The 72089-nt window shown below is 39.4% G+C and overlaps 2 protein-coding genes across 3 annotated transcripts in view; both read right to left on the bottom strand.

Annotated features, from left to right (window-relative positions):
• The window catches only part of LOC129419698 (sodium- and chloride-dependent GABA transporter 2), a 14810-nt gene extending 6058 nt beyond the window's left edge, over positions 1-8752 (bottom strand). Inside the window, exons 1-10 of the mRNA XM_055174866.2 lie at positions 8317-8752; positions 8086-8220; positions 7567-7707; positions 7390-7477; positions 7130-7262; positions 6909-7043; positions 5595-5698; positions 5288-5412; positions 427-539; positions 1-57 (exon numbers count right to left, since the gene is read on the bottom strand). The exon at positions 1-57 is cut by the window's left edge and continues 81 nt beyond it. Of these exons, the coding sequence (XP_055030841.1) occupies positions 1-57; positions 427-539; positions 5288-5412; positions 5595-5698; positions 6909-7043; positions 7130-7262; positions 7390-7477; positions 7567-7707; positions 8086-8220; positions 8317-8455 (1170 nt within the window). The 5' untranslated portion in view covers positions 8456-8752. The remainder of the gene's footprint in view (positions 58-426; positions 540-5287; positions 5413-5594; positions 5699-6908; positions 7044-7129; positions 7263-7389; positions 7478-7566; positions 7708-8085; positions 8221-8316) is intronic.
• A 33691-nt stretch (positions 8753-42443) lies between these two features.
• Positions 42444-57821, bottom strand: LOC129419248 (uncharacterized). 2 transcript variants are annotated; one of them, XM_073853313.1, is made up of 5 exons: positions 57112-57821; positions 50262-50335; positions 48428-48525; positions 43235-44313; positions 42444-43017 (listed from the first exon to the last, which is right to left on the bottom strand). In XM_073853313.1, the coding sequence occupies exons 4-5, from the start codon at positions 44303-44305 to the stop codon at positions 42877-42879; spliced, it is 1212 nt and encodes a 403-aa protein (XP_073709414.1). In that variant the 5' UTR covers positions 44306-44313; positions 48428-48525; positions 50262-50335; positions 57112-57821; the 3' UTR covers positions 42444-42876. The 2 variants fall into 2 exon arrangements, with proteins under 2 accessions (XP_073709414.1, XP_073709415.1); XM_073853314.1 differs by lacking the exon at positions 57112-57821 and adding an exon at positions 56206-56382.
• Positions 57822-72089: the final 14268 nt, after the last annotated feature.

Genomic DNA, 72089 nt, shown 5'->3' with positions numbered 1-72089 from the left:
CAGCACCATAGGGAACAGGTCCATCATCGACGTCATGACAACCTCCATTGCTACAAACTTTTAGGATACAGCATTACACAAGTGCATTAAAACTCTAAAAGTCATCAATTTCTTCAGATAAGGATTATGTTCTAGAAATATGCAATGTTAGTCATTTTTATTAATTGAAGCCTAAGTTTTATTGAGTTAATTTATGCAAACTGCTCACAGATATTTATAATGAAAGACATTAAAATAAGCATTCACACATATGGAGCATATATATTTGGTTTACAGTAATCCAGTGTATGTGTCACTTGTAAAATGAACTATGAGAAAACGGAAATCATGAGTTGGTTTTTTATTTAATATTCATAAATACATTTGACAAATGCAATAATCTTCAGTGTGGCAATTGTTGTCAAATGTATGTGTGTTTAAGGTTACCTGTGTATCTAGACCTAGTAAAATAATCATGATGAAGAAGCATACAGCCCACAACTGAGGAAGAGGCATCATAGATATTGCCTGTGGATAAGCTATAAATGCTAGACCTGGGCCTAAAGAAAAAAAGAAAACAAAATTAATTATGCTTTAATTAATTGTACCTTTCATTTAGTGTGTAATGCAGCTGTTTGTTCATATACAAATCTGCAGTTACAAAGCACAACGTTTTATTTCTCACATTTATTTATTTATTGTATAAATTAACAATACAGACACTGAAAATAAACCATAGTTAGCCCACAAGCTAATTTTTATCTATTGCTCCTCGACAGATTATGAAAGGCAAACTAAAAGGAGCAAACCTATAGCAAATTTAGCATTTTGGCCCAGACCCGCCCACTACATGGGATCACAAATACCACCCATCTTTGTGCAATTTTGACTACCAACTCCATATAATGATTAAGTAGAAAAGTATAAGAGCTGACACGTGACATTAGAATAAATGCAAGCACTGTAAAAAACTTTGCTGGTTTTAAAAATCTGCTAATTGTCTTAGCCAGTGTGCACAATGTTTAAACTAACCATTCTGACCCCTTATGATAACTCTGAAACCTGATAAATGTTACAATGTAGTCGCAGTCTTGCGGCAGAGCCACAAGTCCCATTACAGTGTGTGCAGAATATTTTGATCACTTTTTTTCTTAACACCTTTTACCAATTACCAAGACAGGGTTTCTGCAGGTTTCACCAAGTCTAATTTAAGACTTTTAAAGACCTTTTTAAGACTATTATGAATGAAATTTAAGACCTATCATGACAATGAAGTCCAATTTTATAGTCCAGTGTGCATGCATCCATGTGTTTTTTAGAACCTTTTATCTTTCATGACAAAAAACAAGTTGTATTTTCTAGGGGTGTGATCGCAAAATGAATCGAGCTTGGGTTCACGAGAATAAGATCAGACAACTTTGCTGATATTACAAGAGTTTTTCACCTTAAACGTCATACGAAGTTTTAAGAAATCCCCAATGATAAAATATATGAAGAAAAATAGCCTTTTAACTAAAATCACAACATTTAAAAAAAATTCACCAATCTAGGGGTTTCACCAACAATTAATTTGGTAAACAATGATGATCAAGTAATCTGATATTTTTTGTAAATAAAAATAGAACCACATTTACCCAAATACACACAAAAAATGTATTGTATTGAAATGAAAGGAAGCCTGTCCTGTTTGCACAAAAATAATAATTGGCTAATTAATTCTAACAGTTCTGAATTAAAACAAAATTAAACAAAGATTTTCATAAGTTGTTAACTCGGTCTATGTAAATATCTAAGTATAATATGATATATTTAAGCAATATCGCTCGAGTAGGAGTGTGATATAGCTCTATATCATCACGGCTGTGATTAGGCCAGAGGCACGAGGCCGCAGGCCGAGTGCCGGAGGCAATCACAGCCGTGATGATATAGAGCTATATCACACGACTCCGAGAGCGATATTGCTTTCATACAACAGTTCGACGGCACACGTTTGAAAAACGAAAACTAGAAAACAACAACGGAGTTATTTTAAAAGCCTCTTTGTTTGAGAACTACTTCTTCCGCCACGGATTTGAGGGCGGCCAGAATGACAGGTAAAACTTTCGGCTGCTTTGAAGCTCATAACAACTCAATGGACGGAAAAGCCGTTTCTTTATATTACTGTTTCTTGGTCACAAAGTGTAGTTTTAAGATTAGTTCAGTCGAGAATGTATCTGTATTATATTTAAATCTGCAGTCGATTAGTAAAGATAGCGCCTGTTTGAACGTTTGCTTAGTGAGATTCGGTACAAATGAGAACCAAAGCATGAGCGGACATCAGTGTTCACTCGCCCCGCTGACCACCGCCCTCTCTGGGCTACATTTCTGAAAGGTATTCCCTGGCTCTCATGCTGGCCTTGTTTGTTTATGATCGTCAAAAATGAGATCAAATCAGCAGTATTTGGTGTCATGATCAAACTAGTACTTGTTTTTTTATTCATATTTAGTGTCTTTTGTGTTGTTATTGTTTTGGCGCGAGGTAAAAGTTAATAAAACTATACTTGTGAAACGTTACTATTGCTTTCTCATGTATTCTTAACGCGATACGAGCACTCGATTATTATTATTAAACTTTGTTCTTGTCAGTACTATACAAAACGGTTTTTTATAAGTGTCAGAGAGATGTTTTTGCATGCTGCTTATAAATATACCAGTGGCGATATCTCATAACATGTTTTAATAGTCACGTCACGATAAAGTAAATGATCAATGTCCACATTTAAAAGCTGCGGGGCTTACCTGCAGTTCCACGGTGTTTTCGCGTTCTGATAAAAGATATAGCTCCAGAAAAAAACGAGTGTTTATATTCCTCTTTCCAAGTGTTAAGCGTCCACACGATGTGACAAGACATTTCTCCCATTAACTGTAACGTAACATCCAAGAGCGCTGATCTTTGACGGAATAATACTTCTGATTGGGGATTCACAGACTGATTTATGAGCTAGTAAACTAATGAGACACACACACGGAGAGTGATTCACACAGCGCGTCTGTGTTTTTCCATTCAGAGATGAGCCTGCTAAGGACCTCCATTCACTAGGTGGCGGAATAATACGAAAGGTGAAGCGGCTACAGTGCCGTTATCAGTACAATATCATATAGCTCTTAGCCAATCAGATTCGAGAACCAGAGAGAACTGTTGTATAATAGAATTTATTGGTGTGGTCTCTCACTCGGTCATCCATGAAAGCCCACTGGTCGCGTATCCTGTGCATTAGATGTGCCAATGTCTCATCAATTTAATTATTCCTATTTTTGCCATAAATTATTTCACTCACATTGTTTTGGTTTCTGCAGCAGCTTTGTGTTACATTGCATGCGTGCCTCCAAAGCTTTGATGCCCATTGTGTCGAGTTTTAAAACTTTCTGGCAAAATAAACAACGGACATCGTACGCTTACTGATCTGAAGTAACCCGTTTTTATTAAATTTGTACTTCCCCATAGCTATAACTCACACTTTTCTCCATTTGCTGATACCCGGTCCACGCACTTTAGCAAACTGCTCACATACTTGTGCTTTAGTAGATTCCACCTATTGGTGTTGGTTGGACAACATTTTTAAGACCTTTGATATGCAGATTTAAGACAATTTAATCCTTATTAAGGCCTTATTTTCATACTACAGAATTTAAGACGTTTTAAGACTTTTTAAGGATCCGCGGACACCCTGTGAAGAGTTTGGTTCCAAAACGCGATAAATGCCATTTTTGAAAAAAAATGAGTTACTGCCAAAATCAGTATTATATCAGGTCAGTATTTAAAAGTAAATTCTTAATTTTACGCAAAATCCAATATCCGCCATGTTATTCTGTCATCTTTTCTCCCTTTTTCCAAAATGCGATAAACACCACTCCTCCTTTTCTACAGAATGCAATAAATCCGCCCCACAAATTACAGCGCACCATTCCACGCAATGTAAACAAACAATGGCGGCGCGCTGAGTACACAGAGTCCTAGTTTTCCTCATCTACTTTGTACTTCGTGATAAACAAACAAACAAAACAAAATAATACTTTAATGGCATTGATAAACCTGTGATGTTTTTCTGTGACGGGAAAGAAATGTAAGCCATCAACATCTAACACTGACAGCATCAAGTTTCTGTCATAACACATTGACCCCAGAGGGTTCTTATAAAATTTTTTCCATTATTTTACTCAAAGTCAATGAAAATCGAGCAGGACCAAAACATTTTACAGCTGATCGCTGTGAAAATGTTAAGCAACGGCGTCAAGTATAACCGCAGCGATGACAGTGTTCTTAATATGACAAAGTAAGTGTTTTGGTTAATGCCATTAATGTTTATTTTTTATCAGTCTATACCACTAGTAAACTAAATTAATATAACATGACAAAGATGAATCCACATTTATATATTGATTCAAAAGATTTATAGCATTTAAAAAAAAAACTTGTAATGGATTATTGCATTTTGTGGAAAAAAATATAATTTTTTAAGTTATGGATTTGAATTTTTATGTTTTTATAACCTAAAGATGCTATGTGAAAGTTTGTAACAGAAATAGTGGTTTTCATCTTGTCACTTTCTTGGTATAGAAAACACGTTTTTACCGAAATTTGTCAAAATGGATTTATTGCATTTTGGAACCAAACTCTTCATATCTTTTCCTTGGACTCGGGGGTCCCAATTTTGTATATGCCAGAGAGGCTTCTAACAGACTTGTATGGATATCTATAGAATGTAGTCCTGTGTCATTCTTTCCTTTGTTGCTTCTTTAAGCTTCTAGCTCTTTATAGTGTTGCAAAGGGTGGCTTAATATCACCCTGTAGCATCTTGATATCTCTTCTTTCCACTTCTGTGGCCTTCCTTCCCTGTTTTCTCAGGCTCCTTTTTCATAAATCTGCCAATCTCCATAGATGTAGATGATCTTTCCCATCTCGTCCATCTGCTTTTTTAGTGTCTAGTAGCTGGACCAGGTCTTTATCAATGGTTGCCCACTCTGATTGGCAGGATTTGGGTCAAAGTATCTGAGTCCTCTTCTACAGCTGGTTGTGGCTGGGTGGGCTCTGGGTTCATGATGGTTGATGGAATTGTACCTGAGTGGGCTTTGTTTGGGTTATACAGTAATACTGTAATACTAATACCTAGTATAGGTGTATAGTAATACTTTGGTAACACAAATGGTAATCAATCCAACAAAAATATAATTACTACACTTTAACTATAATTAAACTGGTTTAATGGTACAGTCCCATGTCTAAACTTGCTCAAAACATTCACTTTGTTTAGAATAAATAATGCAGTACCTGATTCTGCCACTTTATCAATGGGTACGTTTTGCTGATGGGCCATGAAGCCCAGGACTGAAAACACAGCAAAACCAGCTACAAAACTGGTGCCACTGTTGAGTAGACAAAGCCATAAAGAATCCCTAAGAAGAAAAAAAACAATAATTGATACAAACATTCATAAAGTGATTTATTGTCAGACATAATACATGCATTTCAAGAGAATATAAGTTTTACAAGACATGTACAATTTTAAAGGACAAGACATTACATTTTTATTCACTCTTAATTTTTTTTTCAGAAACTGTACTTTATCAATACTCACCTGTAGCAGTCATTGTTGTATTTATTGTAACTGCCTAATACAGTGAGAGAACCAACAGATACACTGTAGGAGAAGAAGATCTGAGCTCCAGCCTCCATCCAAACCTACACACACAACATTATGATTTCAGAAAGTTATACGTAAAGCGATTTTAGTCTCATTGACCAACTGCCGGGGGGGGGGGGGGTGTCAACCAGTTATTAATTCTAATGTTTCACTTACTTTTTCCAACGACATTTTGAGTGTGTTTAATAAAGACATGAAATATCTGAATTGTTTTGTGGTATTATTTTTAGACACATTATGTTTGCAAAAACCCTTGACTTGAATGAATATCAGATCACATTTTATGACAAATTTATTCAGAATACCACGAAATTCCAAAAGGTTTACATACTTTTTCTTGCCACTGTATGAAACCAAAAAGGGTACGAGACGGAAACCAAAATGTAGGCCTACCGCAAATGTCTCAAAATGGGTGGAAAGTCCTTAAATTCTCAACACTGAGGGGACGATATTTGAACCAGCCGCAAGGCTCCATTCCCATTCAAATTAAGCCAAACTGCACAAAAAGGGTGTGCAAGGTTTTGTATGTAGGGATGTTTTTTTCAACTTACAATTAAAAGTTTACGCAACATCTTGCAAGGTTTTTAAAAAGTCTCACGATTTACATCCAGAACAGGATTCATGATGGGATACGTGTAGCCTTGAATACTGCTTCGAATCGGTGTTGGTTAAGGGCACTGTACTTTGCCAGTTTTAAGACATGGGACAGTCAGTCTTGGGCACTTACTTCCTGTCCTGTGCACGCACTCTTAAGTGGCCAAGACCACAAGTGTGGTTATTTGCCCTTACGAAAATGAACCATGGTTTTATTGTGGTAAAAGTGTAGAAACCATGTTTTTGGTGTATTGATTACTATCAGCAAAACCATGGTTTTACTACAATAACCATGGTTTAACTATGGTTTTTGAAAACCATGGTTATTTTGTGGTAACTGTGTTTTTTTGGTTTTAACTGTAGTAAAACTATGGTTTAATGTTACAGATATACTGCCACCTACTTTATCAGAGGTGAATGAAGCAAACATCAAATATGGCCAGTGGGAATTTTTAAAGAAATATTGAAAAGTATGGAAATCATTTAAATGATGCCGAGATATAATGGTAAAATATCCAGGGTTGACAGGTACTGTATGCTCCATACTCTGCTGATCTAGCATTTACCCTTATATGAAAGTAATAATAGTATAATACTATAGTAATAAATAGTATTTTGTATTTTTAAGATCTGCAGTGCAGCTGGTGATGGTACCTGTGGGTCATAGAGAAGGGACAGTTCAGGATACAGGTAAAACTTGATCCCCTGTAGGGCTCCAGGAAGAGTCAACCCACGAATCAACAACACCAGTAACATCACATAAGGAAATGTGGCTGTAAAATACACCACCTATAATAAAACACAATACAAGAAATGCTCATATCATAGATTAATAAAATAAAGATTTTTTTTATTTTCTTAAATAGTATTCACACCTTGCCTGTAGATTTGACTCCTTTCCAGATACAGAAATAACATATGATCCACATTGCAATGAGACACAGAAGAATCTCCCAGTTGATTTTACCCATCTGTTCAATACCACCAGAGATAGACAGCACTCTGCGTCTGTACAATGGGAAACATGCAAAGCATTTATTGTGTTCTTATTTTCTTTATATTTGTATTTATTGCTGTAAAATGCAGGTTGTTCATGCAAATCGTTTTATGACAACTTTGTCATTGATTTATTTACTCCCAGAATTCAGTTGCTGCAGAGGTCGAATTCATTTGTGTCGTGTGGTTGACAGTCAAATTCTTTGCAACAAGATTTATACAGTCATCTAACACAGAGATAAAAACAAAGTTAGCTTTGAAACCGAATGCTTGACTATATTATTTAACTGATGATATTAGGTGTTTATAGTATCACCTGTATTCCAGGTATTGTCACAGCTGGCCCATGGCAGTTGAGAGCTAAAAGAGAAGAAGAGGTACAAAAGCGCCCAGGCCAGAATGATGATGTAACACATACAACTGTACAGCAGAATCATCTGTCCTGCATAACCAATACCTGACAAAAGAAAACACACATTTACTAGAAAACACTTGCATAAATGATCCACACTCAGTGACGCTCTACAAATGCTTTACAGTTGTTCTTGCAATACTGCACTTTGAGTTTTACATTTGTCTACTGATTATTTATTAAACCAGATGGTTTCTTTGATCTTCCATAAGTCTTTTTCTACTGAGTCGTGTGTTAATATTCTTTTCACTTAACTAAAGAAATTAAACAGTTAAGCTGATATAATAAGGAAAACCACCTATTGTATCACATGCAATACGTACAGTTGTACTAAAAGAATGGCATTAAGATTCTCTGCGCACAGGACAGTGGATTTAATCATTTAAATCTTTTAGAAAAAAATTTGTTTATTTTATGACTCACCCTCAGCCAGTGGACAGAGGCGATGCCAACATGTAATTCCACCTTCCCTGGTGTACTGTCCCATTGCTGTCTCTAGCAGGAACAGAGGAACCCCACAGGTAACCACAAACACCAAGTAAGGTATCAGGAATGCACCTAAGAACATACCAGTACAAAAACATTAATTATTAAAATACCACTGAAAAACATTGAAAGAACATTTGTTTATTTGAATTTGTGGTGGTCTCGTACCTCCTCCATATTTGTAGCAGAGGTATGGAAACCTCCAGACGTTACCAAGACCAACTACATTTCCTGCTACAGCCAGAAGAAACTCTGTTTTACTCCCCCAGTATCCTCTCTCCTCTATCTGTCCTTCTGCTCTGCTCATACCTTCAGTTTCAAATGGTGTCCAGACCTTTGTAAGTTTATAACAGTTGAGGGTGGACTAAACTCTTTAATTGTTACAAGTCTTTTAAGCTATTCATTGACAGGTCCTTTCCAGTTGAAATGGAAACCAAATATATGATCTGAGAAACAGAGAAGTTGGAAAATCAAGATAATAATTTACAATGCCATGTTAAAATATAAGTGATATGTTTCAGTAAATTTCATTTATGCAACAACGCCACTTTTCCACGTGACCACGGCGGAGCTCACCCTGTTAAGTGGCAAAACATTCAACAAAATAGCGGCTGCTGCGAAAACGGCAGTAAAACTGACTATTGTCAGCTTAAGTTGAATTTAGTCGGTCTTAACAGTGAAGCAACTGCATCAACGCTGGATCCCTGAGGTAAATTTATTTGCCCGTGCACTTGAAGTTCAAATAGATTTGATTGGCTGTGAATTGTTTATCGTTCATCAGGTAAAGAAAAACCGCCCAGAAAGTGATCCCAACAACATATCTTTTACTGTAAGAAAGTTATTTACACTTAATTTACACTATCACCCCCCCCATATTTTTTATGTCATTTAATATTCACATATTTCATAGTTTTCAAATATGACAAACATGGGCAAGTCTTATATCAAATGAAAGCTCTCATTCTCAGGAATAAGGCTATAGCGTTTGTTCTATTATCAACACATATCCAACAATAGTTGAATGAACAATAAGGTAAAAAATGGTCTTTTGTACATTTATGTGAAACTTGAGAATGAACTGCCTCAGATAGCACAGAAAGCCACAAATGATACACCATCTTTTATTTTAGGTCCTACTCTAAAAAATGAGTCCATTCACAGCATTTTCTTAGGTTGTGTGCATGAATAATCCCTTGCTATTTATTATATGTCCAAAACAAAAAAAATAATATTTATATGAAAAATGTATTTTCACACCCTTCAGTAAAATATGAATAACTTTTGAATGCGACATGCTAAAGAGATCATTCTTTTTTGGGGTGTTTACTGTCTGCTGCTGCTAACAACTGTCTGCATTCTGCTAGAGCACAAAGAACCAGAGTTAGTCAAAACAGTGTTTACAACATAAAAAAGAAAAATTGGGTGTTTCATCACATGAAAAACAACATAAATAACAATATTTGTCACAAACAGCAGCATTTTTTGTAACTTCAAAGGGTTTTCTTTAAAATGATATAAAGAAATTGCATTTATTCCACTGTATGTGGTTATGGGGACACTTCAAATATTTTTAGGCAGAAATTGCATACAAAAAGGGTTTATTCCTCCCTTCAGTTGGAGTAAAATAACTTTTGCATAGATTATGATAGAGAAAAAAAATAATTTTTATTTATTTTTGTGTTTTTAGAGGACTGACATCACATACAACCATGTTTAGCACTGTCAACAGTGTTTTCTGTATTTTCAAAGGGTTTCCTGTAAAATGATACCAAACTTTTGTATGTAAACCTCTGCATGTGGGTATGGGAAGCTTTTGAAATTGGGTAGGCCAAATCTAGGCGAAAATCCCCAAAATAGCTTCAGGGTGGAAGAAGTTAATAATTGCATGACAATTTGTAATATTCTTATTTTTATTATTATTAATGACGCTTATTGATATTTAGAAGAATAATTATTTATTATTATTAATATTTACTGTTGCCTACATCTAAATTCCAAGTCTGCTTAATGGTTCGGTTAATTTTTTTTATATTTCCACAAGTTAAATAGGTGTATGAGTTCCATAAAGCATGTCTCAAAAGTTGTTTGCTCGAAATAGCTTGTAGGAAAAGATTGTTACCCATCTCTAGGAGCCTCTGTGATATCGTGAGCAGTACAGACCATACTGTGTTATTATTTTATATATTATTATTATTAACGGTTTATGTTGCCAACAGACAAATCATGCAGAAAAGTATCACTAATAAGTACACTACAGGGGAAGAAACTTATGACACACAGTGACTGCGTTTACATGCAGCCAATAACCCGTTCAAATCCGGAATATTAGCAATAACCCGGTCGCGCACGTCCATGTAAACACCGGCAAAAACCCGAATATGCTAATATTCCTGTTTTTAAAATCCCGAATATTACCCCTGGGTTACCTCTTTTCTAGCCCGAAATTTTGGTCATGTAAACGCGCATCGGGATATTCCCATCAAAAGGAACATTGATTTGTGTTCTGCGCATGTTCTATTCGCAAGGAATCTTGGTCTTTTGAGTAGAGGAACTTCTTGTATACACTTTTAGAGCGAGGAGGAAACCAATTGCAACAACCGCGCTTTGCACGTTAAATTAATATATTGCTATGCCCTTCTTGTTTTTCACATCATACATGTATAATAAAGTTCAAATAGATTGTCAATAGTTATGAGAGTAACTTGTTTTTTTTGTGAATTTGAATTCAAAATGTAATACTATGCTATTCATATTTCGTTAAATACAGTGAATGTGTGAAAAAAGTGAAAGATGACAGAATAACTGCATAGCGTCGTCTGCATAGATGCAGTTTCTAAGATTAAAATTACTTTAATTTAACTGATCCACACAAATACAAAGCGGCATAATATAACTGATTGCTTACCAGCATTAAAACCACTTAAAACAAAAACCTTAGGTTTTTTCTTTGTATGCAGCGTCCGCTCTGGATTAGGATGTTGCAATAACGCCGGTGGCTTTATTATTAACTGACTGAATACTTGACTCTTACCTGACATTTAGATATGAAAGTTTACCATCAACAGTACCTGCGCGAAACATTAAACATTGATGCTCATCTGCCGACTCGACTGTTTCTGCACGTCCTCTGCTTAATTAACGGCTTTTCGTTCTATCCGCCTGAGGTAAACATTTTTGTTCTGTACTTTTTTACTTGCATGTATTTCTACATATTTTCGGCCAAGTAACACTCAGGATATAATGTAAGTTATTATAGATAGCATAAAAGCTTGTTCTGAAAGGATGACAATTATAAAAATGATCTTTCCAGCTTAATTTAGCCAAAATAATAATGTATTCGTTTTTATACTTTATATATGTTATTTTATCTCCTAATATATTATTGAAAATGCCATAAATAAATATTCATTGCCTTCTGTAAGCTATTGCATTCGTTTTGTACATTTATAGGTGCATAAATACTGTCTAATTTAAATTTCTTTAAGACGTGGTTGTTCTCTATTTACCGATGCTCTGTAAATTTGCACTTAAAAACCTTCTTGTTAGAAAATTGTTCTTCAATTAATTTTTTTTTCAAAAATATATTTAGCTGAAGGCTAGTATATAGCTTGTTAATCTTTTTATCAAAAAAAGGAAAGACATGCAACTTAGCCTACCCTGCTTCTACATCGGTGCAGCTTGTTCTGGATTTAAATAATACTTTTATTTTAGTAAATGAAGGCAGTAAAACCGCAAAGCGCACAAGTGAGCCACGCAAAATCACCGCATTTACCTTTTAATCACAGTTTACATTGGGATATTGCCAATTCCATGTATACAGGGGTAACTCTCTCTGCTCACGCATGTAAACGGGTTATTCCGAATGTTTCAGAAACCCGAAACCCGACCTTAACTCGACCATAACCCGAATATTGACAGCATGTAAACGTAGTCACTGATTCCAATGATGACACACTTATAAGAGGCTCGGGGGTTAGCCTCGTCAGAAAAGCCGGGGCGGTAAGGCCCGGTCTCGGTGTGTCAAACTCATCATGACACACAAAGATTCCAGCGTAAATTGTGATGTAGCAGTCTCAACAATACACTCATTTTCCCTGGACAATACTAACATATTCCCGTTATAAAACATTTTCAAACGCATTATTTTCACAAATTACATAAATTTAGACCCGGCGGGGGATGTATACTGCTTGTGGACCACGTGCTAATTGCTAGAAGCTAGCGGGAGGTCCGGACCGGTAAGTTATAAGAGACTCGGGGTTAGCCTCGTCAGAAAAGCCGGGGCGGTAAGGCCCGGTCTCGGTTAGTTTGGCAAAAAACTTTTAGTTTGGCAAAGCACTATTACTTAGTTCTTGTAGAATTGTAAAATAAAGCCGTTAAATATTTTTTTTAACTTTCGAAACCACGCTGTAAACTATCTAGCCTGCAAAAATATCTATATAGCCTACTGTCTACAAACAATAACATCACTATACATTTAAAAGGTATAATTTACGGGATTAGCATCAATGTATGATCTCTGTTTCGAGATACAGATGCTCTAGCATCATAAATGTAGTATTTTGTGACAGAAGATGACAACATGCAAAATATAACGTGACTTCTTACCTTTTGTGTTGATACAACGATCGCGAATCGAATCCAGTCTGTTTCAGATGTGTGAATGATCCATGAAAGTCCAATAAAATACATCCAATGACCATTTTTGTCCACAAAAATGTAATCCGTGAAATATAGATACATAGTCTGTTGTTTACATCAGATTTCGCAAGAACGTCTCATCGCCTACAATCTGATGACTATTTGCGTCGTAACACACTGTATATAAGATTACTCCGGGTTCCAAAAACCTAGGGTTGCCAACCGTTACACATAATACAGAATCGTCCCGTATTTGACACATAAAATTCTTGTTCCGTATTGAACTGATACGGGACGCAGTTTGTTCCGTATTTTATGAAAATTAATTCAGTGCAAATACATGACAGACACATAGCTTATAATATGTCAGTCAGCCATGAACGAAGACCGCGTCATTTGTATAAGAAAACCCTGGCGGTGCGGTAATTTCTCCCTCTGTTTGTCTATCAGCGTATAGCGTTTTAACATCTTGCAGCCCCATCAGGGAATGCCCTTTTAATTGGTCGTTTCAGTCATTGTGATGTCACGTATCATAGCAACGATGACGACAAGTGACAACAGCGGGAAATGTAAAAATGACTGCATCCGAGCAGCCGGCGAAAAAGAAACGAGAACAAAAATATAGAATTGAATGGGAAAATGACTACCCGTGGCTGAAATGCGTGAGGGACAATGAATACAAGGCCAATTGTACCATATGCCGTCGCGTTTTTTCTGTTTGTCACGGCGGAGTGTGTGATATAAAGCAGCACGCATGAGGAGATAATCACAAGAGGAGCGAGAGGCTGCGGGCACAGGATGGAGCAATGTCAATGTTCATTGTACATCAGTCGTCTCCAGAGGCTCATATGGTATGTAATTATGTGGATTTTTAAAACTCAAATATAGTTGATAAGAAAGTGATTATAATTAAAAGAGATAGTACAGGTTTAGCCTAACATATATATCCACATATATATCTCTCCAGTGCTCTCCCTCTGTTCCTGTGTCCCGCTCCCTCCCGTCTCATAATGTGTCAATCATTTCTGATGGGTTTCTTATTAAATAATTATGGATTTAGATAGCTCAAGGTTTAAAAAGGGGTGGGGTCTTTGAAGAGGGCGTATTATAAACTTAACAAAACCATGGTTCATTGTTGGCAAAATGATCATGACATTGCCTTTATATTTCACATCTATGTGGTTCAGTCAGTCTTGTATACTTATTAGGCGTACTTTGCTATTCATTAAATATTTAGGCCTAAGAAGTTGTATGAAATATATTTATCTAAATGTATTAATTAGTTTCCACTATTTTCACCAGAAGTCTTCATTTCAGGGCTTATTTTTTTCAAAATTCTCTTCCGTGGGGGCATGTCAGGCAAACCCCCCCCCCCGTTCCTTATTTCCATTTCAGAAAGTTGGCAACCCTACAATAAACTTTGTTTTTATAAGTAGGCGGGAGTATAATCCATAATATCCAAATAGCGCTGTTATTTCAGTGAGAAATGATGACAGCACAGAGGGTATCAGTGAAGTGACTGCTCTCTGTGCTCTCTAGCTACCTGGTGGGTGGAGACCTGCAAGTGGGGTGGTGGGTGGGTAAATTCAAACTGAATGTGACGAAACGGCTAGTTACGTCACTTCGGAGCTGAGTTTGAAACCGTGTAATCTGAGACTCAAGGCAGAGGACATTCAGAAACCTGTATCTCACTCAAAACAGCATGGATTAATTTTTTTCCAAGTTTGTATGTGTGTGGGAGCATCAGAGACACAAATGAACACCCCAAAACCCAGAAAAGGTGAGTTTTTCATAATATGGGCACTTTAAAGTGGTGTAGTAACTTCTGTAGTGTGTTGTTCTGTACATACAGTTGTTTGTTAGCTATATCTTAAGCCCTATTCGGACGGGATTAGTTTTACAGGGGGACCTCTGAGAAAATAGTGCTTCTCAGAGGTCCTCTGTGTTTTTAATCCCGTCCGAATCGGCCATGTCTGTGTTTTTCTCTGACGACCTCCGTAAAAATTCCAGAGCAATTTACCTACTGTTTTTCGCCAAACTCAGTGGTCCTCTGAGAAATTTAATCACGTCCGGATGCAAATTTCTGTGTTTGCCCGCAATGTCTTATTCAGATATGAATGTTTTTTTGCATTCAGCAAAATAAAGTAATTAAATCAAGACGAGCTGAATATCATACACTGTTAAGACTAAACACTGTAATATCATTAACATTATAAGAAACTCCATTCAAAGTTGTCCAACTCCGGAATGGTAATGTTAATTAATAAAGATATTAAATTTTATTAATCATTATTTCTTCATTTCTTTGTGTTTGTTATAAGCAGACAGTTATATAAAACACGTAGGCTAACGTTACTTTAGTAGGATTTGTATATTTTATTTTGATTTGTTAAAATTAAATTAATAAATTACATGTCATAATTTTACATTTAAAGCAAAATATTTAATATTACAAACACGCGTATCCAGAGCACGTGCTACTACAACTCCCAAATGCATGAAACAGACACTCCCATCTCTGGAATAGCCTGCATCATTTTAATCCCGTCCGAATTGGTACATAAAATCACAGACGTCCTGGGGGACACGTTGAAACTCAAACGTTGTTTGGAAAACTAATCCCATCCGAATAGTGCTTTAGATCCAGTTTGATTCGGAGCTCCAGATATAATTCAAATTAACAATTTGTTTCCACAACATCCACATGTTTTACTAGGCTAATTCATAATTTAAAGTGATAATAATTGTAATAGTAATTACGAAATATTATAATAAATCGTTCCAAGACACAAACTGTTGAATATTGGGAACGAATTCTAAATTTATGGCCATACTTTCGACTAAATAAGAAAAGGAATTGTAAATTTGTGTCCATAATGTAGCATAAAAGATAATTTGTGGCCATGATTTTGTCCGCATGTCATCATGATCGGATTTACGCTCCATTCAACACAAGCATCTTACCTTCATGTCTTTATTTGGCTTCATTCAACACAAGCATCTTACCGTACCTATTCATGTCTTTATTTATCATTGAATATTTGCTAACTCTTACAGTATCTTCGCACTCCCTTTCAATTTCTTCTCTCTGCTCAATCTTAACTTTGATTTTCACTTAACATTTGTGTATAAGGCTTGATTTCCATAACTTATTGCTAGACGTTTTCACAGATTCTCGAACTAGCAAATTATCAAAGTGCGTTCAGGGTTGAGCGAGCGGTGCTGAGTGTAATGAGCGAGCAGAGCAGAATTTTTCGGAAAGGCGCTCTGATGGTAATATTACCGCACCGCACAACGCTCCGCTTCTGCTAAGCTCCATTCACATGCTCTGCCCTGAAACTTCAGGTAAAGCGCACAGCCTCTTAACTGAAGGAATACATATGCCTACAAATCAAATGCTTTGGTAAAGTCACACAAAATAAACACTGAAGTTTATAATTACTATGTTGTTTTTTACAGTGGGTCAAAATATATCCTATATTTTAGTTCGTCAGTGCGTTTTGTGGTGTTAGGAATAGTTTTTCTGCGCATTTCGGCACTAACTCAAAACGTGCGTACACTACCTCCTGAGTTGGCGTAGGATTTGAGCGTGCCGTACGCCAACGTCCACATTGATAAATCTCAAAGTCACCGTAATTTTGGGTGTATACCCTTTTGATAAATGAGGGCCAATAAGAGTATTCATTGGTGTATTTTTATAGGATTTTTTATCCCAAAATTTGACATACCTGACATATGGCTACTGCTACTGATTTTAATGAATGAAATCTTTTATTTCGAACAATTAAAAGACGCCAATGCGTATGGAATATACATACAATTAAATAAAACAAATGTTGCATAATAAACATCGAAAAGGGATAGGTAGAAGCCCTAGGCTTATCAAGACATACCCCCAGTAACTACCTAAAACAATTCACAATCGAACAAGATAAATCAAACATAACATTTTAAGTAATACAGAAAAAAAAACTAATTCATTAAAGTAATGCTTTATCTTAATATTTAGATAAAGAAGCATATACAGAAGTCATTATCAAACAGCAATTACATCAATAATGAATTATCATTCACCCTCACCACTTTTGTACTTATCAAAAATAAAACTCTTGTACCTTTTTTTAAATTCCAGCATATTAACACTTTGTTTGATCGAATTATTCAGACCATTCCACAAAAGCATCCCACAAATCGAACTGCACATACTTTTGAGTAGGGATGTCCCGATTCGATCACGTGAACGGAAATCGGCCCCGATCACGTGGTTTCAGACTCGATCGGAATCTGACGTTACCTCCCGATCAGGACTCGGATACATATGCAGGGTTTAAAATCCGGCGTCAAGGTTTCGCTCTGCTCCGCGCCAGTTTACGCGCTGCGCTGGTGCGTGTGAACTGACGAGAAGAGAATAGGCTTGTTCGACTTCATGCGGCGCCACAAGAACCGGCAGCCGGATGGCGTCAGAGTTTCGCGAAAAAAATGATTTAACTCATTCACCGCCAGCCTTTTTGAGAAAAGTTGCCCACCTGCATTTTTGTGATTTTAACAAAATTTTCACAAAATTCCTTGCAGGAAAAATTATTCTCTATAAATATATAAACATACAAATTATATCAAATTAAAGAACACACCCTCTGCTTTCAAACAAACAATAAACAAACAAACAAACAAACAAAATGGGGGAAAAACTTTCATTATATATTTACTTTTTCTACTTAATTTAACCACTGAAATATGGATATTTCTCTTCAAAAATACAACATTTTGAGCAAAAAGATTAAAAAATTGCGTTTTTGTAAAGACATTTATGTTATAGATCAGACTCAGAATGACTATCAAACATAAAGAGAGTTAAAATAAAACGTTATATTTTTTTAACTTCCATTTTTGATAAATTCGTTTTGGCGCCATCTGGTGGATAAAAGCGGTATTACACTTTCACTTTGAAATTCGTCCAGAAAGGCATACTTATTAGTTAAATATGAACTCATAAATGACGAGATAACTCGTCAATGGCGGTGAATGAGTTAAAAGCAAACTCCTCCGTATGATTTCGCGGGTCAATCTTGCGGTAGTTTGACGTCACCCGGCTGTCGATTTTTGCGGCGCCGCATGAAGTCGAACAAGCCTTTTGACGTGTTTTCATTCGTAGGCTTCACACTCGTGCGTGCAAGAAACCCACGACAAAACCAGGTTTTTACCGATCATTTAAACGACGCGTTGATCGTTTTTGTCATCATGTGCTCAGACGCAGCTCTGCGTCTCACTCAGAACCTCAAGAATGCGCATTTGCGCACGATCATTTGACATTACTGTAGAGATGAGAGATAGAGAGAGAGGTAAGAATGTAAACGTAATAGAAGTCTAGATACAAAGTATTAAAGGCGGAGTCCACGATGTTTGAAAGCCAATGTTGATATTTGAAATCACCCAAACAAACACGCCCCTACCCCAATAGAATCTGGACCTTCTGTTGATAGACCCGCCCCACACATACGCAACCCGGCATTTGATTTGATTTGATTGGCTATAAGTGTGTTTTGGTAGTCGGCCGTCTCCTTTTCCAACGCGTTTTTCAAACATCGTGGACTCCGCCTTTAAAGTATATATAGCCATGTCATTCATCTTATTACAATATGTTAACTGGATACAACTTATTGTATAGTTTCATAAAATAATGTATTTTGATTATACAAGGTAATTACGACCTAATGACAGAGCCTCCCCACAAAATAAATCCCAATTTAACCCCTGAACATTTATACTATATTCTCCTTATTTTTTAACACATCTATAGTTATGTGCTGGCACAGAATTAGACTCTTTTGACTCCACACAGAAACAGCAACGCGTGCGGCATGACATAAGAAACATCCTGGATCTGTTTTTTCGCTCTTCTTTATTCTTTTTTTATGTATTATAGAAGGATCGGATCGGGACTCGGTATCGGCAGATACTCAAAATCAAATGACTCGGACTCAGACTTTACACTTCTGATGTAACTAAATACTGTGTATGGACTGTAGAACAATTATGTATACTATAATAAATAGTGGATTCAACTGGTTGATTATTAGCATTAATATTACTGAGATGTTGACTGTTTATGAGTAGACCTACTAAAATAACAATTAATGCCTGATTCTGTAAAACCTTATTCTACATCCTTAACCCTCCCCATTTCTACAAATACTTAAAATAAAAAACTACTTTAGTAATAAGCAGTAGTTGGAGTATATTGAGGCAAAAGTAGTTAATAGTTAGTTAATAGAGTTAATAATTGGACCCTAAAGTGGGACTAGAATAATTGATGTACTTTTATATATTGTTTCTTCGAGCCATTTCAAGCATATCCTTGTATTGTTACGACCCTCTGCTCCCTTTCCTTTCCTGCTGGTGGCAGAATTTCTTGGAAGCGTGTGGTTGATTGCGGACCCCTGTTGCCTGATTACTTTGATGGTGGAGCGAATAAATGATGGACTGATGCATCTCTTGTTACTTTCTCTGGGGAATGGCAGTCTCCAGAGAAGTCATCCGTACTCCTGCATTTTCTTCTGATTCACATTTAACAACATTCCTTACCTTTTTGGATTATTATTTTGTATTGTTTAAGCCCCTAGACATTACTATTCTTTGTAATGGTTTCATTTTACTTTAATAAATTTGTCTTGCAAGTGAAATCATCTGTGCAAGTGTGAACCTATTTTATGTTACGGTCGAGAACGAGCCGGCCCTGACATGAATTGGGGTCTCGTCCGCGATCCTTTGGTATAGGAATGTTGGTGAGTAATGTTATGTGATTTAATTTTTGTGAATGGTTACCTTTTATTAGAGAACTCTGGTTAGTAAGTGTGTATCCAGCTGGGTTGTGTATGCAATCCTTCTTGTTATTTTGTTTGTTATTTTGCCTTTTTTGTTTTTAAGGGTTATCCCGGGTGGAGATTTAACTCTCTGTAGGGGGTACGCTTTCGGACTTTCAGTTTAACTGATCATTAGAGTTCAGCATTTAATGTCGCCCCGAGCCTGGTACACCCTTGAAGACTAGGTAGGAATTAGTTAGTTTTTCCCTGTAATTTAGGAGCTGGAGTTTCTCGCATTATGAAGGTGAATCCATTTGACAAAAATTCGTAAATTTTGCTCTTGTGAGTAGCTGATAAAGCGCTTTCGTCTTTTTGTGCCTACGGTGTGTTTTTGACTTGTGGTAAGTCTGTGGGAGTTTTCTAAAAGTAGGTTACGCAATAGTGTAGTTACGTCAGTGCGTAGTTTCTCTTTGAAGCAGTGGCTGATGGGAGATGTATTTCTAGTAAACGGTGTTTCACGTGCGGAACTGTTTGTGTTGTCGTAGTAAGTATAAGTGTATTTACGAACAAAATGTCTTCAGTGCTCGATGATTTCTTCGCTTGTCCCTCAGAAACTTTACTTGAGAGCTGTACAAAGAAGCAACTTTATTGCAGCGCAGCACGAACTCAACCTAATGTCTGGTACACATGTTGGATGACGGCGAAGGGCGCGTCTACAAACAACGCGCGTGGCGCACATACCCCCCTCCCCCCAAAATTTTTTTCTCATCGGTGCCTCTCGGTGAACGACATCAGCCGAGGAAACCACATGAACCTGTGTTTGATGTTCATAAAAATGTAAGATTTGTTCCGCCATTTTCTGAGAAGGCAATAGAAAAATATTTCTATCATTTTGAACGAGTTGCCTTGTCTTTGAAGTGGCCGACAAAGTTTTAGACTTTGTTCTTACAGTGTGTTTTCACAGGTAAAGCCCAGGAAGTTTATTCTGCTCTCTCAACTTGTGCCTGAGGCATATCGCCAAAAATTCAGGAATTATAATATTAAATTTCCAGGAATTAAAATTACAACTAAAGAGCAGTTAAGAGAACTAGTGCTCTTAGAAGAGTTTAAACATTGTGTTCCTCATGCTGTAGCTGTACATATCACTGAACACAAAGTGAATAAACTTTCTGAAGCTGCCGTAATGGCTGATGAATTTGTGTTAACTCATCGGGGGTCATTTAATTTGGTCAGTTTTAAGAATGACACGAGTAAGTTTTCCTCTCAGGTTAAGACAAATGTCACGGAGTGACTTCAATGGGGCGGAACCAAAAGGAGGCGGAGAGAGGTTCCGCCCGGACCCATTAGTAGAAACACTGTCACTTCCGGGTTTCCCGGGGATCCCCGCAACCACTCAGAACAACATGCAGCTGCGCTGTTGACGTGGCGAACGGCGATTGGGTGAGTCACGCTGGGTAGGGAGTATATAAGTGAGAGTTGAGAGGAACCAGGAAGTGTTCGTTTTGCGTGGAAGAAGATCGCTGGGAGCAGTCACGGGCCGAGTCGTTGTGCAAGGAGATCACAGTGGGCGAGTGTTGCAGACCTGTAAACAGGAAAACATTGTTAGAGAGGATAACGGGGTGAACATTACAATCAGTTAAGCTGTTTATGAACATTGGATTATCGCTGCATGTGGACAATGTTGGGCGGACTACATCCTTTGTGTTGTCAACATTTGAAACCTCCTGGAGGAGAGAGGGACGGCGTTCGGCGACCCCGACCGCTATTAAGTGTGCCGGACCGTTGTACGATTAAAGGAGTGTGTGCTGTATCATTTTATTGGCCCCACCGAGTGTGAAGCGGGTGGGCGAGCCGGGAACTGCATGTGGTGATCTGGAACAACGGAAGTGTGAGTAACCCCAGATTTTGCATACGATAATTCATAATCTATTAAAGGAGTGTGTGTTGTATCATCCTTTAGCGGCACCACTGAGTGTGAAGCGGGTGGGTGAGCCGAGACTCGCATGTGGTGATCTGGAACAACGGAAGTGTGAGTAACCCCAGATTTTCCATACGATAATTCGTAATCTATTAAAGGAGTGTGTGCTGTATCATTTTATCGGCCCCACCGAGTGTGAAGTGGGTGGGCGAGCCGGGAACTGCATGTGGTGATCTGGAACAATAGAAGTGTGAGTCCTCAGATTTGTGTATACGATAATAGAAACATATTAAAAGAGTGTGTGATTTACTCTCTTATTGGCCCCATCAAGTGTGAAGTAGGTGGGTGAGCCGGGAACGGAGTGTGTTCGCAAGCGAGGGCCAGTGAAGCATCCGAGCTTGTTTGGGACCTCGTCGGCCTAACTAGTAAGATCTTCCTCCCGTTTCTCCAGCGCTGGTTTATGCCCAAGGAAGAGTACAGACCCTATTTATTCACCAAGAGTGTGTGCTGTGTAGTGCCTGAGTGATCATCTGATGTGAGTACACTAAGTTTGCAGTGAGGTGTCGTGTCCTTGATGTCTGTATCCCTCCTAGGAAAAGACCAGTGTCTGTAGCCTCTACTGGGAGCCGCTACGCTGTCGTAGGCTCCAACTTAAAAGTCCAATTCACCGCTGGCTTTGCTTTGTGTACACCACCACGATCCTGACTAGGGTATTGGGGGGGGGAGTAAGAGGTCATTTGGGCACCTGCTGGTGGGTGAACTGTAAGAGGGAAGCGGAGGGCCCGGCGCTGTGTGGGCATTGTGTGCGACCTGGATATATTCACACCTGCTATTTCTGTCTAGATCTTCGCCTGCCCTAGGAGAACGGGAAGAGGACGTGTGGACCATTAGGTGGATTCACCGATAGCAAGGTGTCGTCGCGACCCCAGCGACTGGAGAGGCCCCGCCCCTGTGTTGCACTGCGTTGCATAAGAGTGGTGACGTATGACCTCAGCTTTTACATCTCCTTGCCCCCCTGGTACCTAGTAATATTACCTGTGACACGATCCAAGCCATCACGTACCTAGCACCACTCGTAAAGCCCAGGAACCCCGAAAAGTAGAAATCCCCATTGTGATACGAGCTAAAAGCTATAACTCCCCTAACCGACTCGAAGCCCCGGAACCCTGAAACATGAGATACTCCCTGTGATGAGAGCTAAGGCTACAGTCACTCTAGTGTGACCCCAAATCCCAGAGACCCTGTAAAGTAAGATACTCACCGTTATACAAGTTAAACTTACCTCACCTTACGCCAAGCCGAAAACCTGAAAGGGAAGATACTTACCGTTACGCCAGTTGAATTTACTTTAAGTGACCCCAAGCCCAGAGACCCTGTAAAGTAAGATACTCACCGTTATACAAGTTAAACTTACCTCATCTAACGCCAAGCCGGAAACCTGAAAGGGAAGATATTTACCATTACGCAAGTTGAATCCACTTTAAGTGACCCCAGGCCCAGAGATCCTGTAAAGTCAGATACTCACCGTTATACAAGTTAAACTTACCTCGTCCGACGTCAAGCGGAAAACCTGAAAAGGAAGATACTCACCGTTACGCCAGTTGAACCTACCTGGTACGACCTTACGCCCAGCAAACATGTAAAGCAAGATACGCACAGTGGTACAAGTTGAACTTACCTCATTCGACGCCAAGTCGAGAACGGAAAAATAAGATACTCACCGTGACACGAACTGCAGCCCCTACTTACCCAGTCCGATCCACCATCGAGGAAGCATCCGAGGACAAGGAAAAAGAGAGTTAATTAGGAAGTACGGAGCTGATCGAAACTTTACGCAATACTTACGTCTGTCTGCTTTACCCTCAGGAGGAACCGAGGAGCCCCGGGAAGTCTTCCTTTGCAGAAGGTGGGCCGAGGTTGAAGGAGCTCCGCCCGGCCCTTGCCCTGTCCTTTCCCGGACCCCCTGGAACCAGGCTCCTCTCCCTCCAACGCCCCCTGGCCCGTAGTTCCCCCTGAGGGAGAGAGAGAGAAATTTTAGATCCCCTTTCCCATTCCCCCTTGCTATTTTAATTAAATTAAAACTCTAATAAAGATTATTTTTCTTTTTCTTGTTTGCTTGGTCATTGGGGTGCTTTGGGGACCTCCTCGAGGTGGAACTGTTGTAGGAGCGAGACTCACGTAGTCTGTGGTCCGCTCAGGCCGTGACACAAAGTCTCCTGTGATGAGTAGGAACGCTAAGGCGACAGTTGTTGACAATTTTAGTAAGCCTGCTCCCTTACGAGATATGGTTTGCTTTTATTGTAAAAAGTCTGGCCATAAAATATCTGACTACACAATGTACAACAAACAGGGAACTGATGTGCTATGTGCTATTTTCACAATTTTTTGAAAGTGCTGGAAAAAGATCAGTCGAAGCATTTACAGTAAATAGGTATTTATTTTCTTTTTTAAAGGTGGATGCAGTCAGTGGATGCCAAGCCTGGGCTCAACACAATGATGTTGGACATGTTGCAGAGAAGACGTGAAGATATGGCTCTGTGGCCCTCATGTTGTATGCCATCAGGGGCGAAAATTTCATCTAAATGTTGGGGGGGACAATAAACATAAAATTTTTCAAGAACAATTTTTGAAGGGGACACCAATAATACAGGCAAAATTGTACTTGCAAAGAAATGTGTACAGAGAGAAAAGCCTTACTAGTGTAGCGTGGAGACCATTCCATTATCATTATCAAAGTTTCTTTCTGGTTCAATGGAAAAGCTGACTAAATTGACCAAAACATCTTCAAAATCATATTTTTTTATTGCAATGTTTTTTAAGTTGTTTGCACAGTTAACCCACCAAAATACAATGAAATTTGAACTTAACTTCAACATGTATTTATTTATATAGCACATTTAGTAGCAACATTGTTGCTTCACAGTTATATTAAAACATACAAAACTCTTTTAGAAATACACCCTCACACAACTGTATAGTGAGATCAGTATAGACAAGTAACTTTTAACTTTTAATGTAATAAAAAGCATCAATATTGTAAAAGTGTCCCCATATTAAAGAAATCAAATTATTTTGTAACAAATAAAATTATTAGGTTATAGACACTGCTCTATATGTAGTAATAAAACAGATTTAATTTAAATCAAACTAGCACGACAGGACAGGCACTAAACAAAAGTACCAAATGTATTTTTCCTGGTATCACTGGGCCCCACAAACTCTTGGCATATCTTGTTTATGTTAAGGCTGTCCAGCCTGTCTTTGTGCACATTGCACACTAAAAGACTGTTGAGTCTGTCTTGGCCCATTGTAGCCCTTAGCCACGTCTTCAGTCTCCGCAATGCACTGAAGCTCCTCTCAGCTTCACACGAGGACACTGGCACCACCATCAAAATTCTGACCAGGACCTCAACTTGGTCAAACAACCCCCGAACCTCCACTGGCATTCCCCTTAGGACCTCTGCTGCCTCTCCACTGCTGCTACAGGGGTATTTCTGGCGAAAGAGGGGCAACTGTACTGAGAGAGAACCTCTATGCAACTCAGGATACTCAACTATTGAATCAGTTAACACCCCGGTCAAAAGGATACTCTCTAAGTTTTGCAGAGTCTTTAGACTGTCTTGATTGAAATGGTCACCAAACTGAACCTCCACACAATCCAATACTTTAAAGAACTCTGCCCTGTAATGATCCACTGCTTTGCCAGCAAAGCGCCTTAAATTTGCTGTCTCAATAGAGTCAACTGATTCAGTGGAGTTAACCAATGCTGTAGCTTTCTCATACAGTTCAAGATAGCTCTTGTCATTTCTCTTTCCCTGGAGAGAGGATCGTACACAATCTACTGCAGCCTGCATACCAGAGACCGTCTGGGTCTTCTTCTGCAGTGAAATGTTTAGGCACTCAAGCTCTCCAACAACAGCAGAAGCAAGTGTGAGGCCCAACACAGTCTTACCTTTGCTGAAGTGCTCAAATAAACCACTGGCAGTTGAAGCTGTCCTAGATGTACTTTTTGCCATCTCCTCTAAGCTGCCAAGTACCCGCTCATATTGCCCTAGCACAGCTATTATAGCAGAATTGCGCACAGTCCACCTGGTTGGACAAAGGGGTTTCAGTGTGGTAATGGGTACATTTTCAGAGGTAACTATGTTTTCAAACATTCTCTTAAATTTTCCTGACTGGCTAAAAAGGATGCCTAACTGGTGGACCCAAGAAAGGCAGTCCCGAATCATTGGGGAGGCTGAGCAGCCAGCCTGTATGATTAGACTGACACAGTGGGCACCGCAATGCACATAGAGGGCTAATGGCTGCTGTTCCTTCACTATTGCCTGTGCACCGCTGTACTTTCCTGCCATGTTTGAAGCGCCATCGTAACTCTGCCCACGTAAAGCAGACATGGGCAGATTAAGCCTCAACAGCACATCAGTTACCATCTTGGCAATGCCCTGGCCTGTTGTCTCTGATAAACTGTATAATCCAATAAATTCCTCATGTGGAACAAGGTCATGGTCCACATAGCGCAGACAGACACTTTCCTGCTCAACACCAGAAATATCCTGGGTACCATCAACTACTACAGAAAACTGAACAAGGGCTGGAGACCTTATCTCACTTGCAATGCCTCGGATTATTGTATTGGCCATAATTTTCAGGATTTCATTCTGTGATTTAGGGCTTGTGTATGCAATGTTCCGATCTGTTAACCATTTCAATAAAACGGGATCATCCTCTTCTGCCCTAAGTTTGAGGAGCTGATACAGATTCCCACTTTCATCAGTATGGCCTCTTAAAGATTGTCCCTGCCCGGCGACATGCCGTACAGAGCTAACAATTTTCTTCAAGCAATGTCTTGCCACCTCCTGCTGTTTACCCCATGCACTGGATAACTGGGCACTGATTGGGTTTGACTGATATGCACTCACAGTCACATAATGTCGGTGGGCTTGGGAGGTCTGGTGTGCTGTACATTTTTCAATGGCTTTTTCCCAATTTCTAAAGCCTGTACTAATGAAAGCTGCATCAGTTCTATGACCTAAAGGGTGCTGATTAGAAACACCTTTGCTGCAGTAAAAACACAAGACCCCTCTTACTGATGGACTGTAATGTAGCCATGGAAAGTCTTGGTACCATTTCTCTTGAAATGCCAATGACTTGTTTGTAAGTATTTGTTTTTCGATACACTGGGGGTGTGGTTGGTATGGCTTTGTGCAGTCACTGAGATCTGAACTATAGACTGTGCTCATGTCCCCTGTGCTGGTGCTGGCAATACTGTCTCCTTGTGCTGCTTTCTCTGTCTCTCTCCCTGGTTCTGACCCTTCCTCTACTCTCGCTGTCTCGGGACAGTCTGACTCCTGGAACAGAAGATGTGTTGCATACTCCTAATAACTACCTCATCCAACCCAATAGCAAGACTTCTAAATAAAGACTCTTTTTTTCATTACATTTGCTAAATTGGCTGATCCTACTATAAATTGTTGAGCCAGTGGTGCTCATCTGCTAAACAGACACACCTCAAAAAAATTAACAAAAGCTCAACACACTTACCTGAGATTCTAAACCTGACTGTCCCTGGTTTCCCTGTCCCTCAGTACTTTCTGTATTCTTTGCCTGCGAGTGTGACACTGTGACGTTAGTATTTCCATAAGCACCCATTTTTATAATGATGTATTGCAGGGAGCTACACTGCGACCAAAATGGTCGCATATGCGACCTTTTGAACTGCCGTTGCGACCCTAATTTTTAATGGGTCGCAAATGTGCTACCTAATGTTTTAGACAATATGCTATGATTTACTATGAGCATTTATTAAAACATAAATGTGGATTTTAAGAATACGTTTTATAACGTGCTCTGAGCCATCAACACGTTGGCTTCATTTTGCGTGAAAGCACGTCGTGTCTCTCCCTATCAGTGTGCGTTTGCGTGCTCAGCTGTTTCTCAATGAATTGGGTGCGACGCAAGCGCAGTGTCTTCCATGTTTCTGAACTTGAGCAGAGGTCTTTCTTCACTGAGGACGCGGGACCCGTATGGTTCCGGGTTTATATTTTAAATGATCTGTCGGGTCCGGTTAGGTCCTAGTTTAATTACTTTGGGTCCCAAATCTGATTAATATTGAGTTTATAACCCGAGTCGATCGGAAAACGGCCATGAGCGCTACCGCGCTAAAGCTCGAGTGCAGTTTGGCGTGCCTTCGGTTTCTGTGGCGATGGTTCTTGTTGCGACCGCGCGCTGCGTTTTCTTTCTCACATGTTTTTGGTAATCTTAATTATTAATAAACCATATATTTTCTAAAACCATATCCATATTAAGTTTAGACAGAGATTGTAGCCAAAAGCAATGCTAATGTCAAGCCAATTGCACTGAACGAGCAAAGCAATGTAAAGTTTGTCACCGGGACAGCAAGTAGATTTGAAAATAAAATAAGTGGAATAATATTATTGAGGTGGTGAGTGGATTGGGCTTTTTGGATCGGCAAGAGAGAAATAGAAAGATAGAGCAGAAGCAGTAAAAGTGCCTATTTAGTGGAAATTATTGCCATTATAACATCAGTCATAACATCAGTCACATTTATAATCAATAGACCTGCACTGTCTATTAATATACTATACATAGTATTGTATTATATTGAGTTTGATAAATTGGGGTCTAATTGCTTCATATATCAGTGCAAAAACAGTAAGTGTTTTCGTGGTGCTTTAACAAACAGTGTCAGCTTTGTTAATGGCAAAGAAAGTTTGGAGTGTTTAGATTAATGAAATATAATGTGAAATTAATATTAATTTTCAATAAATCAAAGTATTGTGTTGTGTCACACATTATAGTTCTTCGTCACATGTATAGTAGACCATTATTTGTCAGTGGGTAATGATTGCCCTTTTTACCGGTTACCACCACCAAGTAAATTTCAGATCTGTGAGAAACACTGCAACGTTTAAGAAAACAAGAAGGCATGTGGTTTAAAAGATGGCAAGTAAAATAAAAAGCATATCTGTATGCAATACAGTTTCATTATTGTTCATTATTATCCAGAGCGCCTTAACATAACTTGAAAAAAATATGTGCGACCAAATCATATTTTGCGCCAGTAACTGAAAAAGTTGGTAGCGCAAGTGCCACCAGTGGAAAAGGTTAGTGTAGTTCCCTGATGTATTGCCTTAATTTTGTACTTACTTGGCGTTTTGGTGCACTGAAAAATGATCTTATGTCCGTTTTTCTTTTCTCCGTCATTTTCTCTGGCCAACAACACAAAGCAATTGTTTAAATATGTGTTTAAATATTTAAGGTTTATAGGTTCACCACACGGTAATATAATAGCTATTAAATTATCTTTCGTCCTTCATATAGTATTTTAGGTTTCATCTGGGACAGACCTTTTACATTTTATACATTTATTTTTAAACCTAATTATGCATCCATCATCTTTTGTGTAAATTTCATAAATGTAATCAAATTAAATTATAATAAGACACAAAAGGACTGTATCAACAAAATATTTGCAACGGAGAGGAAACACAGATGCTGCATTTGAAGTGGCATTTAGATGCTTTTACACAGACATAAATAATATTTTAAAATTAAAACCGCCAGTAGGAGGCAGCAAGTCACTGTTAATGAGTGAGTCATTGAGATTCAACTAGGGATGTAACGTTTCAATCGCGTGTCCTGTTAAAATGCTCTGAAATCAATTCTGAATCGCAAGGCTGCGATTCTTTGTTTCATGCACATCTTGTGCGTGTCCTGTACTACAACATTTGGTCAGTAGGAAGTCCTTATCAATCTACAATCATTATGAGTCGGAGGGGTTTATAACGTGCATTTAATAAAGCAACACTCGTTAAATAATAATCATTCAAAATATTATTTATTGTGATAAAAATACCTGGACCAATTTGAAGAACAGCGTATGAATATTCCTATAGAGATTTCCTCTAATAGTATTTGTAATGCTACTTCTTCTGTGGCACAAAGAGAGTTTCTGCATGAGAGCGCCCCCTGGCGTTCGGATGTGCCGGGATTTCACCGTAATTCATTCAAATTCATTTATTGAGAAAACGCGCATTTTCACGGTTAATCATTACACCCTATTCAGTAAGGAAACACCTTGGTTTTGCGTGTAGCAATGTTCGTCTGTTATAGGAAAGGACAACTGACAGACGAGCCAACACTGAATAGCTGCTTGCTCTACGTTTATTTAAAATTAACAGCAAGACAACTAGCAGTGAATGTGCTTTCACAGCTATAACCCAACGACCCCCTTCTTTTGACTAGGAAGCACCTCCCTCTAACCTGTCGTTTAAAACCTTCGCAGGGAGCTTGATTGACAGGTGATCGGACCAATCTTTGCCATTCAAAGCAGTCAGGAAAGTTAGTAGGTTAACATTGGAGGATTTGAACTTGAAAAGCGGAGTGTACTGACGCCTTTCCGCGGTAAAAAACAACATTCCCCCTTACGATCATTCATGTTTATTTATGCTATAAATTAACTAGAAGGAAGAGATGATTTGAAAGGTAAGCTTTGTTTAATATGTTTAATATCAAACGTAGCCAAAAAGTAACCTGGTCTGTCCTGTCTGTCAGCGCGTTGTCAGTGTCATCTCTCTGCTCCGTGATGTATTTTTTACTGCGTGAGAACATGGTGGGGCATGAGAGCGGCGTATTTTTTCGGACATAGCGACAGTAACTAAGGGGGTCGGGTCTTTGCGAACGGTCAATTGACCTGATATATTCTCCATGTTCATGAGTTATCTGCACTGCACATCTCACTTATGCTGTTTTCCAAAGAATCAAATACAGTTGGAAACGACGTAGACTATTAATAACACAGACTGTTAACAATTATTTTAAATCAGTATTTAAACATTCTCTATGATAATATATGTTTTAAAATTTTATATATATATTATTAATAACACGGTTTTGGCGGTTATAGAGTTCTAATGAAGTAACAAGAGTTCTAACAAGAACACAGAACACAATCATAATTTTTGTTGAGATGATTTATTAATGACTCAGCATCATCAATATTAAAAAGAAAATAATCACTTCATCCATTGTTTAAAATGTGAATAACATTGACTTACTGGAGTGTAGTTTCACAACCATTCAAAAAGGTTGTTCTCTACCACCGGACTGTGTGTTGGTGGTGAGGTAAAAGGGGCGCCGTGGACCAAACCACTGTGAGGCGAGGGAGGGGGGAATCAACATTTTTTAAACGTTTTTTGTTGTTGCTCCGTTTGCATTTGTATTGTTTTACTTCTTACACAACTATTTTAAGTTTTATAAATCATTAAATTATTTTCAATACACATTTTAATGATATTTTAGGGGGGGACAACCCTCAGATAGGGGGGGTTCTGACCCCCCCGACCCCCCCGCGATTTCCGCCTATGTATGCCATGGCCATCAAAAAAACATGTCCAATACAATCCCCATACCCAGAAAATGTCTGGATATGTGGATATGGGGAATGGCACGGATGAGACTGATGTAGCCACAGAGGTGCTTGTGTGACAGGATTTGAGTATTGATGTTATTTTTTATGAACATATTAATGAATTGCATAATCTTGTGCATCATATTATGGTTTTTATGAATGTATTAATGAATTGTATAATTTCATGCATCATGCTTGTCTGTATTGCCTTGTTCTACTTTTTCTTATGAGTAATAGACTGTTGCGTATGCCAGCATGATGAGCTGATTAGTGAAGGGTGGAGACTGTGCCCTTTAAAAGCATGCTGTAGAGACCGTGTAACTGAGAGCTCCCTATGGAAGACGTACCGTCACGTGTGGAATAGCGGAAGTGTGACTGGCGTGTTGGCGTCTTACGGAGACCGCGTGAGTGGGTTAATGAACAGCGAACACCCTGAAAGACTCAGAGATTACACCAGTGCTAACGACTGTGAGCAGATCCATGTGCAGTGTATGACGCTGAAGGACGAGATTCGCTACACTAGGAAATGAGTGCGGGTGGATTGGCGTGTAGTGACGACGCAGAGAGAGAGAGCGAGAGGAATCCACGCTGTGAGTGGAGCATAACAGTGTTTACCCCGGCGGAACAGAATACTCCGTTTACAACGCTGGACTTCGCGTAGACTGGGTAGTGGGAGTTGCTCCCGGTCCTATTGTGAGTACCATTTCAGCTTTTATACTCCTGAAGCAAGACCCATGAAGGGAAACTTTATTTGGACTTAACCGGTCGCACTGCTTTTAACATTTATTACAAAAACTGATGATTGCCAGAGATTGCTAGCCTATAGTCACTTTGTGTACTTTTATTGCTATATTTGGAGTGGGGTGATTGTGCTGTGGTTTGAAACCGTGTGCACGAGAAAGTAATTGTTGGGGTGTTGTGTATAACTTGTGAGCTAAAGATACTGGCAGTCGTTTTATCTGTTTTTCAGTGTGCTGTGTAAATTCGGTGGAGACTTAGGCCACTGTAGGACTAAAACGAAGTGGTGCACGTGGTCTGATCGCGACAGGACGAACTGGACTGCCCCTTTGGACTAAACAGCATCTTGCATCCTTTTAAGGACTTCTCAGTGTGCTTTTTTCTTAATTGAGTGTTGCTTTGATTCCCAACTTTTAAATATTTTTATCTGTGTATTTAATAATAGGTTTTTGTAACTTAATCCATCTCGTGACTGTCAATGTTATATGCCCAGCCCTCTGTGTGAAGTGATTTAAATTAAATGTGGTTGTCCTTTTGAGTCCTGGTTCTCAGATAAGCCCCCAGGTGGCGTAGTCGGGTACCTTAATAATTAATAAAGATTTGTCCTGTATTCAGACATTAATAGGACAAATATTAGTGTCACCCTCTTTACACTTGTTTTTATGGTGGTAGGCATACAGGGTCATTGGAAAGCTCCAGTTGCCTACTACCTCACAAAGTCTCTGTCTCCAGACACACAGAAAGTCCTGGTTGTCCATGCTCTGGAGGAATTGCATGCACGTGGCATAAAAGTGGTCTGCATGACAATGGATGGACATGCCTCCAATGTCAACATGTGCAACCAGCTCGGATGTCAGCTAAAAGGAAACCCCCATGAGCCGTTAAAAACCTTTTTTGAACATCCAGTGACCGTTGACAGGGTGTTTGTGTTGATGGACGCTTGTCACATGTTAAAACTGGCACGCAACATGTTGCAGGCTTACAGCCCGATAACCAGCGCCACCGGAGAAATCAGCTGGTCATACATTGTTGAGCTCAACAATGTCCAAACAAAAGATGGACTGCATGCAGCAAACAAGATAACAAACAAGCATGTCCACTTTGATGGCCAGAAGATGAAGGTGTCCCTTGCTGCACAAATGCTGAGTCACTCTGTAGTGGTAGCATTGCGCACACTGAGGGACCTTGGTTATTCACAGTTTAAATACTGTGAAGCAACAGCAGAATTCGTTGAGGTAATATAACATGCAAACATTGTTATATAACACTGCATATTCTGCATAAAATCTAACTCTGTTTTTACTTACCTGTAGAGGGAAATCCAAGCAGAGCTGTGAACACTACTTGACTCTTTTAGTTACATCAAGTATCTGTGCTTTATCAGAGTGTTTGTCTTGGGAAAAAATTGACTTTACTAAAAAATGTTCACTACATTCTAAAGCATATAATCATACTGTGTATTCCTTTTATATTTCATATTAAAATTAATTTAATACCTAATTACATAAAATACCTAATTACGTAAAAATTACATAAAAATTGTGTACTTTATTTTTCTTCAGTAAAAGTATTAATTATATGTACTTAAATATTAAATATAAACCAAAAACTTTAAATTATGAAATGTAGTAGAGTAAAAATTATGTTAATATGCTTTGGAATATAAGTTTTCCAAAGAAAAACACTGATAAAATACAGATACTTGAAAATTTACTTTTATGTAGAAAGAAAAATACTTAAGTAGTGTCTGCCTCTGTCAATATGCAATACTTAAAGAGCATAATACAAAGTATTTTAGGATGAAAGCAGTATTTTTCAATGTGTGACAGCGTCCTGTATCATAACTAAATCTCTGCAGCTTATAACAACTCAAACCGTGTAAAAATCCGGTAAAAAATAGGGGAGTTATGATTATTCCTCATTAGAAATGAATGCAAGGGAGCGCACTGGAGACCCATCCAAGATGACGAGTAGCGTCTCGCTGCAGCCTGCGGTGGACATCCAACCACGCCCACATCCAGACGTGACGTCCATTACTACGCCCATTCACATCTCTCTCCAACACAGTGGGTGGCGATAATGTGCCTTATGTTGGTGCTACCCGCTAAAAACCGAGAAAGAGCACAAAAAGAGAGAAAGCCCGACGTTGAAGTACTAAAGTTGTTTACCACGTCGGTAAGTAAAAGTATTTGTTTCGAAAGCCTAATGTAATTCCAAAATGTATTTATATTAATACATATATTTATGCTTGATAAAATCCCATGATCAATATATTCACAATGATTGTACTGTGGTGCACGTAACAGTTACCTTCCCTTACGAAAATTAACCATGGTTATATTGTAGTAAAAGTGTAGTAACCATGTTTTTTTTGGTGTATTGATTACTATCAGCAAAACCATGGTTTTACTACAGTAACCATGGTTTAACTATGGTTTTTGAAAACCGTGGTTTTCAAAACCATGGTAATTTTGTAGTTACTATGGTTTTACTACAGTAACCATTTTTGTTTTGTTTTAACTGTAGTAAAACCATGGTTAATGTTCGTAAGGGTTAATTTTTTGCTGCTGTTAACTTCACCTATCAGTATCAGATATCTGTCAAGCCAAAGTAAAATGAAACTTAATGGTAGCTTGTTTTGAGAGATTGTTAAAATGTAAAACATTGATAACTTAAAAACTGTGAGTCATTTGTGTAGTCCATGCACATGATACAGCTTAATATGCCTAGTTGAACTTCACACATGCACGTTATTAACGTTTACAGTCTGTAGTGTTGATAAATTTGTTGATACATTCTTACAGGTTACTTTATCTAAAAAAAGAACTGAACTGTGCAGGACCACAGCCCATTTTTACTGTTTGAACTGCAGCCAGACTGTAGTACTCAAGGAAATGCCAAATGCTTTATGACAGAAGCACTTACACCATCTTCAACTCCCTCTGTAGCTGCATGCTCCACAAATACACCTTTATTTTTTTTATTATTACAGGATTACAGAAAGAACATAAAGTGGAAGTCCACAAGGAACATTGGTCCAGCATGGTCCTGGGTAGAGAGTCACCGCAAGATATTCCTTGGAGAGGTGATGGAGCCTGCCTTTCTCCAGATGGATTTGTTTTCGAATATCTGGAGGATCTGAACACGTTTATTTCAAACTGTTATGAGGAACAAGGCCTGTAAGGGCCATGAAATATTCTTGTTCTATAACCCTGCTGAAAAAACAGCATCAAACCAGCATGGACCAGCATGGGAATTATGCTGGTCTATGCTGGTTTAGCTGGTGGTCACAGCATACCAGCACCAAAACACAACATATGCTGGTATGACCAGCATGGGATGCTGGTGCTAATGCTGGTTTAGCTGGTGCTAATGCTGGTTTGTTGCTGGTTTAGCTGGTGCTGATGCTGGTTTGATGCTGGTTTAGCTGGTGTTCACTAGCAAACCAGCACCAAAACACAACATATGCTGGTCTTGCTGGTATGCTGTTTTTTTTCAGCAGGGAATAAATACAAAAATGCCCAGTGAAGCAAGAAGTGTCTTTTAATTTATCTTTAAGTATATGGGTGACCTGGACATATTCATGTCAAGTTGTTAAAGAACAAAACCTCTGAAGGTCAATGCCATGTTACTAAACTTCTACTGAAGTGCAATATAACATTCTAGCACATGTCACTTTTGGTCTCATTACACAATTTTTCCATTATTAACATTCGGCGTCTATGCTCCACTGTCAATTCTAACGCACGCCACTTTGTGTTTCATTGCACAATGAAACATACAATGTTTACATCTATAAACATTTATGTTCTATGCTGCATTGTGTTGTGTTTTATACTATATTGGCAACTTTGTTGTGATTATACTGTATATTGTAATATTCTTGTTAATATTGTAAATTGTACAGTCATGCTTAGTGCTTCTAGTCTAGTGTATGACTAAACATGAAAACTGATATATTTGTATTTATTATGAAGGCATCTGGAGCTTGCTCCACCAGAATGTCATTGCACATGTACAGTGAAAATAAAGATCTTATATAATCTATCAAAACAAGTAATTTCTCTATTTAGTCTATATGTAGGCTATGTATATTGTGTAGGCTATTGCATATTGATCCTATAATTGACATATTTAGACTTTATGATGAAGTGGAACAAATGTTTAGAAAATTAAATGAAAATAAACTCATGAAAATATGTTAAGCATTACATTTACAATACCAAAAAGTAATGTCCACTTACATGTAAACGTTTAAAACTTGTTTTGGGTATGTTACAATCGATCATATTAAATGGGAATTTATATCATTACATGCTGTAAAGGAATAAGGTAAAGCAAGCATACGTAATTGTTTAACCAATGAAATTAGCTCTGTTTATAATGTTTTTATCAAATTGGGGGAGGGTGGCCTAAATTTAATTTATGTCATATTAGTTTGGATATCGTTTACAAATATAAGAATACGTGTATTGTTAAAACGAAATATAACATTTTATTTAGATTCCAAGATTGCAATAAACTGCTTCAACATACTTCGATAGGATTAGCGGGTTTCCGTAAGGGGAACCACGCTTTGCCATATATGGGAGTCACGCGGTGACGTATTGGACATGGGCGTGGCATCTGGCGTGCCACTTGGATGTGGGCGGGGTTGGATGTCCACCGCAGGCTGCAGCGAGTCATACTTGAAGATGACGGCCGCCCGATACGTCAGCTCCAATAGGCAGCTCAGTCCACGAGGTGTCTACGTATATAATGGCCCTGTCCCAAATGGCACACTCCGGACTTGTGGTCCTCCTTAGAGTCCACACTTTGATGACATAACGTAGTCCAGACTTTAGGGACCCTTGATGCGAGTCCACGTGGGTGCACCGGAGTTGTATTTTGGGACAGACTCGAGCATCATACTGGAAATAGGTAGAGAAGTTGCCCGTCAGGGTGAACTCCTCTCTTCCGTCCCTGATTGGTCTGATTGCCTTTCGCAAGGACTTCTGGGTTGGCAAAGTGCGCGAAGCCTGCTGCAGTGCGGGCTTCGCTGAAGACCGCATCAAGGGGGCAAAGGTGGCGCTGATGAGCACACTTCAAAGCGTAAAAATGACAGATGGGACACCCTACGGACTCGTAGACCAAGCGAGAACGCGCAATTTAAGGCCACAAGACTGAAAGTCCAAATGAAGTGCGCCATTTGGGACAAGGCCAATGTCTATGAGATTCAGCATATTTGCCTTCAACACGCATCTCTCATTTATTTTTACTGGAGTGGGGGACCGGAGAGTCAAAGCTGAGTGCCGCCACCTAGCGTCCTGGATGAATTCATTTTACAGATCTGAAAAGATTCGGGGCTTTTGACAAAGCATTCGGGGCTTGAGCCCCATAAGCCACCCTCTCGCTCCTCCCCTGGTTTCCAGGCAACTGTTTATTTATTGCTCTATAAATTAATTGAGCGGTCTTAAACTGGACTAGATCATTAAACTTTAGAGTGTGGAATTTTAAAAACAGTGAATTGGTATGCTCATAATTTCCTACCTTATTTACTACCCAAATTGCTCTTTTTTGTACTGTGCATAGTGTTTGTAAGGTGGTTTTGTAGGTGTTGCCCCATACGTCAACACAATAATTTAAAGCAACACCAAAGAGTTTTGGCTCTTTGCTCCCCCTACAGGTTAGTAGCGTAATTGTCCATTACCCACTGTTATAAATACTGAGGCATAGCTGGCTCTGATTGGATTGTAGGTCTGCCGAAAAGCAAGTTTTTGTAGTATTCACTCGGACTACAGGACCGCTACCTGACGGTGGGAAACTTCTTTAGTGCGGTTTTGGCCGATAGAGGGCTGCAAAGCGAATGTGAAAGTGCTGTTCACCCTGTTTACAGTGGATGAACGACTGAAACTGTTTTGGAAGCGTTATTTTAAGGTAAAAAAAAACTCTTTGGTGTTGCTTTTAGTAAGGCAACACAAATAAACAATATAAAATAAAAAGTGCTTTTTTACTCAATACATGCCTTGCTTTCCCCATTACTCCAATACTCTGCGCTACTTTTGTTCTAACATATTTAATATGGGATTTCCAACAGAATTTATTTTCGTACACTCTTTCTATTTTAACATAATTAATCTTTAATTTTGCTTGTGTGTCAATTTTACGATTACCAAACAGCATACATTTGGTTTTATCTAGATTTAATGATAATTTATTTAAGTCAAACCATATTTTTAACTTGTTAATTTCTGCTGTGACCACCTCCAATAACTGCTTCAGATTTTCCCCTGAACAGAAAATATTGGTATCATCAGCAAAAATCACAAATTTTAAGAGGTTAGTTAGTGGTACTCCACAGGTGATACCCAAGCACTCAGATCTGTACTCCCCTATTTGAACGAATTGAAGTCTGTTACTTATGTAACTTTTCATCCAATCTTATGCAACTCCTCTGATACCATACTTGTCCAGTTTACAGATTAACAAACGATGATCAATTGTATCGAAAGCTTTTGTTTTTAATCAATAAATACTCCCAGTGCATATTGTTTGTTATCTATAGCATTGGTAATGTCTTCAATTAACTTTATTAATGCCATTGATGTAGATCTGTTTGACCTGAGTCCATACTGACTATCAACTAGTAATTCACACTCTAAAAAATAAAACATTGAATCAACAAAAAAAAATATGTTAACCGTTTCCGCTAGAATTTTTGACTTTAGCCTGCTTGCAGAATTACATTAATTCAAAGGGATGTTTTGAGCTTGGTGAATTACCTTTTATGCCACAATAAAACAAGTATTTAAGTTGATCCAACACAATGTTTTAGGCCACAATAAAACGCATTTCTAAGTACAATTTTTTTCAATATGAATGCAAGTAATTAAGTTGATCCAACATAATATTTTAAGTTAGATGAAGAAGGTTTTTGCCCATAATAAAACACATTTCTAAGTCACATGAACTTTATTATAGGACAGGGCTCATCTTAAATCTTGTAGAGATCAACCATAATTAAGACATTTTTCTGTGTTTCCCAGTAGGCAATTTTTTAAATATAAACCGACACCAGTAATGATCAGATTTTTCTCCAAATGAAATTCAGGCTTACCATGTGCTGCGTCTACTCTTCTGTCTTGACCTCGAGAAAAATTAAGCCAAGCTCAGCAGGAATCCACCAGAAATTAAGTGTAGCAAGAAGCAGCTAAAATCAAATGATTACAACCCAAACAGCAAGATGACAAACAAACACATTCTGAAAGGTTGCTAGGCTTGTTTATATGCATGGGGGGTCAAAACTTGGCAACCGGACAGCAGCTAAGGGTGCTCAAAAACAAAACAAAACAGAAATTCAGGCAGAAATATTCATATTAATTAGAACCATTTTTTATTAACAGTAGCACTAAATGCTTAAAAGTGCAAACATCCACATTTGTAGGCTACAGTCTCCTAATACACAAAACATGTACCCAGAAGCTTTATGAGGAAGCAGTGTTGTAAGAGTCATCATTTAACTTGCACACACGAAAATGATCAAAAACAAATGATGGCTGTACATTCAAGGCTAGGGTTGCCACCTTTGATTTGTGAAAAACCGGGACACTTATTTTTGTTTTGTTTTTTGGAGGGGGGATCAACTAATATTTGCAAATATACTATGTTAACAGTTGTAGGACTCTATTCCCTCTCTAACCTATATTTGTCCTGACGTAGATGCTTTCCCTGAAGTAGATGCACTCCCTGATGTAGATGCACTCACTCTGGACTCCTTTCTACATTAAATACATACATTAAATACATTTTTGTATAAACATTGTGTAAACATATACTGCATAATTATATTCTATTATGAAATATAATCATTTGTACAAATATAGGGATATATTCTTTAGCAATTAAAACATGATTACATGTATTATAATAGATTATAAATAACTTTTTGTTTTTGTTAACTTAGTAAATTTGGGCAACCTAAAACTGACATTTCTCACCTCTTTTTCCATGTGTATTTCTCATTCCTTTTTGCTGCCTGCAGAAGTCTCGGCTATCCCTCAATGAATGCTTTAAACGACAAGCATGATCATTTAAAGTTTAATCTAACTTGAAGTTCAGCTTTGACCAACCCCATTGATCGTTTTAAAAGCTGACTAGCAAACTATTTCATCCAGGATGTGTGTGTGGAATCTGTGGATGCGACGAGCGCGACCAACCGACAGCATAGGTAGTTGCTAGGCGATAAGTTGAGCTTCCAATCAAATAAAAGTAAACCCTTGGCAAATCCACTGTGTTACCTGTTCTATTTTACCCGGTTACAGACACAGGATTGGATGAACACAGAAACAGTGGAAGGAAACACTTTAATTTGAAACCAGGAAATTCTGCTTTAAAAGTTCATTTTCACAAAAAACCGGGACAATTCGTGTTCCGGGAAAGAATATACATTTTCCGGGACTGTGACTCGAAAAAGAGAACAATCCCGGGAAAACCAGGACGGGTGGCAACGCTATTCAAGGCACTAATTTCAACATCAAATGAGCAAAGCTTCTTTCCATCAACTTTGGCAGTACTCACATAATTTCTTCTCTCATCAATATCAGACTGCTCATACTCCTGACAAACTCCAGAAAGAATTTCCAGAAAAAGCAGGAACTGCATATAAAGTTGACAATACACTAACACCCTCAGAGAACAGAGGTCATCAACTTTAACTGACTTGGATTTCACTCAGTAGGTATTCATACAATAACAGAAACAAAAGAACACCTGTGTGAGATGTGAGGAGCTCCCTCACGCAAGGGCAATCAAGTCCGCTCTAGAAAATACCATACTTGAGGTTCATTACTTTAGAGCTGCCTTTTTGTCCATCAAGCTCAGGGCAAGGCTTCTGGAATGCCTCAAAGGTAAATTTCAACTGCTTCGGATAGCTAAGGTTAAGAGCATAGATTACCCCCATTAGCAAAGCACAGGATCTGGCGACATCTATCCCCTGCAGGATCTTGGTTCCCTAGACTACGATGGTTGCACTCCGATCACCACCAACATAGGAAGGCTACCCTGCAAGTAAGCTTACGATGGGCCTGTATGGGCATAGCTTAAGGGCCCCGCACAGGTTTGCTCACTGGCGAAACGTTGGCCCCTTAGCGCTGGCTCTGCATGGGCAGCCCTCACATAGAGAAAACCCCAGAGTTAAATGAACACTGCTGGATGTATATATTGTCCCAATCTTACAGAGTGTTAAAAAGTAACAATGAAACAGAATTAAAAGCTGTGTTATCCCCTTTCTCACCATCTCTGTCTGAAACCTAAAATTGCATTTTACATCTTACTTGTAGAGTCATTTTCTTACTTTAGGTTGAGATTTTCTTAACTCTTGACTGTTGCCTTGTTCAGTCTTTTGATTGCTATAACTTTGTGTGTTTAAGACATGTTTGTTATGGCAGAGTGCGATCCTTTGGTGGTGGTCAGTTCAGTAAATAAAGTCTAAACATCATCATATAAAAACGTATGTATTAATTTATTGTTTGTACACTTATCAGAAGGATCTTTCACTGACAATGTGATACTACAGTATGAGATCCAGCTCTCTCTTAGCAGTTTGTCTTTCTGAAGAATTTTGAAACACTGACACTTAAAATTAACTGCTCTATAATGTAGACAAACAAATATCAAGAATCAGAGTATGAATCACAATGATGGTGACAATAAAATGAAAAGCTTCGTGCTGCAATGCATGCCGGGTATCAACAAATTACAAATCTCATCCAGGACTCCCAGAATGCACTGCGGCATGAATAAATAATGAAATTTTTTACTATTTTCTTTGTCACCATTGTTGAGATTCATACTCTGATTCTTGATGTCTGTGCAGCTACATTGTGCAGTGGTTAATGTTTATGCACACACTATCAAAATCCTTCAGAATGATAAACTGCTACGAGAGTTTTGGACCTTACACTGTAGTATTTCATTATTAACAGAAAAGGATGCTTCTGATGAGGGGGGAAAACTATATTAATAAGTCTGTTCATTAAATGATTATGTTTGACAATGTTTATGTATCAACAATCAATATTCAATTACAATTGCCTTTTCTTTGCTATAACATGTGTTTTAAACACTCTTAGATACAGTATAGCAGCTAGAAAACACTAACAAGCCAACGGTCAAGGGTCAAAGTCCAACTAAAACAACCACTGATCACAATAATGGTGACTTTAAATGAAACAGCCAACATCTTAACATAAGTTAAGAAAATGATTCTAGAAGTAAGATGTGAAATGCAATTTTAGGTTTCAGACAGAGATGTTGAGAAAGAGGATAACAGAGCTTTTAATTCTGCTTCATTGTTACTTTTTAACACTCTGTAAGATTGGGATATATATATACATCCAGCAGTGTCATTTAACTCTGGGGATTGTGCTGTATGAGGGCTTCCTGGGGGCTAAGTGAGGGCTGCCCGCACAGGGCCAGCGCTAAAGGGCCAACGTTTTGCCAATGAGTAAACCTGCGTGGGGCCCTTAGACTAGCCCTAAGTGGGCCCATAAAGGGCCATCGTAGGCTTACTTGCAGGGTACAGAGACATGCAGTTCAAACAAAAGTAAAAATGAAAAGCATACTAGAATACTTGCGCGGTACTGTTTGAAAATGTCCTCCTCCTTCTCTCCAAGATAGACTATGAGGCAGCGAATGGCAATTTCTCTACGCTTTTCATGGAAAAAAGATCAGGTGTTAAAAAATCCGGATGCATGTTTAGCCAAATCATGACAATAATAATAATAAAAAAGTGTTAGTTAGGGACCGAGTCGAATGGCAAGAGGGTGAGGACTCCAGCCCTTGCCTGGCGGCAAAGACCCTATTGTTATTGTAGTTTCTTTTTTGTATTTTTATACAATTTTTCAGGCTTTTTAAAATGTACATTATTCCTGCATACTTTTAGCTACAGACTCCATTCAAACGTCAAAATGAAGCTTAAGTATCTTCTATAGATGTGTGTAATTTGGTCAGGCTATATTTTATAAGTTTTCATCTGCACACCCACATATGCACCCTTTTCCTCTCCCATTCAATCCTGAATCTGCTTGCAATTGTGAGAATTCTGCAGTTGACCTTGTTCATAGCAGCCATTTTGACAATTGACATGAAACAATTAGACAGAAACATTTAAATAAAGGTCTATTCATAATAAAGTTAGTTGTTATACCTCAAGAAGCATATCCTTAATCTGCCTTATTTTCAGGCCTGCAGCTCCTCCTTTTGATTGGGTCAAGGCCATCAATTTCGGGGGTGCATTGGTCAAGCTTGGCCAGAAAGGTTGATTCAAGGCTAACTGTTGTAATCCTCTTAAATTCTTCATTTATCTACAAGACACACCAGTATGAAGGACCAAACATGACATAAGTATAAATAAACAAATAAATGCAGAATTAAAATTTTAAATGTAAAAAAAAGAAAATATTTTAGAGCTAAAAAGGCTATTTCTGTATTATTATATTTATTTATAATTGTGGACGTGAATCCACATTGTATCAATCCACAGTACAAAATAATGGTTTAATAAACATTTTATATTCTCACCTGTGCTTCTGTGAAAAGCGCAGGCCAGCGCTTCATGCAGTCACTGATGGCAGGGACCTCTTTTACTATTTCCTCCCGACGAAGGCTGAACGTCTTGGCCATTTTCTGAGCTACCACCCTGGAGTTGTCCCTTTTCATTATTTCACTTAGGAGCTCCTCTCTCTCTTTCTCCAAACTTGCAGTAGTTTCACCTTGAGCATGAGGGGGTAGGTAATTAACCTCAGCCTTCTTTGGTTTTTTCAGATTCTTTGCCGGATAATGGTCATGTGTTTGTTTTCTCTTGAACGAGTTCACCTTAACTTCAGGACAGCCAAGACCTCGAAGTTTGCTTCTAAAATTGTTCATCTTATATTTTAGGCGCTGCGCCCATCCATAGGATCCATTAAAAGAACCTGGTTCTTTGAAGCAGGGATGCTTTTGAGTGAGGGCCTCTGCAACCTCACTGATCTGCAGACTAGATGGATAAGCAGTGTACTCATAAATAGCCTCTGCTAGTTTTCCAAGGATGTCTGGGAGTAGAGGAATTAAATATTTTGTAGAGAGAACAATCCCATCTCTTTTGAAGCTCTCATTGCCTGATTGAATTTGGATCTCTTTGAGGCCAGAAATGCTGGGAATTGAAAAACGAGCTGGCCAGCGCTGGGAACGGTGGCCTGGACTATCTTCAGATGAAAGAATCAGTGTGTCATCGGTTGATACAGATGCCGTGTCGTCAACAGAGTGCTGCTCACAAGGCTGATCAGTCATGTTTGTCACATCAGTTACAGTGTTGGTCACATCAGTTACAGTGTTGGTCACATCAGTTAAGGTTAAAGTTATTTCAGGCTCCTGGTTCTGGAGAAACACAACCTTGATTGTGTCCTTATCCTTGACATCAGTTGTAGAAAAAAGGGTGAAAAACTCGCCAAAATCAACATCTTTATAGTCAAGACTAAAGTCTCTGGCAATGTAAAATGCATCACGAATGACTGAGTGAAGGTTATCCACTGTCTCAGGGATTCCAGATGGTAGTACTAATTTACGGACATCATGATCCGCAAGAATCACTCTGAGTTGAATTGGTTGTGACATTCTGCATCCTGTACACAAAATGTTTTACATGTTTCAATCATTTTTAGTAAATGGTGAATAATGTTCAAGAAGAACTCTGGTGAATTTTAACATTGAGCTCAATTATTTGTAAATTTGGAGTGCTGTCAGTACACAGAACAATGACAAAAATCTGTGTTGTCTACACTGTGTTACCCTCTTTTTTAAAATTTGCACCCTGTCGAATTCATCGGAGCCAGTTTTAAACCTGCTTTTAGCCTCTTAACATCAAGTGCCCAGCTTTTATGAGTGATTACCTTAATTGTGAACCTCTGTGAATCTGACTGCGGTAGATGTGAAAAATATGAATAAAACTGATGCTAATTCAGCCACCGTACATGCCTGTATTTTCTTCCTGTTTTCAGTCGAAGTCCACAGTAGTCGATTGTCGAGTTCACACACGTCTGAGTCTCCACCGTAGCTTAATTACGCGTGCAAACTGGACAATCGACTACTGTGGACTTAAATCGAAAACAGGATGTGAATACAGATATGTGGCTGGCTGAATTAACATCAATATTTTACATATTTTTCTACTGCAGTCAGATTCACTGTGTTCACTATTGAGGGAATCACTCATAATGGCTGGGCACTTAAAATATCACATCAAGGATGTTAAGAGGCTAAAAGCAGGTTTAAAACTGGCCCAGTGGAAGTTCACAGGGTGCAAATTTTAAAACAAGCATAACACTGTGTAGGCCACACCGATTTTTGTTGTTCTTCTTTGTATTGACAGAACTCCAAATTTACAAAAACAATAAGCTCAATGTTAAAATTGCCCAAAGTTCTCCTTTAAGAGCATACTATATTAGACCTCTAGGTATGGAAATTAGGAACACATTTACTGTATATGCCAAGTCTAAACACAGTAGGAAGAATACAATATGCGAATTTGTAGCATTTCATCTGAAAATCTCCAAAAAGTATGGCCATCTATGGAACATAAATGCTGCGCTTTAGAGTCATAATGCTTGTTCCACCACAGATGTAAGATATTAATGGGAACACGTCTGATAGCTCAGCTGGCTCTATGACTTTCACAGGACCGTTTTTCTCAAGCACATAGCTCCTCAGATGCTCAACTGACCAAGCAGTCAGACCTTTCGCAATGAACCCAACACTGCCCTTCACAACCACAATTTGGATCAACTCCACAAAATCTGGCAGACCACCAGTGGATCCATTAGCCAAGATCATTCCACTGGCGTACTTGGTGCTCCTGTAACACACACTTTTGGCTATCTGGACACATGTCTCACCAGGAAACTTAGCCTGCAGTGCTTCTTGGATATCCTCTCTCAGCACACTAACATCTACTGTAGACAGTGTTGTAGCCTGTAGTTGAGGTCTGACAGCTCTAGAATCATGTTGGTTATAAGCAAGCAATAACTGATGCTTCATGGCAAGTCAACACATCCTCACCCCATGTCGTCAATATTTGACGACACTTGACCATTTGTCAATATGTGACGGGGAGGGTATACCTTTTTTGACGAACTGGGGACTTCAATACTATTACGTCCGTTGCATTCTCTTTCCTATTTTCTTACCATTTTCGCGTCGGTTTAGGGTTAGATTACGCAAAATTAAACAGTGTACGCGAAATTAAACAGTTGTCACCTGGCGTTGGGGTTAGAGTTAGGTACGACAGTTGTCACCTGGCGTTGGGGTTAGAGTTAGGTTTGGGTAGGGATGTCATTATGTAAACCTAACCCTAAACCGACGCGAAAATGGTAAGAAAATAGGAAAGAGAATGCAACGCACGTAATAGTATTGAAGTCCCCAGTTCGTCAAAAAATGATGCGAAAGGTATACCCTCCCCGTCACATATTGACAAATGGTCAAGTGTCGTCAAATATTGATGACATGGGGTGAGGATGGGTTGGGCAAGTGACAGCAGAACATTTCTAAAGCTACGAGTATGTCTGACAACACGCTTAAAAAAGCTGTGCTTTGCCTCAAACCTCATTGCCACAGTGACACTAGAGGACCATAAGCCCTGATCAGTTCTGGATAATGTTCAAGGAAATGGTGTTTTGGGATGAGGTGCTGCTCTGGGAAAACCATGAGAAACCTGTGTTTATGCTCAGATATCTTACTTTCCAGGAAGCAAATGGTCTTCTCTGTGTGGACTTGGCTAACAACAAGCTCAACAATGTCTCTGAGCACAAGAAGCACTTCCCATGCTGGTTCTCCTTTAGGGATTTTCGATCCAATCATGAGTGGCAAGAGTCGCAGCAAAGTCCAGTTCTCGTGGGCATTGGCCCCCACACTTTTCCGCGTTGTAAAGTTCGCAGAGACAGGCTGTGGTGCATCAGTTTTGTCTGACCATTTATAGGGGAACTCTTTGATGCATTTGTTCAGCTCTTCAAGAGTGAAGTATTTATTCTGTATGAACACTCTGAGGCACAGTGCTATTTCTAGGGGCACTATACCTTCAAAGAGATCATGCAACATATCAGGCGGATACCCAGACAAAACATCAAAATATTTGAGTTTTGCTGTCAGTACACACTGTCTCTTCACGCCATACACATGCACCAAACTATCATTATCCTGTACAGCCTGAATATGCAGTGCATGTTGTTCTTTCGTTCTGGGTGGAAATGCGCCTGTTCTTACTTCTCCATCTTGAAAACATGCCTTTTCACCTAGACAAAATCTACAGACATATGAACCGGAAAAGCTCTCAACAAATCCCCCCAAAGAATGGGCACCTAGATTATCTGCAACCACACTAAACACTGTACCTTTAACTGTTCTGCCCAACGCTGGGACATACAGTCCTTCCTCCTCTAAGTACACAAGATCTTTGAGCAGTGGCTCCAACACAGCACTGTAACCAAATCTCTTCACATCCTCTGCCTTGCACAGGATTGCTAAGAAGATTAGTTTAGTTCAGATCTAAGCAATGAGGGGACATCAGCTAACACCCAATACACAGCTGTGATTTTGTGTTTTTTCCTGGATGTACCAAGAGGATTGCATATCTCAAAGTCGTCCACATAGAGATTGAGAGCAATGGTATGGTCGCTTCCTGAGAACAGCTCATTGGTTTTGTAAAAGGTGCCGTCATGAAATGACTTGTACACAGTACTCTGAGCTTCTGCCTCACTCAAGATCAGGTCTTGTATATATTTCTTGCTAAAAACCTCAAGTAATGACTTTAGAATGGGGACATACTGGAAGCTGCTCTCTCTACTAAGAACATATTCAATCGGTTCAACAACAGAAAAATGTTTGTTAAAATACTTTCTTCTTTTAAAAGCAGAGGAAAGAGGACCATCATCACAGAGGGCAGAACTAATAGGGTTAGCACCACAAATGTCGTTCACCATTTCAGATACAATGGTTTCATCAATTACACAGTTGTGCCTCTGCAAGCAAGACTGTAAAATATCTTTCATGATGGGACCAGAGGCTGAATGAGAAATAAAATGCAACTCCTCTACAAGCTCATCAATGCATTGGTTGGGTACATGAAAGGAACTCTCTAATTTCAACATTAAATGAGCCAAGCTTCTTTCAATCAATTTTGGCAGTACTCTTACATCATCATCTCTAATCTCATCAATATCCGACTGCTCACCCTCCTGATTAACCCAATCACTGCACTGATCTGCTTGTGCAGTGTTTTCATGCCTCTTTATCACCTCGTCTTTGAAGTCGTCTAATGAGTGGGGAGTATGCTTACGATTTCTATGTGAAGCAAAGGTTCCATAGTTATTAGTTTTGAAATGACAATTTTTGAAAACACAAGTGACAGTTTCTTGCTTTTTCAAATGTTGACGAAAGTGTTCAAAATACTCTTTCTCGTTGGAGAATGTGCCTACATTACAGAACTGGCACCAGAAACTAAGTATTTCAGAGGTTCTCACTCTTGTTGAGTGAGTTGAGTGTTTCCGTGATATATGTGATTTCAGGCTACCCCATGATTTAAATGAACAAAAACAATCCAGGTAAGGACATGGCAGAGGTTGCCCACCGTGGATATGACGTAACCTATAATGTTTCAACAACTCGTCTTTAGTAGGGGTCGCAAATTTACAGATTTTGCAAGGCCAATCCATATTTCATGTTTCTTTCTCACACTTGCACACTGACCACGTCTCCACTTGAACCACGGTCCACGGCACCAGGATACAAGAAGATGAAGGCAAGTTTTTTGTCCTTTCAAGGCAACCGACAAAGTGACTGAAGACCTATAGGGAGATAAATTAAGTAAAATTATTCAATGAGGTGTGTGAACACAACTGCACAACTTACTTAAAGGCGGAGTCCATGATGTTTGAAAGCCAATGTTGATATTTGAAATCACCTAAACAAACACGCCCCTACCCCAATAGAATCCGGACCTTCTGTTGATAGACCCGCCCCACACATACGCAACCCGGCATTTGATTTGATTTGATTGGGTATAAGTGTGTTTTGGTAGACGGCCCGTCTAATTTTCCAAAGCGTTATTCAAACATCGTGGACTCCGCCTTTAACCCTCTGGGGTCTAAGGGGTTTTTAGGGCCCTGGAGAAGTTTTGACATGCACTGACATTTGTGCTTTTTTCAGTTGCTTAAAAACATAATAATGGCAAAAGTCTTATAACACTGTGTTCAGCACAAACTGGGCTACTATATTATATGATCAACATGTATGTACATGTTTGTATTTTTGAGAGAAAAATGTTTATGCGTGGTTTTTGAAAAAGCTAAAATTTTAAGTGACTGATATAAGTAAAAAAAACTCATACTAAACATGTTTTCCCAAGACTTTTCAATACAGGATCTAGTAGTCTAGAGTTTTTTCTTTAAAATGATGTGAAAATCATTCTGCTTACTCATTTACATAAGACAATAATATTGATTTACAATTTCAAAGTCACTTTTTGGTTAGGAAGGCAATATGCAAGGAGGCTGGAAGCTCTTGAATAATCTGTGATTGACAGCTGAAGAACAAAACACTTGCATAATGAGCTGCATAATAACTTTATGCGCGAGTAAACAAGTAGATGTGATGTTTGCAATGGCACCTTTTATAAGAATACCACAAAGCGGGTCAAATATGAGGCATCGTGTTTGTGTGTGCGTTTGGACATCGCGTCACTGACGAAGCACACACACTCGCGTCTGTTTGGAGATAACTTTAGGCGCGAGTAAACAAGTAGATGTGATGTTTACAATCGCATATCTTATAATGATACCACAAAGCGCGTCAAATATGAGGTAAGTTATTTGTGTGTGCGTTTGGACGTCGATCGCGTCTGTTTGATGAAGCACACACACTCGCGTCTGGAGATAACTTAAGTTACAGTCTGAGTAAACAAGTAAATGTCATGTCACCAACACTTGGATTAAAACTCAACACAGCACTGCCACTGATTGAATGGCTACAGAGACGGAGTCTCCATTGACTGGGGTTGACTAATGAATATGGATGATCTCTGCTCTTCTCTTCAATGGAGCGGGGCGTGGCTCATTATAGATAATGCAGGAACACGAGAAAGACGGTACATCTCCCTCTTCTAACACAGTTAACAACGAATTACAATATTTGTTTTCGATTTCATTTACATCTTCCAAAAGCAGACATTCCAAGCATTATGTAGATATGTATCTTTTGTTGATATGACAAGTATTCGTTAAGTTACAGTTAATTTTTCTGACGTGTTTCTGAAAGGACTTCACTGAGGGAGAGAGAACAAAACACGCATCATGTTTATTTTCTTAATTTTGCGAAAAGCACAACATTCTGTTTTTATTGGGAGTGGACAGAAAAAAACTAGACACTTTAACGTTTTAAATGATGTATAAATCATGTCTGTATGACCAAAATCAGCAGAGTTATCTAACTCTCTTTGCGGAGTGATTGAAAAATAAAGACTTTGCGGCGCCCGCGCCACCGTCGACCCCAGAGTGTTAAAGAGGCTGATTACTGATCACTCAACTTGAATCACTTGGTCTACGACACCAGATACAAGTTTTTTGTCCTTGCAAGACACACAGCAAAGTGACTGCAGACCTGAGTAGGGAGATAAATTAAGTTAGTTAGATTAAAACAAGTTAGTTTATGGGGTCAATTTTAAAGCAAGCATTGTTTTAATGCTGGTAATAAGATAAACAGTTGCTACATGTTTGGATGTTCAGAAGAACGCTGGATTTGAAGACACACTGCGATTAAAAAGCAATGCTCCTCTATCAATATTGGATCCGGACAGAATGGCGGAGCTTATGTGAGTAAAACACTTTATTCCTATGTGTCACTGTGGCGGCCGGTGTTTTCTCTTCCGAGGGACGCGAATTCTTGCTGCACACGCTTTGAAAGGGTTTATGATAAAAGACACACGTGTTTGTGTGAGTAAAACACTTTAGTACTATGTGTCACTGTGGCGGCCGGTGTTTTCTCTTCCAAGGGACTCGAATTCATGTTGCACACACGTTGAAAGGGTTTATAATAAAAGACACGCGTGTTTGTGTGAGTAAAACACTTTAGTACTATCTGTCACTATCAGTTGCGGCCGGGACTTCTCTTCAGAGGGACACGATTCGCGCGAATTCATGATGCACACGCATCGAATGTGATAAAAGACACATGTGTGTGTTTGTGCGTTTGTTACACGCGCGTCGAAAGGGTTTATGTAAAGACGTTTGTGTGTGTTTTTGCGTGCGTGCGTGCGCTGCTACACGCGCATCCAAAGGGTTTACGATAAAAGACATGTGTGTGTGTGTGTGTGTGTTTGTGTTTTTGTGCGTGAGTTTACGATAGAAGACACGCATGTGTGTGTCAAAATGGTTTATGATAAAATATGCGTGTAAGAAAGACACTGTGTTTTAAGACACTCACTTAACCCTCTAGGCGCCACGGTCGACTTTTGTCGACAAGATGCGTCACTGAATGTAACTGCCGATTCTGTCAATGGGGTGTCAAATTTTGTTCATCCTCCCCTCCACTAGATGGCAGACATGTCACACTTTATACCCGACTCAGAAAAACATCATGCTTCTATACAAAATCTTAGAGCAAGAGCGCATTGAATCAGTGCGCGCAACAGCATAGCTAGCGTGCAAGCGAGTCATTTTATCAGCAAGTTTTTTCAATACATTATCATATAATGGCATCAAAAAAGCTTACCTGCAATGAAGTGTTGGGTCTTTTATTCGCCGACACTGACTCTGAAGGGGAATATCTGCCTTCAGAAGATGACGGTGATTCGTTTAGTGACCATGATTCAGACGCGCCCCTGCTTTGCAATCGTGCAGCGGGACAAAGTGAAAGTGTAGCCATACATCAAGCACAAATGATGAATCCTTTGCCAAATGTCAGTGGTGGGAATGTTACACGGGGTCGGGGAATTCATCGGGGTAGCAGGCGTGTTACAGGTGTGGGGAATGAGGCTGGAGGTAATATGCGCGTCCAGTCTTTTTACCGTGAATGCAATGTAGAGCGAGCTGCGTCTTCCCGAGCGGGCTCTGGGAGTCTGTCGGGCGAGCGGCCGACTTCCAGTGCTCCGTCCCGTGCACACAATCACGCCGACAATAAGGGCAATAATCCCAGCTGTGCAAATTCTCTCCACTCGGCGCGCATACGAGGCAGATCTGGCCGTGCGGCTCGTAGCAGGAGCAGAGGCGGTGTTACACGGGGCAGAGGAGCCATTATGCATAACATTAGTCTATCGGCGCGCATGCGTGGCAGATCTGGCCGTGCGGCTCGTAGCAGGAGCAGAGGCGGAGTTACACGGGGCAGAGCCATTATGCATAATGTTAGTCTATCGCAAGATGATAGGAATGCCGGCTTTAAGTACTTGACTAATGAGGAGGAGTACCAAAGCTGGATCACGCCCTTTGATCAGCCAACTGGATATTTGGGGAAAAGAGAACTCACTAATGCCAATTCGCCCCTAGATTTTCTATCACTTTTCCTGTCTGATGATTTCTGGAATTTACTGGTAATTGAGACAAATCGCTACGCCCATCAGTTTTTAGCCTCCCATCAACTCCAGCCACACTCAAGATTTCATAAATGGTCAGACGTAACTGTCAGTGAAATGAAAGCCTTCTTTTCTCTGCATTTGAGTATGGGTCTGATAGAGAAGTCAGAGTTGGAGGATTATTGGGCCGAATATTGGCCAACAGCAACACCTGGATTTGGCAAGGTGATGTCCAGAAATAGATTTGAGATGATTTTGTCTTTCCTTCATTTCACCAATAATAAGGATTGTGTTGAGAGGGGTCAGCCAGGCTATGACAGGCTATTCAAAATCCGCCCGATCATCAATTTGGTCATTCCCCGGTTTTCAGCAGTGTATGGTCCATCTAAGCAGCTGTCACTGGATGAAATGACCATTGCATTCAAAGGGAAATCAACACTTAAAATGTATAACCCCAACAAACCAGACAAATATGGCTACAAAGTATTTGTTCTGAGTGAAGCCAAGTCAGGCTATGTGCTACAGTGGTCCATGTACACTGGACAAAGTGTAAATGTAAACCCTGATTTCGGTGCCACACACCTTGTTGTCCGTGAGCTGATGGCCCCGTACACAGGGAAAGGGCATGAGGTGTACATGGACAGCTATAACACCTCACCAGCCATAGCAGATGAGCTGGCAAGCAATGATTTGGGTTTGTGTGGGACTGTCAGCAGTAAGAGGAAGGGGATGCCAAAGGGCCTCACCCGTGAACAGTTACCATTGAGGAAGGGAGATGACCCAGTTTTCATGAGGAAGGGGAAAATGCTAGCTTGTGCGTGGCATGATACAAAGCGCCTTACAATGCTCTCTACACTGCATAGCAACACATGTGTCAGAAAACGCATCAGGACCAAACACACTTATAGTGGCTATAGGGAGATAAACAGGCCTGTTTGTGTTGATGACTACAATTCTTTCATGGGGGGTGTTGACACAGCAGACCAAAGAATGAAGACCTACCTTTTTCCCCATAGGTCAAGGAAATGGTACAACAGAATTTTTAATGCCATTCTCAGTGTAAGCAGTGCTTTAAGTGGCCCAAAAGAGGTGCCGGTACTCATATATATATATATATATATTTTTTGTTTTTTTTTGCTGACTCGACTCCTATATTGAAGGGGTTTTATATTCAGCAGTCAACAGACGACCTTGTAAAAAATAATAAATCCTTTTATAAGTTTCTGGATTTGCTTGAGCTAGAAATAGCCACTGAACATAAATAAAATGTGCAAAAGGATTTTGAAAAAATACCATTGGAAAGGAAAGAGCTACTGTAGAGCTTTTGAACATAAATAAAATGTGCAAAAGGATTTTGAAAAAATATACCATTAGAAAGAGCTACTGTAGAGCTTTTGAACATAAATAAAATGTGCAAAAGGTAGATATGTGAGTAACATTTTCAGCATGGTTAAATGCTAAAACTAGTTGTTCAGATAGAAAGAGCTTAACATTTTTTTTTTAAATGACACCAAGACCATGTCTATGGGTTCAAGAATAACAAAATACTGGCCATTTTAAACTCGAAAGTCATTTATTTTGTCCCATTGTTTTCCATTTTGCGGGTGGTAAAACTACTGTGTAGGTGGTTCAAATTCATTTAAATTTCGCTCACTTGTAGTTTAGCAATTAAACTAAATGTCTATTACAATTTGAAGAATGTTTTCTGCACATCGCCTGAGGAAATCCGAAGTTGCGTCGAGGGGAACCAAACTGACAGCCGCGACAGCGGAGATTATCACGTACCTACAAGGCTTGCGTCTGACCTGCAGCTATCATTCTGGCTTGGTGGGATGTCAGCCAGCGAGTCCCCTGATTCTGACCGTGTTCTTTTACTACTCAGAGTCTAAAACAAGGAGGGCATATTAAGTGTTCATTGTATTTTCATTTTAACCGAGCAGCTATGGTTGCGCGTTTCACACACCTCTCCAGAGCACGTTGACACTGCTGACCGTCCGACGCATGCGCTTTTAACTTGTAAACGCAAGGGTGTATGGGTAATGTAGTCTCTGCTCTCGGTGGGACGAATGAGGAAGCGTACATTAAGGGCGCCCTGAAAAGCCGCAGCGCAGCAAAGGATTCAATTAAACCTCTGATTTTTAAACAGATGTGCAAATGAGCGTTCCGGTACGCTAAAAGCACGTTCTGGGCGCACGGAGAGGTGGTGGTACGCTCAAGAGCTATTTTTAGAAGTGGCGGTACTGAGTACCGGGGCGTTCCGGCCCACCCAAAGCACTGAGTGTAAGCATGGGGAATGCCCACATCATTTACTGCCGCTGCACTGCTGCTCCTCACAAGCCTTTGAAAGTCTTCGTGCAGGATGTCATCACTGCTTTACTGGAAGGCTTCTCCAGAACAGAGAGCAACAAAGGCCGAAAGTCGTCCTCACTGGGAGACTTGCCACAGAGACTCACTGAGCGCCACTTTATCTGCCAGGCTGATGGTAAACCAGATTGTGTAGTTTGTTCTGATCGAACCCGCCCTAAAGGCCGCCGTCAGACAAAATACATGTGTAGGCAGTGTGGGGTGGGTCTTTGTGTTGTGCCTTGCAATGAGAGGTACCACACAATGAAACATTACAAGAAATGTCACCTGGATGAATAGGGAGTCATTATCCCACATTTGTGTGTCTTTGTCAGCTAAAAATAAATACATAAATAAATAAAATAAAATAAAAAAAAATAATAACAACATTGTCTTTCGTCTTGTCTCGTCTTGTCATCTCACTCATGATCTGTGCCTTGCCGTGGCGAGTGAGCTAAAAAAAAATAATAAAAAAAAGTAAAAAAGTAAAAAAAAAAATAAATAACATTGTCTTTCGTCTTGTCTCGTCTTGTCTTGTCATCTCACTCATGATCTGTGCCTTGCCGTGGCGAGTGAGCTTTTGAACTAAACAGGTCTTGTCTACTTGTGTTTGTGTGTCATATGAATAAGATTATATGTGCTAAACATGAAATCAGAGTGCCTACTGTATATAGAAAATGGAAAATCTCTACAGCAAAAGGCCGGCCTACTGCTACATACATTCGGTTTGTTTCTGACATTTATTAGTAATGATTTACACAGTTTGTTTCCACTTACTATTTACCTGAGCATTCAGTATTGTGCAGTATAGCATACAGAAGGTGAGGGACATTTTGGGGGGAAAGAAGTGCTGCATTTTATCATTCAAACATGTGACTTTTCATGAAAATTCTATAACCCAAGATGGCTGCCACATATGACGTCATAATATGCAAATTTAATGGGACATTTTATTTACCTCCATAAACTGTATGTCATCCTTAATATTTCTCTAATTTACAGAAAGTCTCTATCTCTTATCACGTTTAAGATATAGCCTTTTGAAATTAAGATGTCAAAATCAAACGTTTTAGGAAAAAACCTCTGGCGCCTAAAGGGTTAACATTAAACTGATTACACATGAGATTAAATTGAAAGTTAGTTTGAACGAAAAACGTATCCAATCATAGCAGTGGGTGTTTACTTCCAAGTCGTCAATGCAGCCCGCCCATTAAAGCGGATCATTTCTCTAACCAGCCCCAAATCAGGGTACAAAATTGCCTATTACTTATTGCTTTTGATGTTTTTGGATGTAAAAACCATGCAAACGTCATGAGTACACCTCAGACTACAGTATAAAACAATAAAAACGACAGAGGAAGGGCACCTTTAACATGGTAATATTTGTCTAGTTTAAACCTGCATGTAACATTCATCTTTTAATATATTATTTACATTTCAAAACATTTAAGTGAACTGTATAACATTAATCTTTTAATATATTTGCCTTTCAAAACATTTACATGAACTGTAACATTACTGTCCTTTCTAATACAACGTAAAGCTTCAATTTTCTTAATAATAACCGGTGTAATTTTCACTTAAAATCAAACATTAAATTAAAATGTATGGTTACACTTACCATGGTAACGTTGGATTATCCCGGTAACGTAGTACATTGTACAAAATTTGTGTCAACACAGAAAACATTTCATTACTGAACCTAACATTGTGTCAATTCTCAATTGATTTTTTTTAAGGTAACATACATTTTGATTAGTATGCTTAAGGGATAGAAAGACTGCGAGTGAGTGAGTCCGTGCTCGCGGCCGTAATGTCTCTCTCTTAACTCGTTCAAACACACCCGGGCTCCTGCCAGAATTGGTGTAGCAGTCAGTCATCTTATCGGTTAACGTACATCACTCCCCGATCAAATAAGGCTTTCCATGTCGATTCTGTGAAGAATCCGTAGACTAGAAGAATCCAACATGAGACAACGATATAACGTTAGCACAACCAAACTGTTGCATGATTGGCTGTTGCGTCGGTCCCTACGATGCACCAGAGAGCAAGTGCCTTTGTTCATGAAACTAAACTTGCTTTGCAACTTGGTTTCTTCCGACGAAGAAAAAATATAACAAACGCGTTTTTTAATAGATATTGATTAGCTAATTGTATCTCTAAACATATCGTTATTGTTTTATTGCCCAGCCCTATAATCCGTGTTTTAACTAATTATTTGTCACACTAACTGTCTTAACATAAATATGAGCTTATAAACCCTTATTAATGAAATATGGTTCCTCAAATACAATCTCAACAGACAAAAAGAGCATGCTGTCAGAGTGTTTCTGTTGAATAAATTAAATTCATAGGGCCTTGAACGACCATTAGCTACTGCAAGCTAACGTTAACTACAGCTAACTTTACCTCAGCAAACAGACTGTACTATTAACACTGCTCAAATTTCAGTATTAGGTTGTAGTACATGATATCACTAACAGAATCCTGAGTGCAAATATGTCCAATTAAGCATAAAATTACTTACCATTCACCACATTAAACTTTAACGAGTTTCAGCTGCATGTGGTGGCACCGCAATCGTATCCTCAAACATGCGCGCGGAAACTGTGGGCCGGCCATTCACACGTCATCAAATAGTATTTTACATTAACAGAACTTAAAATTAAATTATTTTTTGATTAAGTGAAAAAGTTAAACTCTGACAAGTCATGATAATACATTTAATCAATAGGCATAATTTATGTGTCATCCTAGCTCGATAAAATAACAATCACAAGTAAAAACTCTAACAGTACCTCTGAACTTGATTTTTTATTTCACAACAATGTATATATTTAAGTAATGACTAAAGGTCGTCTGAATTACTTTTTAGATTGCATGGTCCTCAATAAGGGTGCGTTCACACGACAAAATTTCGGGAGTGACAACCGTATTTACTTTCAGGTGTGAGTCTGGAAGTGTCCTGTTCACACAGCAAATTAAGGACACAAATAGAACACTGCCTGTATGAACAAGCAACCGACCTTAAACCCGTATGCCAGTTACAAGCGGCGCCTGTAACCATAGTGACGGACAAAAATATTTAAAAAAGTATTATTTATGCAATGGGCAAAACTTTATTTATGTAATTAACAAAAACAGCTGGCTGGTGTAACGCTTACCATTGTGCAGAGAAAAATAAACAAGGGTGGTTCCTTATTAAAGTTTTAATTTTCAAAATGAATGAACATAAAATCAGTATCAGCAACTGCATGTTTTACCAAAGCAGATATATCCAATACAAAAGTAATCATAATGACTTGAGCAAATCGATCCGTTTTTGCAAGAAATTGAACTTTATTTAAAGCATTAATGCAGCCAAATAGGAAGTGCGCCTACGCTCCCGCTCTGTAGGTGGCGCAGAGAGTATGGTCTACCAACCGCAGGCAAAACCAGCCTCTTAGCGCCACCTAAAGAGCGGGAGTGCAAAAAGCGCACATTATATGTTGCCACAGTTCTGTATGGATGCTAATAATGTTGTAAATAACGTTAAATATCCTGCAAAAAGTGACCGATTTGCTTCAAAAGCAGCAAAAAATGTCACCAGGAGTCATGGAGATTACTTTTGTATTGGATATATCTGCTTTTTGACCTCTCAAAGTGACGCATCTTTTGCCTTGCATTATATGAATCACAAATGTTTTTTTTTTTTTGCAAAATATCTTCTTTATTGCTTCACTGAAGATAAAAGGTGAGTAAATAAACAGCTAATTTTTATATCATTTTTATTTTACACTTAACATTATATTAATCGTCCACTTTTAAGGTTTAAACTTTATATATCGCACTTACTGTTCTGCACGCAATTTTATGCGTAATGTAATATGTTCTGTGGCATCTATGAAGGTAATATAATATCACATTAACCTTATGGAGCAATTCTGCTGCGTAGTTTGCAGTCATTTTCATGCACTGCAACGTTATCTTAACACAAAGAGCAACGAATGACGTGACAGACAACTGGGTGTCCAGTGCGATTCCGTTCAGACGGCACAGTTTCTCTGTAAATACGGTTGTGAAACCCGAAAAGTTACGGGTGTGAGGTCGGTTATAGAATACGGTTGTCAAATCCATAAATAACCGAATTGCGTGTGAACGGAACCGTCTTAAGGAGTCAAATACGGGTTTGACAACCGTATTATGGTATCGTGTGAACGCAGCCTAAAATTATCAGATCTAATTACATACAATTTTTCTAATATTTTAGAGAACTGAGAGAGTAAAGACAATGGCCTGTAATTAGTGAATTGGTTTCTCTCTCCAGCTTTATAAAGTGGAATGACTTTAGCTATTTTCATTTTGCTTGGGAATAATCCTAGCCTGGGTGCCAGCCGATCTTACCCCCTCCCACAAGATTTTGAAAACGGGAATATCGGTCTGGGGTTTCTCCGTTGAGGAGCTACTATGCTTGGACAAATGCTGGTCGAACCAATCAAATTGTCAGGGCGGGCTTTATACGATGATGGACAGATAATCAACAGTAACGTAATGAACCACATCACCAAAGAGCGCGTGTGTTGAATGGCTGTCGCTGTAGAGTTCAGCTGTGTGGATTCTGACATTGAGTCTGTTCTAAAAGATATCGACAGAGCATTGATTTTAAAAGAGCCACAGAGAAACGCGAGCAGGGCATTTGTTGATGTTTTTGCCGTCCTTCCTATTCGGCAAAAGTTGGTCGCAACTGAAATGGCTAACGTTATCACGGCGATGCGACTCAGCGTGCACGACTAGATGGATATAATTAGCGGTCATTTCCAGCTTCTTTTCGGAAGCCCGGAATCGTGGTTGCTGAATAAGTGGAGGGACATGCTAGGCTCCAATATTTTCAATCGAACGTAATGGGTATCGTCGTGGATGAAGTTCACCTAACGTACAAATGGTAAGAGATAGTCTTGCTCTATGACTTAGTAAATACTTCATGTTGTGATATAAACGAAATGTTGTAAACATAATAGGTGTTGATGTACATTCGCTAACTCAGTATAATCACAATGTTAGTGTCATTGTAGCGAAATAACTAGCAGTTCGGTCAGGCTGCAAAGACGTAATTTCAACATACGTCACACACTCCGTTGCTCTGATTGGTCGTAGGTCTATCCAATTGAGTGCAGAGACATTTTTCGGTTGAGACACGCCTCATAATTATAGCTCAATAGAGCGGTATCAGACTCAAATTCTGACTAGAATTGAGTATGACAACGTCAGGCTAGAATAATCCTGTTTTAAAAGATAAATTATAAATATGAGTTAATGGTTTAACAATTGCACCAATGACATCCTTAATTAAAACCATATCAATATCATTCCAGTCTGTTGGCTTTGTATTCTTACAATTGTTAACTATTTCAATAATATCCATTTCCTCAGCTGGTTTCATAAACATAGAGTTAGGGTTACTGTCTAAATATTCCATAGCATTCACCTCATGTTCAGTCTCTCCTTTGAGTGTTTTTTGCATTCTGGAAAAAGGCCGCTCCAAATTTTTGTTGAATCTGTTAGCACAGTCAATCACACAACTACTTTTCACATTTTAGATCTGTTTTTCACACTATGCTAATGCTGTTGCTCAGACTTTTTGCCACTCGGTGGGTGTAACCGCAGTCACTTTTGTCACTTTTAACTAGGTCGTCCAAAAAAATTATAATTTGCTGCACAAAAGGCCGCCAAGTGTATCTCGGAAAATAGCGCATATACGCGCTTCACACCGCGAGCGGGGCCGGGCGCCACACGGCCGAAATGAGAAAGACGTGGTCCGGACTGTCACTGTCTGAAGGATAACTAGTCAGTTGATAAAACATCTCAGAGAATAGCGCAGACACGCTTTACACCGCTAGCGTGCACGTGGGGCACACGTGCGAAATGAGATAAAGATGTGGTCTGTCATGTCTGGAGGATAGCCAGTTGATAAACCGCGTGTCCGTGAGAACTGTAAGTGGACTTATGTTAAGCCTGCTATTGTATTCGTCTATAGTTCTTGCAAATTTAAAGTAAGTTAGCTGGTGATTTTGTTGTTTGAGCAACCTGCTAGCTAGGTTTCACGTGCCTGTTGATTAGATATAATTGTTGAGCGCTCTTGCTCGCTTTATTTATGCGCATTATTTACATGCTACAGCAGTTACACTCATTTAAGATAATGTAATTAATAGTGGGAAATAATCATTTTTTACAATTTTTGCACTATCTATCATGTTACGGCCGTGTTTTGTATTTATTATTATTTTGTGTGGTATGTTGTATTGATTTGGTTTATCCTTTTACCGAGGAGAAGCTCCGCCCTCGTGCACCTGCGGCTCATGATGAAGTTTGGGGTGGAGATAAAAGGAGAGGGTGAATGCGTGAGAAGGCTGAGTTCCCTATGCTGTTTCCATCTGAACTCCAGTCACCCGGTCGCCACTGCCACTGTCTTTAGCTCTACGTGAGCGTGGCGCGCACTTGAGGGGAAGCTTTATTTGTCCTGCTGCTTTGAAAAGAGCTCCGTGTGCGTCCTGAGATTTCGCTGATGCTGAGAAACTGTGTATTTATTTAATTTTTGGCGGTTCTATGTTTTTGGTTTTTGTTAAACTGTTTGTGAAAGTCTTTCGTCCGCAACCCTTATAAGTAGTTGCCCGTGGCACGTGAGTGCAACGGCATTTAATAAATATTTGAATGGTGCTTTGACTCGCGTGTCCTTTTTTATGTTGCGTGAACCCCACTACCCTTACGAGCAACTTTGAGGGGTTCGTAATATAAATTGGGGGCTCGTCCGGGATTCTTGTTGTAAGCATTGTTTCCCGAGAGTTTAATCAGCTGCCGGTAATTAACGTGATTTGTTTGGTGTGGAGCAAATCTGGTCTGTCCTACACATTTTCCGGTAAGTCAGAGTAAGCCAACAGGACTGTGCTTAGCGCCAGCTCTGGCTACGGTTTACTGTTTGTTATTTTTTTTATTATTTTAGTTTGTTTTGTTTGGAGGTACTCCGGGGGGGGAGAGCAATCTCTTAATCGGTACCCTCTGAAGACTAGCTGTAGGATGTAGTTAGACTTCTGGTTAGGTAGGTAGGTCCGGAGTGTGTGGATTTTCCTTATTTGTCTCCTCACCGTTCGAGTAAATATGGCAACTTTTGATTTGAACCAATTCATAGATCAGCCTAGTGTTGAGGGGTTAGGGGCATGTCGGAAAAACGATTTATTTCTGATAGCTCAACACTATGAGATTTCTGTTACTAAAACACAGCGTAAAGCGAAGATAAAATCAAGTATTATGTCTGCGTTGGTTCATAAAGGGGTTTTTCCTCAAGAGGCTGTTCCTGTGGAAGCAGCTGGTCCTGCGAGATCTGCTACAGAAAGTCCTTCACGAGTACCGATCGGTGATCAATCTACTCCAGTTGCTGATGGTATAGAGATAGTTCCACCGTTTTCAATGCCTAAATTCGAACCGAGTTCTCTTTCTACAGAGGCTTCGCCTGGAGTTGTTTCAGATTTACGTTTAAAAGTTCGTTTAGCTCGTCTGCAATTAGAGACTCAGGATCGTGCTCAGGCAAGACAAGATGATTTAAAACGTCAAATTGAAATGTATCGAATTGATGCTGATACGAAAGTGCGACTTCGGCAGGTGGAGTTGCAGGCTGCTCAAAGTCTCCCTAAGCAATCGATTCCTAAAACATCTATTAGTTTGCAAGATGGCTCTGACGCAGTGGCTGGTCCGTCAAATTCGAGGTAACGTATCCGACTCTGTTCAGTCGTCTCAACATTTTGACGTAGCTAAAAATATTGCAATAGTTCCGCCCTTTCGTGAGAAGGAAGTTGAAGCTTACTTTCAAGCGTTTGAACGTATTGCGAGTGCTCTGAAGTGGCCAACTGAAGTTTGGGCCTTGATGTTACAGTGTAAATTAACAGGTAAGGCGCAAGATGTGTGTGCGTCCCTTTCTTTGGAGCGTCCAGTACGATGCGGTGAAAAATGCGATTTTGAGAGGTTATGAATTGGTTCCCGAGCATTACCGACAACGTTTTCGTACTACGAAAAAATCCGCGTCTCAAACGTATGTCGAGTTTGCTCGTGAGAAAGGAATGTTGTTTGATCGCTGGATAAAAGCGTGTAAGGTTACGGATTATACCTCTCTGCGAGAGCTGATATTAATTGAGGAATTTAAGAACTGTGTCCCAGAGCGTACTGCTTTGTATTTAAATGAACAAAAAGTCAGTACGGTGCAGCAAGCTGCTGTATTAGCAGACGAATATGCGCTGATGCACAAAACTGTGTTTGTTAAGCGTTCTAATGATTTTGGGGGCTCAGCACCACATGAGAGCGTATCTGATGTTAAAAGCAAGTGGGTTCCTAGCAGTCCGACTACAAAGTCACGTAAAGAATGCAGTTATTGTCACAAGCTGGGACATTTGATGGCCGATTGTCACAGTTTAAAACGAAAAAACGAGCGACAGGATTCAATGCCTGTTCAACCCCGTGGTACAGTTCTGGTGAAAACTGTCTCTTCGTCCTGCGCTACTTCTACCCCTGATCCCTGTTTTCAGCCTTTTGTGTTTGACGGATTTGTGTCTTTGAATGGTGTCGAAAGCCGTAAACATGTGCGAATTCTGCGTGACACTGGGGGATCCCAGTCCTTTATACTGTCAAACATTTTAGATTTTTCTGGAGGTTCTGCGTGTGAAACTAGCACGATTGTGCAGGGCATCGAGATGGGGTTTGTAACTGTTCCTCTCCATCGTATATGGGTGACTTCTGAATTGGCGTCTGGGTGCTTTGAAGTTGCGGTCCGCCCATCGCTACCTGTGAAGGGTATTGATTTTATAATGGGTAATGATATTGCGGGTGGTAAGGTTATGCCGATGGTAAAGGTAACTGATGCTCCGTGCGGAGATATGCAGTCTGATGCGCTCACTGAAATGTTACCTGATGTGTTTTCAATAAGTGCTGTTACGACCCGAGCACAAGCAAAACGTGATGTTCAGGAAAGCACTAACCTTTGTGACTCTGTTTTTTCAGATATTCTCGGAAATGAAACATTCCCAGAAGTTTTACCGGCACCTAAAATGCCGCAAAGTTCACCTGTTTCTCTTAATTTCGTAACGGATGCGTCAGTTTCACACAAAGCCCTGATTGATGCGCAGAAAATTGATCCGACTTTACAAAAATGTCGTGCGAGCGCTGACGATATACTGTCACCGGGTAAGCAACATTTTTATTGGCGCGACGCAGTACTAATGCGCAAATGGAGCAGTACGCCGAATGCTGAGCAGGCAGATGATTGGAATGTAGTGCATCAAATTGTGCTTTCCTCGCAATTCCGACAACAGGTATTACACTTAGCTCACGATCATCCTTGGTCTGGCCACCTCGGAATTAATAAAACCTATAACCGAGTGCTCCAGCATTTTTTCTGGCCAGGTTTAAAATCTGATGTTATTAAGTATTGCAAAACATGCCATATCTGCCAGGTAGGAGGAAAACCTAATCAGGTAGTGCCGCCTGCCCCTCTTTGTCCTATCCCTGCTGTAGGAGAGCCATTTGGGCGCGTTTTGGTGGATTGTGTGGGTCCACTTCCACGCGCTAGATCTGGTTGTCAATATTTATTGACAATCATGTGCGTGGCTACTCGGTTCCCAGAAGCGATTCCTTTAAGAAGCATAAATGCTAGGTCTGTGACAAAAGCCCTTACGAAGTTTTTTACGACTTTTGGTCTCCCAAAAACTGTCCAAACAGATCAGGGGTCGAATTTTTTATCTCACGTGTTCCGTAATGTGTTGAAAGCTCTAGGAATGTCTCACGTGGTTTCGAGTGCTTATCACTCTGAATCGCAGGGCGCATTAGAACGTTGGCATCAGACATTAAAATCAAGTCTGCGCAAGTGCTGCTTGGAGACTGGAAATGATTGGGAAGAGGGGGTTCCCTTTGTTTGATTTGCGGTGCGTGAGGCGCGACAAGACTCATTGGGTTTTAGCCCTTCTGAACTAGTCTTTGGGCATAATGTCTGTGGGCCTTTGAAAATGTTAAAGGAAGAGTTTCTTTGTACAGGTCTTTCTGCGAAGACGAATGTACTTGATCTTGTGTCCCGCACCCGTGAGCGTCTACATACGGCTTGTACTGCTGCTAAAGAAGCTCTTGCCCGGTCGCAAAAGAAAATGAAGCGCTGTGTCGATCGGAAGGCAGTTGCGCGTAATTTTCAACCGGGAGAGAAACTTTTAGTATTGATTCCTACTCCGGGGTCTGCTTTTGCAGCGCGGTTCTCTGGCCCTTACGTTGTTAAAAGCAAGGTAAACGACACGGATTATGTTATCCATACTCCTGAACGGAGGCGGAAAACTCGGTTATGTCACATCAATATGTTAAAACCATATTTATGCCGTCCTGATGTTAAAGGTGAGACCGCTGTTCTTAATGGGAGTGTTGATGTTTCCGGACCTGAACCGGTGACTGAGTCAAAGGAGCGCGTTTCGTTGCTGACGCTTACTCTGCCTACAGATGAGGTAGATGATGGATTGGAGGTATCCATGGAGGTTGTCAGGGGTGGTAGTTTGAAAAACTCGGAAGTTTTGTCAAATATTCACTCTCAGTTGTCCTATTTGTCTGATGAACAACAGCAGGACATTAAAAAGTTGTTGGATAGTTTCCGAATTTATTCTGTGATGTTTCTCCAGGTACTAATGTCCTTGCGCATGATATAAATGTCGGTAATGCCATACCCATTAAACAACATGCATATCGTTGTCCTGTCAGTAAACGGGAAGAAATGAAACGCGAGGTAATGTATCTCTTGCAAAATGGCTTTGCTGTTGCGAGTACAAGCCCTTGGAGCTCGTCGTGTCTCTTGGTGCCAAAATCTGATGGATCTGTTCGTTTTTGCACTGATTTTCGAAGAGTTAACTCTGTTACTGTCCCTGATGCTTTCCCACTTCCGCGTATCGATGATTGTATTGATAATCTTGGGGTGGCGAAGTATATTACAAAATTAGACCTATTAAAAGGTTATTGGCAAGTGCCTCTAACTGAGCGCGCCTCTGAGATCTCCGCGTTCGTCACCCCAGATTCTTTTTTACAGTATACACGGATGGCCTTCGGCCTTCGAAACGCGCCGGCGACGTTCCAGCGTTTGATGTCTATAGTGTTGGGCGATGTTCCTAACTGTAACGTCTATTTGGATGACGTAGTCATTTATTCGTCTACTTGGGCTGACCACTTGTCACTTCTGCGCGATGTCTTTCATCGTCTATCTGTTGCGTCTCTCACTTTAAATCTTAAAAAGTGTGAATTCGCTAAAGCGTCGGTCACGTACCTTGAAAAGCAGGTAGGAAATGGGCAGGTGCGGCCGTTAGATGTAAAAGTGACTACCCACTACGAGGCGAGAACTGCGTAGATTCCTCGGAATGGTTGGATATTACCGGTGCTTCTGCAAAAATTTCTCGAGTTTTGTTGCTCCGTTAACTCGATTGTGTAGCCCTAAAGTTGATTTCATTTGGACTAATGATTGTCATCAGGCATTTCTGTCTGCAAAATCTCTCCTTTGTAGTGCTCCTGTCCTCTCGGCTCCGGATGTGTGTCGGGCGTTCCAGCTGGAGGTGGATGCCAGTGCTGTCGGAGCGGGAGCTGTCCTTTTACAGGAGGGTGCTGACGGAATAGCTCATCCTGTATCTTACTTTTCTTCCAAGTTTAATCGTCATCAACTTAATTACTCCACAATTGAGAAGGAGACTTTAGCTCTCTTATTGGCATTACAACATTTCAATGTTTATGTGGGGGCCAGTAGGTACCCAGTTATGATTTATACGGATCATAATCCTTTAGTCTTTCTCAGTAAAATGTATAATCACAATCAACGTTTGATGAGATGGGCACTAATGGTGCAGCCGTATAACTTAGAGATCCGCCATAAAAAGGGATCTGAAAACGTGGTGGCCGATGCTTTGTCCTGGGGTTAATTCAGAGTGTGTCAGAAACCGCCTTATTTTTCCTTAACTCTAAAAGGAGCTGGAGGAAAAATTTGATCCGTTTCTGTTTTTTTAGGGGGGAAGTGTTACGGCCGTGTTTTGCATTTATTATTATTTTGTGTGGTATGTTGTATTGATTTGGTTTATCCTTTTACCGAGGAGAAGCTCCGCCCTCGTGCACCTGCGGCTCATGATGAAGTTTGGGGTGGAGATAAAAGGAGAGGGTGAATGCGTGAGAAGGCTGAGTTCCCTATGCTGTTTCCATCTGAACTCCAGTCACCCGGTCGCCACTGCCACTGTCTTTAGCTCTACGTGAGCGTGGCGCGCACTTGAGGGGAAGCTTTATTTGTCCCGCTGCTTTGAAAAGAGCTCCGTGTGCGTCCTGAGATTTCGCTGATGCTGAGAAACTGTGTATTTATTTAATTTTTGGCTGTTCTATGTTTTTGTTAAACTGTTTGTGAAAGTCTTTCGTCCGCAACCCTTATAAGTAGTTGCCCGTGGCACGTGAGTGCAACGGCATTTAATAAATATTTAAATGGTGCTTTGACTCACGTGTCCTTTTTTATGTTGCGTGAACCCCACTACCCTTACGAGCAATTTTGAGGGGTTCGTAACAATCATCATTCGCCTGACGTTCTACAACATCTGTTTGTGTTTATTAACCCTTTAGTTTCACTTAATCACGCAGCTATTCCCATCAGAGGTATCTGTTAAAACATTTAATTTATTAATGTAGTATGTGTTAATTTTCTGTCTAAGTTTCTTCAAAATTAAGTTTTTATTTGAGTATTGTAAATAAAAAATATTTTAATTTTCATTTTTGACGCATACGCCATGCCCCTTTGATTGACACTCCCTCTGCCCCGGCCACTCGCCCAACCCTACCACCTTAACTAACACATTTTCTGCGGGAAACGAACTAACAAATTTTCTGCGGGAAACCCTGCCTCTATCGAGCAGTATCTCACTTACTGTTGTAGTCCTTGTTTATGAGCTGTGTCTCATTTCATTTAATTTCGAAGGTTGTATCCTCACAAAGGACTCATCCTCTGAAGCAAGTGTGACAAACTCAAGGCCCGCGGGGAAAATCCGGCCCACCCCCTCATTTCATCTGGCCCGCGAGAGTTTACAAATTATGTTAATTATGTGGCCTGCGAGAGTTTACAGATTCTTTTATTGTTATTATAAGTTTTATTTTTTTGCAGGTTATTTCCTACATTGATTTTTTTTAGCAGCCACCAAAACAAATTTTTTGTCCCGCCAAAGTCGTTTTGTAATATAATAATAGTGATAATGTTGATGATTGCATGAGAAAGAATGAGCAGTGCCCCGCACGCGCGCACTACTAGAGTGGGCGTGTCTGAATGCGAACGCTGCAGCCTCCAGAGGTCGCATTTCCAGGCTGCATACGTCACCAAGACTGTCTTGTTTCAGAATATTAACAATTATAAAGTTAAATATTATTCTTTGTTTATAGTAAATAGTTGTAATATGCGTATGACTTGTGAATGTAATGGTCAGTTAACTTAAATAAACCAGGCTTGATGACGCTGCCTATGCGACCTCCGCATATGGAAACGGACAGTATCTACTCGTTCTTTCTCTCCCTCTCTCGCGCACGCACATGCTAATCCAGCGAGAAAATGTTTTCCGTCTCGTGTACAGAAATGTTTCCCGATGTCCAGCTGGGATTAGTTTACAACGCGTCTGTTCCTGCTAAATACGTGAACTAATGACTCATCTGAACCGATTACTTTTAATAAACGATTGAAACTATTGATCTGTAGCCTACAACACTGAACTCATGAGACGTCAGTCAATCAGACACTCAAAGCCAGGTAAAAAAAATCACAGCTTTTTTGTAAAGAGGGCAAGAAATGACAAGCGAGAGTATATTTGTGTCTAATAAATGCATATTGTGGTGGAGATTGTAAAACTCTTTATTAGTATCTTAAAATCCCTCTCATTATCTGACCTGCACAATGAAGGATAACAAAACATTTTGAGTGAACTCACATACAACATGTGTTTTTGTCACCACAATAATTTTAAAAATAATCTGTAGAATAGTTGTACTCTATACACTTTGTCATTATTTGCCTGTGCTTCTACTTTCAAAGCTAGGTATTAATTGAGTTATTAACAAAACCAATAGTAAGCAAATGCAGAGAAAATTATGCAATGTACAGTAATAAAAGAGTTGATACATTCATACAGTCCTTCAAATAAAACCGGCCCTTTGAGATTAACCGTAATGCTGATGTGGCCCAGGATGAAATTGAGTTTGACACCCCTGCTCTGAAGAATGTGGTCCACAGAGAGTCCTTAACCAGAATTAAACGAGAAGTCCATCATAGGACACACGGGCAGGAAAGGAAACGTTGAAGTATCACGTTGCTATGCCAACACGTTCACGGCAGCATTATTGCGCTGTAAATTAATGAGAGAAATTTCACACACGAAAATGTGTTTGCTTGTTTTATTTGGGGTAAGACTTGAAGAGTTGAGGTGAATGCACAACAGATATCTGTTACAAAGGCAAAGGAGGAGGATATTACAGTTTTTCTCCATTGGTTTGGCTCATTTCTTGAAACAAAAATTACATTCTTCAAACTCTAAGATAATTTGGCAAAACAGTCTTACTACAAAATGTAGCCCTTTATTATACAGAAATTTGCTGTTGGTGTATTAGCCTAGGACAACACACTCGCCAGATTGTTTTATCTAAACAGCCCTATGTTGTTAAAAATTACTGTTTACCAGGTATACAGCCACCAGGAATGAATGGGGCTAGGCTAAATCCTAACACATTCACAACGCGATGTACAAAGATTAAGTGCAGCAATGAAAAAAGATAGGTATGTATTAATTAGTCTAAGTTGAGGTAAGAACATATTAAAATATTGAAAAACGGTGGGTTTTCCTTTAACATTACTCTCGCATCAGCTATTGTGTAAACAGTCACATTTACCCACATCACGAATGTTTGCCTGCGCAAGCGCGAACCACAGCTACCATAATGAAGTTACTCAGGGTAACGTTAGCTCAGAATTCGAGTAGTAGCCGTATATCTCGGAACTCAGGGCAGAGCACCCGGGTAACGATAAGCCTAGCTAACAATCGTCCTGCTAAGTTAGCTAACATTAGTCATTTTGCTCGAAGCATAGGCAAACTTAATGCAAGGTCTACGTTTGTGCATTACTCGGATTTGACTCGTTCCTAAAAATACAATATAAGCGTTAGCAAACGCTAATTTAAATCAAGCAAACAAATAGTTGTTGTTTTTGCTCCAAAAAAAGTTGACTTACCTTGAATAAGATGGTTCCTTCACGTTAAAAGTGTCCATCTGACTCGCGTGGTAGCCAGGTGTGCCTCTCATCCAAAGGACCGCGCTGTCTTCAAGATTCTGAAGGAAGTGCTAAGATTCCGATTGGCCCAGAGAAAAGCAAATGCTAAGATTCCGATTGGCCCAGAGAAATGTCAATTATAAGAATTATCCAATAATGTTTGGCAATTCTAGCCCGCATGGCATTCAGATAGAGGCAGCCTCCCGACCCGACCCCCCATCACCTCAAAAAAAAAAAAAACTCTCCGGTTCTACGCGATTCATGTGAATGACCCAATTGACCAAGAAAACGGCGATTGTCGCCAAAAAGCGTCAAGTTTCCAGGTCTGATTATGGTTGCTGTTTAACTGTACTGGTACTTAAAAATCCACAAAATCTTACATGGATAAAAAACTATTTTGTTTACACTGTTTTGTGGAGTACTGATGTTCTAAGGAGGTAAATGTTATAATAAAACTGTTCAATTTGCAGAAAGACTTGTCATTAAAACATTTATTTGTAAATACCCTATAAACTTGAAATCTTGACAAACTACATTGTTGGAAAGCTCTAGGATTGTAGTTTTTATATTTCAACAGCATTTTGCAAAACAATTTACGTAGTAAGAGTAATTTTCTAAAATGTCGCATTCCAACAGGTGGGCCCAAGGTGTTAAAATATATTTATTTATAAATATCCTATAAACTTGAAATAATCCTGACAAACTATAAATTGTTGGAAGCTCTAGGATTGTAGTTTTCATATTTCAAGGCTATTTGATGATAGAAGTTATATAGTGACAGTCATTTTGTTAAATGTCACTGACCCTGTAAGAGTACATATGAATTTGTATATTCATAATTCTAATATTCTTCAAATAAATGAGTCTTCAAAAATCTTGACAACCTATATATTATTGGAAAGCTCTTAGAATGCAAAAGCATTCAAAATAATGCAGAGACAGTAATTCATTAATTTGTGACAAGATAATGCAGCTAACCATTGACACCTAGTGGCCTTGGTTGGTAAAACCACTAAAAGTGTGACAGAAACCTAAAAAACCTGAAATTTGGTTCAGAACTCCTTGAAACTTGTACCTTTATTCTTGTGGTGTTTTGGGAGTAAAACCTTTTAATTTTATGTACATTTGATTAGAGAGTATATATGCGGATTCTGAGGGAACAGGGTTGGGGGACGTGTTAATCAGGACAATTGTTAATCATTTATTGGGTATGTGTTATTGTTATGAGTTTGTTGTATATTGTGGAATGTATTGTGATGTTGTATATGAAACAGCTATCCTTGTGCTTTAGGACCCCCTCGAAAAAGAGATGGATCATCTCAAGGGGCTATCCTTAAATAAATAAATAAATAAATACTGTATTGCATTATTGTATTATTTTAAATAAATTTAAACTGGTATAACTATTTTTTAATGTAATATTCACCACTTCGACTCTTCAGAAAACTTTAAAGTGTCTTCTTTAAAACAAAACCAAGATTTTGCTTCTAGACCAAAGAATGCCAGAGTTATAGTAATTTGGTTATAGTAAAAGGTGCATATCACATTTTCACCCCCCCACACACTCAAAAGGTTTTGAAAGTTAAATGGATAATCAGCTATGCACTATGACTATGTTAAATTTGACATTGGGTCAGTGGCACATGCAACTTGTATTTAAGGGATAGTTCACCCAAAAACTGATTCTCATGTTGTTACAAACCTGTATAAATGTCTTTGTTTTGATGAACACAAATGAAGATATTTTGTAACCAAACTGCCCCTAACCCTAACCTGAACTATCCCTTTAATACAAGTTGGATGTGCCACTGATCCTATGCCAAATTTACCATAGTCATAGTGCATAGCTGATTAACATGGTGAAAGGTTATGACTTGCTGCCAATAAAAATAATTTAAAACCAATATAATATATCCATAAAGTGTGACATTAAACAATTCCATGTTGGAGTTCAGGAATGACAAATGACGAAACCATAACAACGCACACTTTAAAAAACCCACTTGAAAGTTTTGATTGTCAATTGTATTTGTTGGCCCTGTCTAAGGTGGTCAGTTTCAAGTTTTAAAATATAAAGTATTATTGCAGAAAAATGTTTCCTGTCATGGTTTTACTTTTTGATTAATAAAATACTGCTGCATTTGTGTGTGTGTGTGTGTGTGTGTGTGTGTGTGTGTGTGTTCAGTTGAATGAACAAT

Source organism: Misgurnus anguillicaudatus, chromosome 15, assembly GCF_027580225.2.
Source record: "Misgurnus anguillicaudatus chromosome 15, ASM2758022v2, whole genome shotgun sequence".
Lineage (NCBI taxonomy): Eukaryota > Metazoa > Chordata > Actinopteri > Cypriniformes > Cobitidae > Misgurnus > Misgurnus anguillicaudatus.
The sequence above is the reverse complement of the archived record's forward strand: the minus strand, read 5'-3'. Positions and strand labels throughout refer to the sequence as shown.

Coding starts and splice junctions, on each gene's coding strand:
- LOC129419248 (XM_073853313.1), bottom strand. CDS start 44,305: ATGTCACAACCAATTCAACTCAGAGTGATTCTTGCGGATCATGATGTC. Junction 43,018..43,234: donor CGCTTTTCACAGAAGCACAG/GTGAGAATATAA, acceptor TGTGTCTTGTAG/ATAAATGAAGAATTTAAGAG.